Source organism: Clytia hemisphaerica, unplaced genomic scaffold (genome assembly GCF_902728285.1).
Source record: "Clytia hemisphaerica strain Z4C2 unplaced genomic scaffold, Clytia hemisphaerica genome assembly, whole genome shotgun sequence".
Lineage (NCBI taxonomy): Eukaryota > Metazoa > Cnidaria > Hydrozoa > Leptothecata > Clytiidae > Clytia > Clytia hemisphaerica.
Genome location: NW_027103442.1, coordinates 46,295 through 117,840, shown reverse-complemented (window position 1 = coordinate 117,840; position 71,546 = coordinate 46,295). Strand labels below are relative to the sequence as shown.

Sequence of the window (71,546 nt, the reverse complement as noted above, 5' to 3'; positions counted from 1 at the left end):
TAAACAAGGAGTGGCTTGTTTCTAGGGGTTGGAAATTATACTCCTATAAACTAAACTAATAAGCATTAACTAACTCAGATTTATCGATTATAAGGACACTCTTTTCGGCCGTTAGAATTTTTAGTTTAAAAACAATTTATCTAGGTTATTCATGATTCACCCGGCTTCTTTGGGTTTTTTTTTGTGTCTCTTACGTCATAGTTATTAAAAGTTGCGGCAAGTCGAGTCTGATTCCTTTAGAATGTGCTGTTATAACCTGTTGGTACTCCACTCAAACTCGCTCAAAAGTCACTGCAGATTGATGCTGACGTCATATTTGACCTACCAGTAATCTAGCACAATTAGTAAAAGGTAAAAGTCACGGCAGTTATCACCTTGCCGGCACTCTAGTCAAATTTACTCGAAAGTCACGACAGATTCAATGTGGCTTGTTAGAACCCTGCCGGCACTCTAGTCAAATTCACTCAAAAGTCACGGCAGATTCAATGTGGCTTGTTATAACCTGCCGGCACTCTAGTCAAATTCACTTAGAAGTCACGGCAGATTGATACTGACGTCACACTAGACCTGCCGGTACGCTAGCCACAATTAGTAAAAGTCACGGCAGATCGAATATGGCTTGTTATAACCTGCCGGCACTCTAATCAAATTCACTCAAAAGTCACGGCAGATTCAATGTGGCTTGTTAGAACCTGCCGGCACTCTAATCAAATTCACTCAAAAGTCACGGCAGATCGAATATGGCTTGTTATAACCTGCCGGCACTCTAATCAAATTCACTCAAAAGTCACGGCAGATTCAATGTGGCTTGTTAGAACCTGCCGGCACTCTAATCAAATTCACTCAAAAGTCACGGCAGATTCAATGTGGCTTGTTATAACCTGCCGGCACTCTAGTCAAATTCACTCAAAAGTCACGGCAGATTCAATGTGGCTTGTTATAGCCTGCCGGCACTCTAATCAAATTCACTCGAAAGTCACGGCAGATTCAATGTGGCTTGTTAGAACCCTGCCGGCACTCTAATCAAATTCACTCAAAAGTCACGGCAGATTCAATGTGGCTTGTTAGAACCTGCCGGCACTCTAGCCAAATTCACTCAAAAGTCACGGCAGATTCAATGTGGCTTGTTATAACCTGCCGGCACTCTAGTCAAATTCACTTAAAGTCACGGCAGATTCAATGTGGCTTGTTATAACCTGCCGGCACTCTAGTCAAATTCACTCAAAAGTCACGGCAGATTCAATGTGGCTTGTTAGAACCTGCCGGCACTCTAGCCAAATTCACTCAAAAGTCACGGCAGATTCAATGTGGCTTGTTATAACCCTACCGGCACTCTAGTCAAATTCACTTAGAAGTCACGGCAGATTGATACTGACGCACACTAGACCTGCCGGTACGCTAGCCACAATTAGTAAAAGTCACGGCAGATCGAATATGGCTTGTTATAACCTGCCGACACTCTAGTCAAAATTCACTCAAAAGTCACGGCAGATTCAGTGTGGCTTGTTATAACCTGCCGGCACTCTAATCAAATTCACTCAAAAGTCACGGTAGATTCAATGTGGCTTGTTAGAACCTGCCGGCACTCTAGCCAAATTCACTCAAAAGTCACGGCAGATTCAATGTGGCTTGTTATAACCCTACCGGCACTCTAGTCAAATTCACTTAGAAGTCACGGCAGATTGATACTGACGTCACACTAGACCTGCCGGTACGCTAGCCACAATTAGTAAAAGTCACGGCAGATCGAATATGGCTTGTTATAATCCTGCCGGTACGCTAGCCACAATTAGTAGAAGTCACGGCAGATCGAATGTGGCTTGTTATAACCTGCCTGCACTTCAGTCAAATTCATTTAAAGTCACGGCAGATCGATGCTGACGTCACATTTGACCTGCCGGTACTCTGGCCAAGATTAGTAAAAGTCACGGCAGATTATTACTGACGTCTTTTTGGCCTGCCGGTATTCTAGTTATAATGTAAATTCTCAGCTAAAGTTACGGCAGATCATGATTGAAGTCAGGTTTTACTCTAGGGTTTTTCTTCAACCTGCCGGTACTTTAGCTTGGTCTTAGTGGTTTCGTTAGTGAACCGGCAGGTTAAAAATAATCTGCCGGTACTGTAGACACAGCGAAAAAACATGATAGTCAGGGAGCAGAGCGCCAAAAAAATCAAATAACACTCGGGACTTTTTGAAACTTTCAGGGATGGTTAAGTAGGCCTAAAGGGTCACAAAACCGTTTACTTGCCTTTCTGAATTTACTTGTGGGGCCTTGCACGGACAAAAGTTTACTGTATGACTAATCCCAGGGGGGACATATTTGACCCCCCTGATATCTCGGGATCGCCAAATGCTATTGATTCCAAATTTTGACCACTAAAAGACCTTCATAAAACAAAATGATTGTATTGTATTTTGGTCTAGTCACGTGACCTTAGAGGGTAATTTACAGACCAATACTTTTGCACTCTTTTCACTTTAGAATTCTTTGACCGTAACGGTTTTACCAATGAAATTGTAACAAACATATTAAATCTAATATTTTATGTGTCTTGGTCAAGGGAGTTGATAAATATCGCTGGAGAAAAGTTTATTTTTTACCCTGTCGATCGGTCTGTAAAATTACTTAACTCTTAAAGGGAATGTTCTATGTGTTATAAAGTATACGGATGAACTGCAATATATAGAAAGGTAAAGGAAAACATCCCCGTATTTAGCGATATATTTTGTCCTGAAAACTCTAGTTCGAATTCATAAGTGCTCTTTCAAAACTACCATGATAAGATTTAAAATATTGACCTGTAAGAGGTGCTGAGGAAATGCTGAAACACATTCAAAATGAGCCGCTATCACTCCAATGTCACCTCTGTACGTAATTTTCCATCGTGTATCATAAGCCAGTGAAGTGTATTCTTGAACAAGACAGCTAATTCTGCTTTGATTTAACTAAGCAGGGACCACGGCAGTATGGAAGGGGCAGCCTGGCTTTGCCCGACCACATTTTTTCAAAGCAAAAGGAAAATTTACTAATCAATCCAAATTCTGCTTTAATAAACAGGCCCGGAGGAACGACCGTAAATATGTAGGGGCTGAAAACCTATTAAATGAGTTAAATTTCACCAGACCAGGATATGGAGAAAATAGTGCATTTTGCTGAAAAGAAGCGAGGCTAAAGTAAAGCCTCCTCTGCCTGCTTCCACCGGGCCTGAATAGTCTTGAAAAAGATCTATTTTAGTTAATCAAGATTGATTGCAGGGTTTAGATTATAATTTTTTTCCATCTGTACCTCCTTAGTCACTATACTCTATCACTTTCAAAGTTGAGCCGCAGACTAATAATCTAAGTTCTTGAAAATAAAATCTTGTTGGCAGGAATTTAATTTGACCCTTTACTGAGTCAGTAAATTCGAGCAAATTCGTAAATCGCCAGACGCCACTTTCTGGATATGAATATTATGTTCCAGCCAAGGGTGCCTTTTTGAGACAAAAGAGGGTTGAAAAAATCCAAAAATTATATTTGAGTCCCATGGACTGGAAATTTCTACTTTTTGCTGCTTGAAAGATCAAAATTTGGTCAAATTATCCCCTATAAGCCTCATAAAATTCACAAAATGTCCTTTTTTTTCTCTTTTTTCAGTCCCGCTAAGAAAGTACTAAGTAAGGTCTATCCTACGACAAAATCTTTTTAAATATGTCCCGTTGGTCTATCCCTTTGCTTTATCTAGTCAAATAAAAAGGCCAGGGCCCAGGCCTAATATGCATTTTGTTACATGCTTTCTTTTTATAAGAACCAGCTTTTTTCGTGATTTTTAAACTGGGAATGTACGTAAGATCCGTAAGATATTTGTCAATAATATGAAAAAGCTCTCCATTATCTCCCCAACAAGTAACAACATACTCTTCGCCGATTTTGAGATTAAAGGTCTGGCTGGAACCTTATTGTTCTTCATTTTTCTCAGGTTTCGGCCGCCGGGGGTACTAGGGTTGGCGGATCGATGAGAGGGGTATGTGTGCGGACCGGACCTCCGAAGAAAACCAACTGACCCTTAGAGAGACCAAATTTTAGTGAAAAAGTGACCCTTAGTTAGAGAGACTTTTTTGGAAAATTTTCTCCGATTTTCGAAAAACTTCCTTCCCTTTTAGAGAGACTTTTTTACAAGTTTTCCGGCTAGTTCGAAACACGGGTCACGGGTCACGGGTTACAGGGCACGGGGTACGGGTCACGGGTCACGGGGCACGGGGCATACAATTTACAGACCGGAAAAAATATAACGATATCATGACGTATAATTCATAACACGTACTACATAACACATATAATAGTACTAATACTACTAGTATAGTATGTCTGAAACAATTATATACGAATAGTATTATCATGAAAATTTTTCAATAATATGTCACCCACAAATTTTGACAAAATGATATTGAATGACAAAAATATTGTCAAAATCATGAAATATAAGGCCTCTGAACCAATTTACAGCAAAATGTTTTTTCGTAGTCAATAGGATGCTAATCATGTGACTGGATATAGATTGACATGTTTTAAAATGATTAAATGCTGCAAGATAGTGGTTTTAAAGATATGAGTATAATTACGTCATTTTTATTAAAAATTCATAATGGTAGATGGAAAATATTGACACATTTAAAAAATACCATCATTTCTACGTTATTATCCATTAAAATTATATTCATACTCAAGGTGATGGAGGGGATATAATGAGATATGATTTAACAATAGCCGTACTATCATTTTCGTGAGAAAGCTCGCTTTTCAGACGATGGGAATTGTAATGTAATATGTATATTACTTACGTATAACATATAACATGCATATAACACTAAAAGTGTATTATTGATTATAAGCTTATTATATGTATGTAATATGTTGCGGTGTTTTCTGGTCTGCATTATACACGACGCAAACTTCGAAAGCACGTGGAAAGCACGTGGTTAGGTTTTAGCGTTTTAAATAGTCATACGTGGATAAAATACCTTAAAATTGATTTTTTCGATAATTTTTAGTGTTTTTAAAACATTTTCTGTTTGAATTACTTTGATCTGAGCTGCCCCGTCACCCCGTGACCCGTGACCCGTGCCCCGTAACCCGTGCCCCGTGCCCCGGACCCGTGACCCATGACCCGTGTTTCGAACTAGCCGCAAGTTTTCCTGTTAAAGTTAATTTTTTTTTCTAAAACTCATGCGAATGTTCCGACCCTTAGGCCTTAGAGAGACTACTTTGAAATTTTCTGATTTATATCTCGATTTATATAACCTTTAGAGAGACTTTGGAAGGTGAAAAAACCGACCCAAGGTCCTCCCATACCCAGCATCTATTTTTGCTTAAGTACCCCCGGGTTTCGGCCTAAGTGATAGAGCCTTGTGTTCTAATAAAAAAACAAGTGTAAGCATATGTGAGCCTGCTGGTGCAATACACATTGCACATGGTAGAAAGGTTTCCCGCGCTTTTCTCGCGTACTTTTAATAATCTTTGTTATTTACGAAATGCAATGGAATGTATTCATTTATAAAAGTTATAGACGGGGGTTTGTATACAAATTATTCTTTCACTGAAAGATCAAAGAATCTTTTTTATCTCAATTTTGTTAAAGTAAACAGAAATGTAAATAAATGTTATAAAACAGGTGAATATACAAAAGATACAAAAAGAAAATGATTCTCTCATTTCTTTTATTCGTTTCATTTTGTATGAACCCCCTGAAAAGATTCAAATATTTTGAACGCTGTGTTATGAGAAAGAAAGATGGCGACAAAAAACTGAACTTTTTTGTAACTGAAAAATGAAATGTGTTTTGATTGATTTCAAAGCCCACAAGTAAATTCAAGATGGCAAGTAAAGTGTTTTGAGCTCTATGGAGCATAAGCTTTCATTTCATGTAAGTTTTAAAAAGTCCCACCAAAATACCAAAAGCAAGCCAGCACAACATTCGTAGCACCACATTCAACACCACTTTCGCAGCACCACATTCGCACTTTCGTTTTCGCTCCAGCACCACATTCGCTCTTTCGTTTTCGCTCCAGCACCACATTCGGCACTTTCGTTTTCGCTCCAGCACCACATTCGGCAATTCCAGCACCACATTCAACTTTCTGCCCAATTTTCATACTGAAGGAGAGTATTCCTATCCTGGAAATTATGATTCCTATCAAGCCTTATCTATAAGCTTCCATTTAAAGCCAAAATGAAGTCTCTATCACCATTTCTCTTCATAGCCTCGCGTTATAAAGACACCTCGGTAGAGTACCGAAAATCTTAATTTTGGTGTTTTGGACTAGAAATTGTACTGAAGGAGAGTATTCCTATCCTGGAAACTATGATTCCTATCAAGCGTTATCTATTACCTTCCATTTAAAGCCAAAATGAAGTCTCTATCACCATTTCCTTTCACAGCCTCACGTTTTAAAGACACCTTGGTAGAGTACCAACGATCCTAATTTTGGTGTTTTGGACTAAAAATTGTACTGAAGGAGAGTATTCCTATTCTGAAAATTATGATTCCTGTCAAGCTTTATTTATTAACTTTAATTTCAAGCCAAAATGAAGTCTCTATCACCATTTCCCTTCCCAGCCTCACGTTTTTAAGACACCTCGGTAGAGTGCCGAATATCTTAATTTTGGTATTTTGGACTAAAAATCATACGGAAGGAGAGTATTCCTATCCTGGATTTTATGATTCCTATCAAGCCTTATTTATTACCTTTCATTTAAGACAAAAACGAAGCCTCTATCACCATTTCCCTTCCCAGAGACACGTTTTAAAGACACCTCGGTAGAGTGCCGAATATCTTAATTTTGGTATTTTGGACTAAAAATCATACGAAAGGAGAGTATTCTTATACTGGAAATTATGATTCCTATCAAGAATTATCTATTACCTTCCATTTAAAGCAGAAATTAAGTCTCTATCACCATTTTCCTTCTCAGCCTCACGTTATAAAGACACCTTGGTAGGGTACCAAAAATCTTAGTTAGGGAGTTTCGGACTAAAAGTTGTACTGAAGGAGAGTATTCCTATTCTGGAAATTATGATTCCTATCAAGCCTTATATACCTTCTATTTAAAGCAAAAATGAAGTCTCTACTATCATTTCCCTTTCCAGCGTCACGTTTTAAAGGCACCTCGGCATCCCGCTTTGTTCAATGTATTGTTGGTCCCATCGTTCCCACCTCCCACCGGGTCTGTGAGATAGGGATGTACGATATGGACATGGCCAGAGCTCTTTTTAAAAAAGTAAAGCGAAAAAAATAAGTTCAAATTTAGTACTCACATGCTTAAAACGTTCAAAAAGATATACAAACAAGCCTGATACAAATTATGGACGACTCAGTTTGCAGTTTACTCTAAAGAAAATACCTTTGCTCTCGCAGCAGTGGAGGGGGAGGGTTAAGAAAATGGGGGTACGAAATGCCGGTAATTTTTTCTTGAAATTCCTTAATCTCGGTCAAAAAATTCTCAAAAACAGGTTCTGGCAAAAAGTCAATTAAATCTGACAATACTGGCAATATCGAAACGAATCGCTGGAAACTTTTTTGTGCAGGTTGTAGAGTATGACTAGTGAGATTTTGCTAAGTACCTGACTAGAAATAACCGATGTTGTTTGATGGCTCCAATTGATGCCCCTGTTTTGCTCCCAAAAATGGAATGACAAAAAACATAAGTGACTGTGGACCATGGTTGGCGCCGAAGAGAAAACTTTTTAATTTTGACCCTCTTTTATTTGCTTCAATACGACCATAATTTGGAATGATTTTCCCAATAACAGAGGTTCTTGAAAGTCCGTTAGGGATTAAAAATTTCCTTTTGTTTTTATAAACGTGGGGAGACCAGGGTCCTCCACCTGCAATGACTCTGGGCCCTGAATCACGCACTATGTATAACCAGGCTTTTATCATAAGGAACCATTTTCGTGGCAAATGAGAGCCATACACGCTTCGAGAGAGAGGGTTAAACTAGTGTGATTCAAAGATGTTTACCTCCTATTACTATTAGAAACATAACTGATTGCTTCGTGCACCTGCACTTCGCTCCCCCTTTAAATATGGGATTGGTGTGTACCTCAGGTTGTAGAACTGAACTGAATAGGTGCCTATCTCAACAGCCCCAGAGGAACCTTTTCTAATAACAGTGGGGATAAAAATTCCTATCGAAACCAGCGGGTAGGGGGCCAGTAGGGGGTCCCAGCGGGTCTGTGACACAGGGGTGTCACACAGGGTAATCGCCTCTGTTGAACAAGGGATTATCTACACGTGCACTTGACTCTTAGCAATTGCTGCATCCGAGAATTCGAGCAATATGCCGTGTGCTGCGTGTTTGTACAGTCCTAATAATGTTAGGAGTTCAAAACTGTTTTTCTTAGAGACTCCTTATAAATGGGAAAAAATCGGGAAGATTGGACGGCGGTTAATAATTTCGGTTCAAAAGATAAAGAGGTTAGTTTGTACAATATGTCTCATGAAAATAAAAAAAATTGAAATTGTGAAAACATTTTCTTTATGAAGTCATTGATGAAGGCATCAATTATAATGTATGTCATCTTTATGAGTTATCAGTGGCTGTTTTTAAGCCCCTCTTTTCGCCTTTTCTGGAACAACGATACCGAATTACTGTACCGGTCTGTCTGAAAAGATACCGGTAGATTACTGTGTAAAGATCAATACCGGAAGACGTCTCAAATAGCAGAATAACGGTAATTTTTCTTTCGATTCGAATACCAGAGATGAAAAAGGTCATATAACAGAATACTGGCTTCTTGGAAGCCCACCTTTGTGCACTGTCGCGCGGGAGAGGTTGCGCAGTCCTCTCCTGGCGCGATAAGCGAATATTTATTTTTATGCCCGAGGCGTTTGTGATCTGACCCGCCGTTAGAAGACGGGGAGGACAAGAATGTACAGTGGAATTCAGAGTGACAGTAGATCAAAGTAGACATTAGTTTTTCTTCAATACATGTTTCACATAAATAGTTCCATTAAGATAAATAACATTCAGCTTACGATAAATTAATACTTCTCTATATACATAAGTCTGCATCCAGACGTTGTCGATATCTCGAGATAGCGACTTGGCTCCTAGTAATTACCTTCCGACCTACGGTTCGGGCATCTTCTAAAAAGGGCTCTGGGCTTCCGTGGTCCATTTCACAGGCATCCTCTACGGGGGCATCTGCTAAACAGGCATAGGACCATAGTTCGCGCATCACCAAACGGTGGGAAATTGCGATCGATCGCGGAAGTAGGCTTTGACAGACCTAGTCCTTAAGACGGGATCCGCAGAAGTCTATGTTCGCGCGACTCTTGATTCTCCAAGTGACTCTGGGTGATATTCGTCCCAGGTCTTGCTCGGCCGAGCGCTAGTTGAGAATCCCTCGAGTTTTCCATTTCGTTGAGATATATTGATCTCATCCATAATTCATTTTTATTCACATTCAACTACGTATTTTTTCTACACATAAATCCCTCATGACAGCACCAACCATCCAACCATGCTTATTGCTCTTATAATTGCTTTTTTAATTATTTCTTTAAAATAAACGTCAACATACTTTTTGATTTGATGATTTGCTAGCGAGGCTACTTATTTAGTCATATAAAAGGTCACGTGACCTAGTGAAATTAGTTTCGAATTAATTCATAAACCATAAAATATATCATAACTAGCGTCCCAAACGTTGTCACACAGACGACTCACAATCCAAAATATGCGAATAACCATAAAGTAAGGTGGCTTTGAAATTTTAACACTACCACGTAACATTAAAATGAAGTGTTTAGACAAAAAATACGGCAAATTCTCAAACCATTTCTTATGAATATTATGAATATCATTCGACTATGTGTTTCATAATCTTGAAAGCAAAACATTTCCGGTACTCTACCGAGGTGTCTTTAAAGCGTGAGGCTGAGAAGGGAAATGGTGATAGAGACTTCATTTTGGCTTTAAATGGAAGCTTATAGATAAGGCTTGATAGAAATCATAAAATCCAGGATAGGAATGCTCTCCTTCAGCAAAATTTTTAGTCCAAAAAACCAAAATTGAGATTTTCGGTACTCTACCGAGGTGTCGTTAAAACGTGAGGCTGAGTAGGGAAATGGTGATAGAGACTTCATTTTTGGTTTAAATGGAAGAAAATATATAAAGCTTGATAGGAATCATAATTTTCAGGATAGGAAAACTCTCCTTTAGTACACTTTTTAGTCTAAAACACCAAAGTTGAGATTTTTGGTACTCTACCGAGGTGTCTTTAAAACGTGAGGCTGTGAAGGGAAATGGTGATAGAGACTTCATTCTGGCTTTAAATGGAAGGTAATATATTAAGCTTGATAGAAATCATAATTTCCAGGATAGGAATACTCTTCTTCTGTACAATTTAAAGGCCAGAATACCAAAATTGAGATTTTCGGTACTCTACCGAGGTGTCGTTAAAACGTGAGGCTGAGTAGGGAAATGGTGATAGAGACTTTATTTTGGCTTTAAATGGAAGGTAATGTATAAAGCTTGATAGGAATTATAATTTCCAGGATAGGAATACTCTCCTTCAGTACAATTTTTAGTTCAGAACACCAAAATTAAGATATTTGGTACTCTACCGAGGTGTCTTTAAAACGTGAGGCTGAGTAGGAAAATGGTGATAGAGACTTCATTTTTGCTTTAAATGGAAGACAATATATAAAGCTTGATAGGAATCATAATTTTCAGGATATGAATATGCTTTTTCTGTACAATTTAAAGGCCAGAATACCAAAATTGAGATTTCGGTACTCTACCTAGGTGTCTTTACAACTTGAGACTGAGTAGGGAAATGGTGATAGAGACTTTATTTTGGCTTTAAATGGAAGGTAATGTATAAAGCTTGATAGGAATCATACTTTCCAGAATAGGAATACTCTCCTTCAGTACAACTTTTAGTCCAAAACACCAAAATTAGGATTGTTGGTACTCTACCGAGGTGTCTTTAAAACGCGAGGCTATGAAGAGAAATGGTGATAGAGACTTCATTTTTGCTTGGAATTGAAGCTAATAGATAAGGCTTGATAGGAATCATAATTTCCAGAATAGGAATACTCTCCTTCAGTATGAAAATTGAATCGAAAGTTGAATGTGGTGCTGGAATTGCCGAATGTGGTGCTGGAGCGAAAACGAAAGTGCCGAATGTGGTGCTGTGAATGTGGTGTTGAATGTGGTGCGACGAATGTGGTGCTGGCTTGCTTTTGGTTATCCGTCACCAAAATACAACTTTTGACATTTTTTTTGGCGCTCTGCTCCCTGACTATGAAGTTTTTAGAAAACACGAATTAAAAAGGTTTAAAAAAGAGTCCAAGAAAGCAACCGTAGCTTTCCAAAAGACAAGGTATCATTCTTCTTTATTTTAAAGGCTCTAGTCCTAGATATAGGCCGTGGCCAGTGGATTGTTATTGTTTCAAAAATAAAAAATAAAAAAAAATGTCTGTGAACAACTTTTTGACATGTTTCTTAATCTTACTCAATTTGAGGGTGCTGATTCCAAATCTGAATGTTACCAAGCTTGAAAACCCGCAGTTTTTGCGTAATTTGCGTTTTTTTGCGTTTTTTTGCGTTTTTAGGCAAAATTGTAAGCCCTGAAAATTTGTGATTTTTGGGGGGTCTTCAAAATCAAAAAAGACCTATACCACGTGATAGAGCTCTTCAAACTGAGCCAAAAAATGTATTATATCAAAGTCTCAACTTTTTTAGATCAAAAGTTATAGACGATTTTATGGTCAAAAATTGATTGAAAGCAGGGTATTTCCCCACAATCTGCATAATTTATGCAAAATTATAGCACTTTTTTACCACAAAAACGCCTATAACTTTTGATCTAGAAAAGTTGAGACTTTGATATAATACATTTTTTTGCTCAGTTTGAAGAGCTCTATCACGTGGTATACTACTGTATAAGTCTTTTTTGATTTTGAAGACCCCCCAGCCAAAATCATGAATTTTCAGGGCTTACAATTTTGCCTAAAAACGCAAAAAATCGCAAATTACGTAAAAACTGCGGGTTTTCAAGCTTGGTAACATTCAAATTCTGAATCAGCACCCTCAAATTGACCAAGAAAGATATCAAAAGTTTATTCACCGACATTTTGAAAAAAAGTGAAACGTTTTGAGGTACCTGGCCATGGTCTAATAGGAGAGCAGACACCTTTGACCTGAATTTTTGAGGTTACTGCTTCGATCCGCGTTTTGAAAACTATGCAAACCTTGTGATTTCAACCGGTATTCCAACGAAGCCATATTTTGGTTTGTACAGAAATTTTGCCCGCTCAAATCGAAACAACAAAATGGTCAATCTCACTAAAGCAAAACATTGCGGCCACGGCATTTCCCTGGATAAAAATTCTGGTCACGTGACCATCCGTGATTTTAGACCAATGGAAACGCTTCATTTCCCCGGATTAAAGTTGTGTCTACACTAACACGAGGGAAATGGCTAGAAAAAGAGAGAAAAAAACGGGGGTCAAATTAAATTTTTCTCCCTTCTTGCAGCAAACATAAAAGACTTTAAGAGGCCATTTATTTAAGAAAGGGGTGTTATATCATAAATTAATTATGTAAGTAAGTGATATTTTAAGTAACAAGTTCATTAACAATTTTATTTTGAAGTTTGTTTTTAAAAACAAAACCCCGTGCTAGATGATAATCTCATTTTCTTAACTTATGGACCCATTTGGAAGTCTTTGTAATACAGATCATTTGGCAGTGTAGTTGCAGCATATACAATAATTGGAATCTAAAGTCTGAAGTCGTAACTCCTTGCCAGTGACCCCGCAGAGAAATTTTTAGTTGGCAGACACTGACTTTAGGTTGGTTTGGAAATCGTTTTATTTTGAAATGTAATCTTCACTTTAGATGAATCTGGATGAATACTTTTATTTATTTGGATTCATGAAAGGTTCAAGGTTTGTTTACTTTTTTATTTCAAATTATTTCATTGATTTATTGAGCTGCCAATAGCTGATTGAAAAACAAAGATTTTTGATAGTTATCAGCGTGGGCTTGGCCGCCATTTTGAATTTCGATTTTTTTTCTCCTGTACTCAGTAATTTAGAGGTTGTTCGTAATACGCGATTTGGCTCACGTGTAACACTTGTGGCAGATGTCTCTGGTTACATTCTGATAAATAACGAGATTGCTCACTGGAATTTTCTAACCCGCGCAAGCAAACCAGCACATGTCAATCATTTTTTAGACTTGTTAATCATTTTGGAATCATTTTGATTCACTTGTGGTTTCTGAAAAAAGTGTTTGTAAGATAATAAAAAAAGACGAAAGTTTATTTTTATGCATTTTTTTTAGTTGAAAGTTTTTGAATATTGGATTTTCAAGAGAAGGGAAAGACATGACTCTTGACTTGACTTGACTTGTGGTTTCTGAAAAAAGTGTTTGTAAGATAATAAAAAAAGACGAAAGTCTATTTTTATGCATTTTTTTTAGTTGAAAGTTTTTGAATATTGGATTTTCAAGAGAAGGGAAAGACATGACTCTTGACTCTTGACTCTTGACACTCCACCCGCTAACCAACCTGATCCATTTTAAAATACTGTACTTGAGTCAAACTGCACTGAGGTGACACTACTTGGAAAATTTTAGTTTCTTAAAATTATAACGGGAATTTTCAAAAACATCACTAAGAGCTCATAAAACCAGAAAAAGTTTGGTCAATGCTGACAAAATAACACAAACTTCAACGCACCGTATAGGATTCGAACTCTCAAAAATGGCTTTCAATTTTGTAATCTCACCGCCATATCCTCTCAGCCACTCAGGATGTGATAGATTGGAGGACAATGATTAACACTATGTACGTCATACTTTTATTTGGCATGACCTGTGTAATTTTATTTACCCTGTCAAGGTATTAACTTCTTCAAATGATTTTAGATCATTTCCAACATGGCGGGAGCCCATTACTCATCGAGATTTTCAGGGGATTTTCAGGACTCTTTAGTGGAACTGCAGCAAACGGGGTTAGTAAACTCTGCTAGTGCCTGTAAAATTAGAATTTCCATCTGGGGGGTTAGGACACTCTCCAATCTCCTTAAGACTGAGGAGAGGAGATTTTTCTTGCATACAGTACCCATATACAGCAGACAGAATTCACAGAGCGTACACGCGCGGGCGATTAAACACGATCGCGCGGAATGCGGGTCAAAAAATCCCCGTGAGTAATCTCGTTATTTATCAAAAAGTCTCTGGTTGGTGAAAAATACAGGTTTTTTGGTTTTTAGTATCCAAACTAGGATGTTGATTGCTATTTTAGATACTCTTTTGTATCCAATTTAAGATACTCTCCTAAGTAGGAGAGATTGCCGAAGGTATCCTAACTTGCACTTGTTCTTGACTGTACAACTAAGGGTATATTTGCTCTAAATATGTATTCGACTTTAACGCTGAAAAAGTCTAATTTTGATCTTCCTTAAGGTAAAGAGGTTGCCAGATTTGGGTCAGCGAGGCAAAAATTGCTAAGAAGCTGGTAAAATTATAATCCTGGAATATCCTGGAAGTTCCACCTACACTGAAGGGGGGAGGGTGCAAACTCTGCTGTTACATTTGTTTTGAAATTTTGCTGCTTTGATTGGTCATTCATTTGATGGCTATGCAAGTTTCCCTCCACTGATGAAAATTACCCGAATTTTACCAAGCTGTCAGTGTTTACTTGGAACACCAGACTCTTTTCTTTTTGCAAGAAAAATCATACAAAGGGCCTATTTGTTTCATCACTATTTTTGCTATGTTTACTACAAGTGCACTCGATTCAATTTTTTCTGTCCAGATCTGTAGCACTTTTTGTAAATAAACTTGCAAACTCCCTTTTAGCAAAAATAGTAAAAACATCAACCTTCTGCAAGCAAAGCAAAGTTTGCAATTTCTTCACAGTAAAAATTGCATCTAAAATTAGACTGGATGATACTTTCTTAGCCTGATTGCCGATTTTAAACCAATAAAATTAGAGAAGTGAAGAGCTGAAACTGTAGCTTGCTCCACGCACGGGTCTATATCTGAAATCAAAATAGCAGTTGTTTTCATAATGGCGGGATGGTGGTCACACAACCGTAAATAAACAGTGGATTGAAAATTACTTTTCAAAATTCAAAGTACAACCAGGGATCATAAAGATGGCAGACAACAAAACTTGCAATATTTACTAGGAAAGTGATATTGACTATCCGTAGATCTAACACGATTTTTTTTTTTCCTATCCGTAATTCCGTTTTCAGGGGGTAGTGGGTCATTAACAGTTAGGTAGGGTCAGGGTTGCTAGTAACGGCTTGTCACTGTGCCGGGTGCATACTCGGCGCCTTGGGCCCCGCAGGGTTGCTAGTAACGGCTCGAATTTCAGTCAGGTTAAAAAAGGGGTACTTTTACCCATATTATAATAACATTACCCCCGTCTTTTTTGTCATTCTATAAGTATTTCCAAATTTCGTCTTCTGCTGTGCGAGTGTGGCTCAACGGATAGCGTGTTGGCTTCCGAATCCGAAGGTCTTTCTTTAGTGGTGGTTCGAATCCGACCCGGTGCGATGATTTGATTGGTCGAAAAATGATTGACAGGTATCATAACTTAGTCAGAAATGAGAAACTAAGTCTCAAACAGTCAGTAGAAGCAAAGATACAGAAGAAAGATAGGAAAGGAAAAAGAGTAGAAGGAGTGTTAGATATACGGATAGTAGTTATCACCTACCTATTTACTATTATTTTCAAAGTTTTCATGGAATTTCATAGCACTTTTAGCAAATAGCATCTACAGCATTTATAGTAAGTGAAACAAATAGGCCCAAAATAAACAGTTAACTTTGTCACACTAGGAAATCAAGCTTTCAATAAAAACAACATCAGCCATAGCTACAAGATGTATAATTGCAACAACAAGGTTACCACAATCAAGTTCCCAAGACAATTAAAAAACGGGCAGCAGCCAACTACTTTACAAACTTTCGCAAGCAGAAACTTTTGCAAATTTTAGCCCTTTTCACGAAAGCAAATTTTTTTTAATTCTTGAAAGGGCCATTATGCTCTTTCTTTAAGATCTCTTATATAGAGCTTACTAACCGAGCTGGTCAAGTTTCTAAAACTCAAAAACAAAAGACCTAAGGGTAGCTCTCAAAATTTATCAGAGGGAAAATAAATAATACAGAAAATAAATGCGCAAACTATTTATCATCAGTGTCAACTTGTTAGATGACATTGAACATCAGTGTCAACTTGTTAGATGACATTGAACATCAGTGTCAACTTGTTAGATGACATTGATTGTACAATTAAGAAAATATGATGATGTTTTGGATTTTAACAGGTTTTGTCTTCGAAAAATCTTCTTATCAGTGACTTAAAAATCTTAGTTTTGGAAATTTCAATGTTATACAGAAATTGTATTGTATGTACCTTTAAATCTAGATTTATGCTGTGTGATTAAAAATAGTACTTCTCATAGAATTTAGTCGTATTTATCACCAGTCTGTGCTTCAAGCTCTTTTAACTGATTCACTTATGTTTTTAATGTTTCAGGCAAAATATTTAAAAGAATTAACAGTAACAACAAGCAAAATGATTGCACATGCTAGTTTGGAACCTTCCAAGCCACCTGTTCCAAGTTTACCTACTGTGAAGGTTGATTATCGAGTTGATAATAGCTTGGATATAACACCTGTCAAAGTCAAACCAGCCAAGAAGGTTTCACTCCCGAAAAAAACAGAGAGTGGAAACAGTAGAAGAACAACTTCAAAGAAGAAAGTGGAATTTATTGTGAATAATTATCCATCAGAGTCGATACAGGAAAACAGGTAAAGCAAATTTCAGTTGCATATTCTATGTGTATTATTTCTCACATATCTTAGCTTAGCCCAAATCTTTGCCCATCATTACTGTGAGGGATGCTTTAGTTACTCGAATGAGGGATGCTTAGTTACTCGAGTCTAGTGTCAGATGCAATGTTAGGATCAATCGACTATCTAATCAAAAAAGAGCCTACGAGGTTAGTGTCACACCATGTTTTGGATACCATAACAGCAGTTTCTTGTTTGGATCGGTAGCAATCTCTAGAAGAACGAATGCGTTGTTCTATTAATATCGCCGTTGACGAAATTCAAATAAGTTGATAAAATGTTTCTAGTTGGGTGCTTTCACAAGGAGGAGGATATAGAATTGTACGTCCGATTTTTTCGGACCTTACCAATCACTTTTTAATTTTTTAAATGCATTTGAATGGCTTTTTATTAAAATGGAAGATTTAAATGTTACAGGTTCTGAAAAAATCGAGTTTTAAGACTTTCAAAAACTCTGGTTAGGTTGGGCTTGGAAAAATATTTGTTTGCCAATAGAGGTTTTGATTTGAATAAAACAAATTATTCTTTAACATGACAATGAAATTTCTACCGTGATATTACCGTGAATCAAAGATGTTATAAAAAAGTATAGAAGATTACCAAACTTTTTACTATGTTTAATATCTGACGATGGAGTTGAGCTGTTACTCTTTAAAGATGTGAAGAACGAACCAAAATGACTACTCAAACTTAAGAATCGAAATATTGAGTATTCTTGAGTCGGCCAGGAAGGTTTGACTTTATCTTAAATGTCAGTCTATTGAGCGAGCTCCGTGCTTTGACGATGCTTTTTATACATTTTTATCCAGCTATGTTTCATAAATGAATATTGCCGCACTCAACAATAATTCGACGTTCTACTATTCTATACACTCCATTATTCGATAATATTGAGAATCACCTCCAACAAGAAACTCTCATAAACGAGGTCCTACCATTTGATACACTCCCCTAGTCGATGAAATCCGATTCCCCTTAGAAATCGAATTAGAGAACGTCAACTGTATTACCTTACCTTCTTTACTTTACCTTTTCGTGTCAAAATGCCAGCTTGTACTTTTTATTTTCTTTCGGATGTTTGTATTTGTTTACGTGTGGTTTTGCTCTCGACAACAAAACGCCTGTTTTTTGTAACATTCTTTTGTGGTGACACATATTCTCCGAAGTATACTAACCCAGCTGACACACAACGCTGTTTCAACGTTAATCTAATGTTCACAACGTCCATTATAACGTTAGATGAACGTTGAACCAATGTTGTGAGTTAGCTGGGAAGTAGACGATACTCTCGCACGTTAGAGGGATAGTAAACGCGGGGATATATATATGTTTGGAGCTTAAAGCCGCCAGGGTGGTTTGGGGGGAAATTAGCGGCCGTGTGACTTGTGTAGACGACAGGGTCGGCCAGGTACAAAGATGCTATGCCTTGTAATTTATACAGGGGATTCTTCATAACTTGAACACGCACGAGGAACGCAAATTTGTTCGATTTAAGTAAATTTCGAATTATGGAGTAAGGTTTATAAGACATTGTTAGCTGAAGGGGCCTATTTCTCAAATGGGACAATTTGGGGCTGTTAAAAATGTATGTGGGTTGGCCTTCATTAACCTAACATTGTATAAATAAGGCTAAAAAAGTGTCAAATAAGGGTTCTTGTGTATCGTCGTTCACTTGACTAATAGTTCGATCTAATAATTAATGCCTTACAAAATCAATATTTATACTGTGACTTTAATTTTTAGAAATTAGGCACTTTTCAAACAGAGGAGTAATAAATGATTTCATTCGAAAAAAAGGCCAATTTCATACCACATAATAATAGAAATGCAAGATTTTTAATTTTCTAAGACACTTATTTTAGTCATGTGCAAGACGATATGGTCAGTTAAAATTTTTCTCGTCAGTATTTTACCAAGTCATATTTATCATATAGCAATTTTACGATGTTCTTTTTATTTTAAACAGTCTGGCAAACCCAACCTTACACACGACCAATCTATTGAAAAAGCAACTCGACGCATGCGTGAATCAAGAATTCGATTACGAAAAGACATTAAAGGAAATCGAACTGTCAGATAGTTTCAATACGCGTATAAACGAAGAAATGACATGTCTATTAAACTATAAACTGCACGATCAAAAATATACGAATTTAACATCGATTAAAGACGATTCGCCCGATTTAAAATCGATAGCTGTTCAGCGGAAAACTCTATATAAACCTCGGAAAAAGAAAATTGATACCAAACCAGACCTAAAAGACTTTTACGAAGAAGAGAATTTCATTACGGAAAAACCGTGTACGGATTTTGGACTTGATTTCGATGAAGATTTTTATGGGAATGATACTGACAATGAAAATGAATTAGATAATGATTATTTGTTTTATATGTATCGAAAGTATGACTTAGGCTCTTCGTACACTTGATGGTAAAATGGTATGTAAACTAAATGCGGATTTAAGATGTTAACCTGAATCGAACAACGTTTCAAACCAAATCAATACAAAGAATATGACTGCCTTAATTCTTTTCAGGTAATTTGGAGAAATTTAAGTTTTATGAAGATGGAACTAAGCTTCGTCCATATAGTCTTCAAATAGATACAAAAATGTAAACGTCAAGAAATGGATAAAATTAAATTTCCAGTTTTCACATTTTTTATCAAAAATGTAAATGCTCGAAAATGCGAATCGTGCCTAATAGGCCATTCAATTTTATATCTATACTGGGGATGGAAGAACATTCCCAAAGGTTAATCAAGCAGAGATTACAGGGGGTCTAAAAGTGTCTTTTTTCATTTTTCCAGAGGTAACAAATTATATTAAATTTTCCAGGGGAAACACTGGCTTTAGTTCGTCCACCGTCACTTCAAGGTATGAAAATAAATTTTCCAAGTTTTTTTCTTCAAATTTTGCCAATTTAAAGGCAATTTAAATTTCCAAGAAATGTTTGTAGACTTGAAAAGGTTCGTCCACCCCCTGTATGGAATTTTAATGGAATGACCCAATAAGGCCCTCTCAGTGGACCCTAAAGTCACGCGAATTTTTTTCAGAAATCACGCCTGTACTTTATTTTCACGCCAACTGCTAGGGGCCTGTTTTGGTATCTATGCATCTCAAGAAATTTGAAGATTTCTCTTCAGTATAAAGTTCACATGAGTTTTTTTTAAATAAGTTGTATAAGTAAATAATAAAATAAACGTATAAGTCGTGTCATAACCTCGGCAATCCTATGTTTCCTTATTGATCCATTTTTGAATTTGCCGAATGATGTTACCGATTAAACCAATGAAATAGAAGCACGAAGGGGTAAAAGTGAATTCCTCCTTGGTAGGATTTGAAGTCATTAAATCCTACCTGCTAAGTTGCGCTGCCTAGCGCGGTCCGCGTGAATTTCACACAAATGCCGGATTGAAAGTAAAACTTACTGCCAGATTTTCAAAGATGTGCCACTCGAAAACAAAGAAATCGCTAGATTCAACCCGTCCTTAAAGATACGTTGCACATTTTAAAGGCTTCACCACTTTTTCTTATGCCTGAGAAAGGTTAAAGATTCGCTTCGAGCTTCCATATTTCATACAGTGTATTCCGAGATATTTTTTTATCTGACAAATGAAGCCGTTGCTTTGTAAACTTTGTATTTATGACGAATTGTATATATTATATGTACATTATTTCTGTCAGTATGTTTAGTTTTATTCAATGATTCAATGTAAATATAGACAAGTGTGACCTTTTCAACCTTACTCGTGTTTTCTTTGGCGGTATGCTTTCCTTAAGATATTGTAGTTCTAGTAAAAATCGGACTATGACAGGAAATACATGTTTTTTTTATAAGCATTGCACTTGTAAGCATATATAGGCTCAGATATGGGGAAAATTAAGCATATGGCAAGCATTACTTGAGCCTACGAAATATGTTTTTTTCCTGATTTAGGCTTTTTTGGCTGGAATTTTACGGATTTTCAGTATTTCCCTGAATTTTTGCTTTGGATATAAGCATCCCTCAAGCATTTTTTCAGCCTTATTAAGCTTTCGACCTAAGCATCTCTGAGCCTGTTTTCGGATTTTTGTATGCTTATAAAAAAAACATGTAGTTGAAAATATGGACCTAAGCAGACGAAATTTGGACCCTTTATATTTTATGCAAAATTACAATTTTTCTAAAACCCACACTTGGTATAAAGTCAAAGTGGTGAGAACTCAGGCATTTTAAGGTGAGTCCAAATTTTTTGTAATTTTTAAACACCAATAGCACTCGCCAAGAGGTGTTCATTCATACCTTTTTGGAAGCGTATTAGGGTTTAGAATATGAAAAGTACTTTTCAATAATTGTTTTGCTTGCCTAAATAAAGATATATGAAAAAATAATGCAAAAAATGTAAAAATGCTGACGTCAGCAAAACTTATTTTTTGAATAATTTTTGATTGGCTTAACTTTAGATGTTGAAATTTTAACAGTCAAGTACTATTGCAAACTAGGAGAAATGCGTGTATTTCGCTTAAATAGGATGATTTTATCCTAAATAAGATAAAATCGATAGCTTAGTTAGGAGAAATAGCAGAAAAAGTTGATTTTCTGAACAAATTCAGAGATCCGCGTCAAGCTTTGCATAAATTTAAGAAATTTGGAGCCAGTATAGTATGCTTGTGAAGTCTGATCCATCAGGCAGCGTGCGTTCAGAAGTTATTCAACTTTTGACAAACTTCAGATTTTATGCATCAAACTCTCTTAGTAAAAACTTTGCTCGTAACGATGTTTTGAAGAAATAGAAACTTAGAAATAAATAAACTTATTCTATTGTAGTAGACACATTTGCGCAATTTACGTTTGTGTGGTTTGTGTCAAGGAGAATGAACACTTTCCAGACTTTCTCGTCCTTCGACACTTTTCATTCACGCTCATATTTTTCATGCGGCAAAGCGTGTAACAAAAGCATTATTTCTCCTAATTTGTATATTTTATCCAAAATAGGATAAATGTTTTATATTTTTTCACTCCGCGCTGATAAGAAGCTAACATTTGGCCTAACATGATCTTCTTTATGAGTATAATTGATTCAGAGAGTTAAAAAGACGCGGATCTCTGAAGTTGTTCAGAAAATCAACTTTTTCTGCTATTTCTCCTAACTAAGCTATCGATTTTATCTTATTTAGGATAAATCATCCTATTTAAGCGAAATACACGCATTCCTCCTAGTTTGCAATAGTACTTGACTGTTTAACCAAAGTAGGACATTATGAATAGGCACATTATAAATCAAAAAATATTTTGAAATTTTGCTGACGTCATCAAATTTCGAAAAAAAAATTTATCCAAAATGTGCTTTTCAATATTCTCTTGCATTGTGCAAAATTTCAGCATCTAAAATTAAGCCAATCAAAAGTTATTTAAAAAATAAGTTTTGCTCACGTCAGCATTTTGACATTTTTTGCAATATTTTTTCATATATCTTTTTTTAGGCAAACAAAACAATTATCGAACATCACTTTTCATATTCTACACCCTGATACGCTTCCAAAAAGGTATGAATGAACACCTCTTGGCGAGTGCTATTGGTGTTTAAAAATTACGGAAAATTTGGACAGGCCTTAAAATGCCTGAGAAATGACAAAGTCGACCCTGCTGCCCCCATTCAGATAAAACTTTCAAAATTTACTGTATTCGCCACCCTGTCAGATATTTTCAGAGCTTGAAAAAGTGATCCTGACCAGCGACACGGTTACCGTGCCTTCATTTGCCTACACTCGGGTACCTCTATAGCCGGGGGGGGGGCTGGAAATAATCTACAAAACTTAATAAGTGGAGGAGGGTTGGAATGAATGAATGTCCTGGGTGGAAAATTTTCGAAAAATTAATTAGCAGGGGGGGCGGCTATAAGGTACCCGAGAGTAAGTGAATCCCCTCTGTCGTCTCTGCCTGTTTGTTCTTTTTTTCCATATCAAAGGCTAGGGCGGGAATTGTGCATTTTCACCGCCTATTGCGTCCCGGGCGGTATTCTGGGCGTCAACAAGAAAGGTTTATTATTTTTTCGGTCGCGTAAACTTTTTTCGTGACACTTTCTTTTGGAATTTGTAGACAGTGTTTTTGAGCACTTCTCATCTCATAATTTGATTTTTTCTTTTTGATGGTTGCTATCAAGAGATTGACCCCTCATGTTGTGTTGTTATGTTGGAAAGAAGCTTGCACATGATCCAAGTAATCCTCATTTTGAATCGTCGGACAGTCAGCAGGGTTTATTCTTCCGCAGTCTTTATTTTGTTTTAGTTGTTCAGCCCCCTTTCTTCTTTTGTTGCTTTAAAATGTCTATATTGCTCTGCTAGATTACTTTTTGCTTCTGGCTTTTTTCACCATTACTTATGTCCAGACGATCTCAATCGAATGGAATCGACGATCGAACCAGTGGAACAACAATCGAACCAATCGAATATTACCCAGAATTTTAACATTCGATTGAGATTCGATTGCGTTCGACAATCGAATTTCAATCGGTCGATTGCGTTCGATTCGGTTCGATTGGTTCGATCGTCGATTCCGTTCGATTGAGATCGTCTGGTTATGTTATTACTGCAAGAAATACGGTCATTTTGTATAACTATAAGATTCTCATTTCCGCATTTATACTGTAAAGTTGGTCTATAAATATCAACATCCCTTGTCTAATATTCCGACACGCTTCTTTATTTAGTTTAGAGAAAGGAATAATATGAAAGCTTGAATCACTGATTGGAAAAGGATTAATTCCTCTCTGACCACTAAGCAAAGAAAAACAGTTTCAACGTTTCTATAAATTTCAGCTGATAAAAAGGGTGTCGGAATTAAAGGAGGGGTGTTGACATTAGACCAAGTTATGGTAAGATTCTTGTCACTTTTCTTGAGAATCTTTCCGCTATTTTTAAAATCACTCTGCCGGATTACTTGCAAGGAGTTCTAACTTCAAACTTTGGATTTCAATTCTAGTATAGGCTGTGATATTACAGTGAGGCTGGAACTTCGATTTTTGAGGATTACCATTTTACCAGCTTTTTAGCAATTTTTGCCTCGCTAACCCAAATCTTGCAACCTCTCTACCTTAAAGGAAGATCGAAATTAGAGTTTTTCAGTGTTCCGAAAAAAATGCAAAGCAAAAATTTTTTCATCTTCACAGGATCGATTCTCAACAACAAAATACATCTTTTGGTCTTTGGGTTTGTTTCTGACGTTTTTCCTTCAAAGAATATCGATCACTTTCCTTTTCCCCTTGAGCGCGGGAGAAAAAATTAGCTCGCATTCTCGCGCGCTGCGAATAAAGATGAGACGGCAATCTTGCACTGAGGGTGCTACTTAGTTTCCGCCCTATTTTGCGCCCACAATAGAATGGTCCAAATACAGGGGTATTCCAAATGATAAACAATGTCGTTCTGTAAGTGATTATTTTCTAAGAGATACAAATAGTATATTGAATATTATTAACTTACCGTGAGTGGTCCTAAATCCGACAGCCCTGCCTAAATCCGACGTGGTCTTTCAAAGATACAAACTAAAATAAAAAAACCTTTTGCTGTGACACAAAGAAAATACCAAAGTGTCAACTAAACTGGAAAATTTGATACAGTAAACCAGTTGAACCAAATAATTAATAATAATTGCTTCTTATACGAAACATAATTTTTTTTGCAATATGTCAAACATCATAAATGACAATAAAAGGTATATAATTACATTCAGAATTTTTACAACTCACAATTTTTAATTACTTGTTGACATTTTGACATTATAGCCATCTTGTTAGATGTTTTGAATTTGTTTTGAGAATTCTTGCAATAGTTTCTTGTTCAACTTGGAGAAGGAGTGTTTGTAAACATATAATTTTTTTTCATAACCTTTATTTGGGGGGTCGGAATTAGGCAGGGCTGTCGGATTTAGGACCACTCACGGTATTTATTTAAGTATTTATGAGCCCCAATTTAAATATCTGGTTAAATAAAAAACAAATGATATCAGTTCTGTTTTTACTCAAACCCCCGGGAAAAGTTTTTTGGCCGACTTAGCTATTTTACAAATTTCGGAAAAGAACTCCCATAGGAATTCCGATACATAACCCGATTGGTTCATTTCAGAACGGCTTCAAGAAAGTCATAATGGCAGATGATTTTAAAAGTTTCTGAGGAAATATAGTGTGGAATTTATCGATGTTGATGGCTTGTTGATTCTTTAAAGAAAAAAGATAACAGGTACAGTATAGCTTTTTCTAATCCTGGAATATCGAGGCTCCAGCTACACTGTATTACACTGCCAAATAAGCTGTATCAAAAATATTTCAAAGTAGGACCATAAATAACTTTAGAAAATGAATGAAATTACCATCTACCCTCAACTGCTCTAACTTGGGACTATCTGACGCAACATGGGACAGCAATTCGGCCACCATTTCACCGAACCTCCAAAGTCATTTGATTTGACTTAATGAACGGCGTATTAAAAAATACACAAAAACAAATTTGTTGTCAAAGAGATTTAACAGTAAGTGAAAATGCAGACCAGATATCAACCAACCAGTCCCATGTTTCGACCAATCGTACCAAGTTAGAGCAGTTACGGGAAGAATTATTATCAAGGGATTTTTTATAATCTTTCATATTATTCTCATCTCTAAAAAAGGGTAGTCCAAATTAGATTTATCTGATATTCCGATGGCGTATTGGCGGCCGCCATCAAGCTAAAGCTCTAAAGGGGTGAACCAATATACCATCGGACAGTATAGACCTAACTCTTCATACAAAAATTACGGGAAATTAGATTTATCTGATATTCCGATGGTGTATTGGCGGCCGCCCACGCTAAAGCTCTAAAGGGGTGAACCAATATACCATCGGACAGTATAGACCTAACTCTTCATACAAAAATTACGGGAAACGCGTGTTTGGACTTTGTTCCCTATGCTGCACTCAAGCACTTTAAGCCAAAGTCCCGCAAAGGCGGGACAAAAATCAGTTTTTTGAAGTTTACAAAAAAACGTCACATAGAAGATCTTTCAAATTCTGTATGTCAATAGACAGAGAGGACTGGTGAGGATGGAACTTCGATTTTTGAGGATTACGATTTTACCAGCTTTTTAGCGATTTTTGCCTCGCTAACTCAAATCTCGCAACCTCTTTACCTTAAAGGAAGATTGAAATTACAGAGTTTTTCAGCATTCCAAAAAAAACGCAAAGCAGAAATTTTTTCATCTTCACAGGATCGATTCTCAACAACAAAATACATCTTTTGGTCTTTGGGTTTGTTTCTGACGTTTTTCCTTTAAAGAATATCGATCACTTTCCTTTTCCCCTTGAGCGCGCGAGAAAAAAATGATTAGCTCGCATTCTCGCGCGGGCGAATAAAGATGAGGCGGCAATCTTGCACTGAAGGTGCTACTTAGTTTCAGCCCTATTTTGCGCCCACAATAGAATGGTCCAAATACGGGGGTATTCCAAATGATAAACGATGTCGTTCTTCTGTAAGTGTTTATTTTCTGAGGGATACAAATAGTATATTGAATATTATTAACTTATTTATTTAAGTATTTTTGAGCCCAAATTTAAATATTTGGTTAAATAAAAAGCAAATGATTGCAGTTCTGTTTTTCCTCAAACCCCCGGGAAAATTTTTTTTGCTGACTTAGCTATTTTACAAATTTCGGAAAAGAACTCCCATAGGAATTTCGATACATAACCCGATTGGTTCATTTCGGAACGGCTTCAAGAAAGTCATAATGGCAGATATTTTTAAAAGTTACTGAGTAAATGTGTGTAATTTATCGATGTTGATGGCTAGTTGATTCTTTAAAGAAAAAAGATAACAGGTATAGCTTTTTCTAATCCTGGAATATCGAGGTTCCAGCTACACTGATAGAGCAGTAAAAAATACAAATTTTGTATTTTTCCTTTTTTTTGCAAAAGTTCTAGGAATGAAAATAAAGGGATAATGATAATTGAATACTATCCATTGATGATCTGCGGCACTATCGTAAAGCTAGAATCGCTTTGCGTACTCTTCGCTTGAGAAAATGATTGACAGATTGAAGTTTTTCACCCGCGCTGGAGCTCGAGGAGTGTTATCGGCTCAATCATCGGACCGCGCTAAAAATGGTAGACTGAGCTATGATAGATCATTTCGATGGAAGTTGTTGGAATGTTTACACAAGGCTCATGACAGAAAATCGTTTGTTTTATTGTCAATGATGACAGTGCGGTTATTAATTTTGTTAGATCTGACAAATTGCTGTTTGTAAGTGCACTTTATAGTTTTGATTCCCATTGAAGAATCATATTCTGGTTTTCATGTTATTAGATGCTGTTTTAGAGCTTTAGAGCTAGCCTGTCCGAGAGGTTTAGTAGTGGCCCTTTGATGTGCTGACAACAGTCGGGTTCAATGGCTATATCTTCGCTTGCTCAAAGAATTTTGTTGGTCCCAACTGAACAAAAATTTAGCACAACAATCTCTGCTGTGCCGACCGTCAGGCTGACCCTAAAAATTTTTGTTTCTGGTTTGTCGTCACCCGGCCGGATTTTTTTTCTTCATAAGAACCAAATAGATAACAGATGAAACTTTCTTTATAAAAACCTTTACTTACATCGTTCCTATATAACACTCTTCAAAAAGTTTGTTTATTTAGCATGCTTTCTGGACGTTAAAGATCAAATAAATAGTGTTATGCATATTAAATTAATTTATTAGAATGAAAAGTTAGTTGATTCTTAGAAAAAAAAATCACAAAGTACAGCTTTTTGTAATTAATAGCAACACATTTCTTTCAGTGAAAGAAAGAAAAAATATAAAGACAGAATGTGGGGCAACACTAACAGCCAGACAGATGATTTTTTTCTTCCTAATTTTTTTATTAGAAATCATGGAAAGGACCAAAAAATTTTCCCGACCGCCTGCATGAATTTTTTTTTCATCACCCGGTGGACCGGAAACAAATAATTTTTTGGGGTCGGCCTCAAAAACTACTAATTTTATAGTTTCAGCGCTTCAATGACAAAGCAAATTTTGGATTCAAGAAGGGCAAGTAGTGAAGAACTTTTGTTAGATTTTGGCTGTTTTTTGGTTTGTTTTGGTGGATTTTTAACAATATAAATGTCTTTATACTTTCTTAGTATTACTTAGTATTTAGTGTAATTTCTGTAAATGTACCAACTTTTTCAAGAGTGTTTTAGGCGCTGCGGTATAGTGGTCATTGACCTTGGTTGCTGCACAGGTGACTGAGGTTTGATTCCCACTCGCAGCGGTTCACTTGGCAAGTAAATGAACCTTCACCCGGGTCAACCCATGCCATGTGAGGGGAATTGGGTAGTCAGTTCAAGGTGCTGACAGGGCGCTAATTGAAAGTGTTTATAGCGACTCAACCAAATAGAAATAGAAATAGAAACAGAAATTTTATACACAGAAATGTTGATTCTTTTTTGTTTGTGTAGGTGACTGATGTTTACTGAATATTTTCTCAAAGCCGAACTCAAAGATCATAAAGAAACAGTAACAGATATGTTCCTTATGCTTTTTCAGTAACTTTTATGTTGGTATAATCTTGTGCGGTCCTATTAAAACAACTGTTGACCGCCAGACAACTGAAGGCAACCGACTGACCTACAACAGTCAAAGTCAGTCAAAGTCTCTAGTAGCAGTACAAACATGTGTACAAAACAGAGTAATTTTGTCTTTAGAAAAATCTACAGACTTGTTTACAGACTTCTGTATAGGTAGTTTGTATCTGACAGACATGGTTTCAGCCCCCCCCCCCCCAGAAATCTGAAGGACACCTAGGCCAGGTTAGTAGTAGGGGGCTAATGTTTTGCAATTCTTTGGGGTTACCTATTCATTAAGGGTACCTAGCTGTCTTGATGGAGGCTCTGGGGGCTGGTTATATTTTCCAAATCGAATATTTCAAAATATTTCAAATTATTGAATTTTTTTACCCCCAGCACCTAGTTTCCCATCCAATTTTTCTTTCGTTTCCCATCACGCCATCTTTTGCTATATTTTTCTAATGTGATTGTTTTGATTTACAGCCGCCATCCTTATAGCATAACAGCAAAGATCATTAAGATTTTAGGAATGACAAAAGAACAAAAAGTGTCAATTCAAAAAAATCGGCTGAATAGGGGTACTCAAAGCAATTTCTCAAGGGGACCTAACTCGTTGGGGGCACCATGCTTCAATGGGGGCACCTGAAAAGTGGGCTGAAACCATGTATCTTATTAACGATTAACTTCACTTTTTGTGTGCCAACAGAACAGCGCAATTTTGTAATTTTACAGAGAACATTGAAAATTCACTTTTTGCAAAATTTTTAAACGCGGTCAAGTCAAATCTTCCAGATGTTAAAATATGGCCGACATTCAGAGCAAAGCGTGTCGTAGCATATTTCCACATCTGGTACCAGATAAAAATTAGATGAGCGATTTTGATATTACAGTAATCTCTGTGATAAACAAAGAGGAATGAATTTATAATTATAGGGGTGGACAAACTATAAGTGGGTTGGGGTTGTGGACGGCTAAACTAGTCGTTCTTTATGAGATTTGTCGTTTTTTGTCTATTTTTAGTAAATGTGGGATCTTTAGATAACCCCCTTCTATCTTCCAGAATTTTGCTGCTTTTCCTTGGAATAACTGGAGGTGAGATTCGCCCCACACCAGTTCGGCGCATCATTGTGTGATTGTTTCTACTCTTAGAAAGAAATGAGATTGGGACGAAAGAATTTTTTTCTAAAGGTACAACAGAAAATCTTGTGTTTTCTTGGGAAACTGTCCAACTCATTTTTTAACTACCAGGAGTCCTGGTCTTTTTCTGCTATGATAGTAATGACAGTAATGGAACCTACCAATGGTAGCTCTTTCAATTTGTAAGTATGCCAGTTTGCAGAATTATGGCACCAAGACAGAAATTGCTCACTTTTTGAAGGGCAAAGGCAGATTTTGATCAATCTTTTTAAAAGTCTCCTTTCTTAACTGAAACAAGTTTACAAGCTTAGTGTACACTAGTGTTTTTGGGCAACTTTTGATATTTTTAAAAGGCAAAATTTTCCAAAAGTTACTGAAATTAGCATATCAGAAACAGACCGAAGGGAGTTGTTCCTTTTCACATCATAAATGAAGTTTGACAGTCTAGTCACAGTCCTCAGTCTTTCAAAGTCTAAAGGAAAAACAGAACTTACAGCTCACAAGTTTGGCTACAAACAAATTCACATTTCTAAAAAAAAATTAAAAGTTGATACATGCTTTTTTATAAGAACCAGTAAATTTTGGCTCTGGCAGCTGGGCTTTTTTGAAATTTCCAGGCTGAAATATACTAAAAATGTTCTTAAATTGTAATATGACTTTAAGAACATTTCATTGATTTTGAGCCTTTATAAATAAAAATTTGGTGCGAAAAATATAATGACTATAAATAAACCCCTTTGTGTAACCTCTTTAATTCTTGGCTCAGTCCTTGGTCTTACTTAGTTTGTTCTTAATTTATCATTTAATTTATAAGTTTTTGCCTATTTATTAGTATAGTAATGATAATACATGTACGTTCTCTTTGTTTAAGCATTTTAAAGATGGTAATTATTAATTGTCAAAATAGCCCTTTTCATTGAAAAAGTGGTTCAAAATGACATTAGGAAAAAATTCGTCAATGAAATACTGAGAAACATGGAGAAATCTGATGAATCTCATGCAAAGCTTAATTCTATCTGTCTGGCTAGCTCAAAAATCTGATTTTTTTTCTATTTTTTGAATGTTATAGATATCCCTCTAACCATGTACACGATGTCAGAAACAATTTGAATGAGAAAATTAAGGTGACTTCACTCTCCCATTTACTAGCAATTGACTAGCAATGTCCTTAAGTGCTATATCATTTTGTTCTTACTGTTTGTGATTTTAATATATTTTCTTTTTTATTTTAAGATTAATTGAGTATTGTTTAAATTAATAATTTTAGATTAATTTAATTGTTTAAAATTTTGAGTCTTAGTATATTAAATTCTTTTGATTTCTGCTTTTTGAAATGTTCTTTCTGATCTAGTATTGTTGAAATATTTGATGATTGCTTTTTTTATTTACTTTGTATCAAAACTTCTCTTCCCAGTAAATCAAATGAACAGGTGTCCCATATGAGAATTTTATGTTGAAAGTTCATGTTTGAATTATTCATGTAACTTTATTTCACTTTTTGATTTTTGTAATTGTTTTTGAAACGCTACTCATAAGAATCACATTCATAATTAAGTAAAATTTCATGAAGATTTCTTATTTTGATTCATGTCTTTTTCAGTTTAAATCAAAAAAATAATATCAAATCTCCTCTATACTCACATTTACAAGAAGATATTCAATCAAAGAATATTTTAAAGGAATGTTCATATCTTGCAAAAAGGGGAAGAAAAGTGGAACAAAATGAACAATTACATCAAGCTTTTAATATTTATTTCTTTTGTCCTCACAAAAGGACAGGATACAGACAGTAAGTATTTACCATTTTAAGGTGTTTTTTTTTATTCTCTTACTTGACTTATTACATGACCAGACTGATTACTGACCAAACAGAATAATTCCAATACTTTACTGTGCGTCCCTGTGGACTGGATGAATTTCACACTCACATAACTATCTTACTTATACCTGCTTCTTTTATTACATCATTGTTTCACTTTGACAATGTAATGACATACAGTACATGACTGGTTTACAACAGTATTGCAAGCCCTGAACGGAATATTTTTCTTACAGTATTCATTTTCAACTTTAAATTTGATAATAATAAATTAATAGTAATAATGATGTTTTACATTATGTACAGAAACAATAAATCAATCTATCGAGAAACTTTTCTTGCAACACTGTTATAACCTTTGCTAGACACGAACAATGACATATAATTTCCACAAACTTTCAGAACGTGTACCATTTATACGATACCACCCGCAAAGTGTTGAAGTATCTAAAGGTGAAAAAATACAACTTCGGTGTTACGTGTACGGCAATCCAATACCTAAAGTGACTTGGTATAAAGACAATGTACCAGTGACTGAAAATAAGGCTGAAGGTAGACTTGTTTTGGAAGATGAGAGTCTAGTTATGCAAAAAGCTAGACGTAGCTCCAAACATGACGATACTGGTGTTTACTACTGTGTTGCCAAGAATGAAGTTGGAAGTGACCGCAGCAATAACGCAACTGTAAAAGTACGATGTAAGTAGTGCAATAACAAAAATGACTTGACTATAACTATGTATATACTGTATAATACTCAACGACCAATAAGACTCCATACTTTACTTTGACTTTTTCCACTTGTTACTGAAAATATTTATAAATTGAAAATATTTATTTGCATCATAACTCTTTACAACTTTCGATTTTGCTCACCTTGTATTGCAAAGTATTTTACACTTGTACCTTTTTTTTACTTTATAAACGTTTTATGTCCTATTGATTTTCACCAGACATCAGCAACCGTTTTCGTTATTCACCACAAAATGCTACAGTAGAAATGCACAAAATTCATATAATGAAATGTCGACCGCCAAACTCATATCCAAATGCAACAATCGAATGGTACCATAATGATGTCTTAGTACAACCTAAACAATACCAAATAGACATTTTTGACCTAAACGGTGATTCTCACATACAATTTGGGCGCATAACTTGGGAAGAACGGGGGAAGTATACATGTCATGCCTCAAATAGTGAAGGCACAAAGAAGTCAGAGCCTGCATATTTAACAGTAAAAGGTTTGTAGAAATAATTTAGTTCCCTACATTTGAATTTTGAAAGTTATGAAAATTGTAAAATCATGCGTGTCAGCTCTTCAAGTCAATAAATTATTTATTTATTTTAGTCAGAATAAGTACTCTTGATCAATTCTATCTTTGTATATGAAAGTCCTACTCTTGCTAATCTTGGTGTCTCAATTGTCTGTTTTTAAGTTAAAACTTTGAACATTTTCAATAACACTTTTATTTCAGTTATAAAACCTGATTTGTATTCCCATTGGACAACAGTCGAAGCTTATGTAGGGAAGACATTACAATTACAATGTTTCAACAAATTCAAACCCGAGCCAGATCGAACATGGATGAAACGCGAAGGCGACATGCCAGAAAGCAGTCGTATTGGCTATCAATATGATAAGTCAGTCATGATCATCAATGGTGCAAAAATTTCAGATTCTGGGGAGTATGTTTGTACTGGAGAAAATGAAGCTGGCAAACAGTCTATCATTGTCAAAGTTATAGTCTACGGTAAAGATATTTCTTGTTTAGTTTTTCGTTTGTTTGAACTGAATTTTATAATATGTTCTTTCCCTCAGACATCAAACTCTGTGATTCAATGTTCTAGCTTGTCCATTTACAATCCAGTACTATGTACATTTTTATTTATTATTATATTGCATTATTTAAAAAAATTTTTTTCAAGAGATAACATCCCAAATATTCTATCCAGGACAAAGACTGGGGTCGTTTTGATTTTATTTGTTGTCTCTTCAACGTCCGTATGAGTATCAGTTTAGATAAAAAACGTCAACTTTAATTTCTACAGAGAAACCAACGTTTCTGATACAGCCGACAGACATGACGATAGGGCGTGGTCAAACAGCCACATTCCAATGCCAAGTCAAAGGCGGTAAAAGCCCTACCATAGAATGGTTTTACAACACCAAAGCCTACAGCCAGAAATTTCAATCCGGAAATGTTATTGTGACCAAGGATAACGATTTAGTGATATCAAATGTTGATACTTTTGGACAACAATCAGTGGTGTGTACATACAGAGATAGTATCAGTCGAAATCAAGATAAGAAATTCTCACCCAAAGTATTCTTGAAAGTGACAAGTAAGTAGCTTTTCTATGTGATAAGCTTTACAATCAGCTATCATAGTTTGCAGAGGGGTACGAACTCCCCTAGGGTTATTTTATCCCCCTTTATACCCATCCTCCTTCTGTAATGAAATCTTCATCCCCCCCCCCTAATCCGTCTCTTTATTTACCAAAAATCTCATTCAAAGGAAACTTGCTCAATGCACCCCAAAAAAAGATTACAAAGTATATAGGCACAAGTTAATAGCTTCACAATATAACCACACACACCATTTGTATTATTGGAAAGTTGGTGCTATTCAAAGAGAGGATCAGAGAGGGTATTGCTGCACTACTTAGACCTTCAATTTCGTCATACTAAAACTTTATGAAAACCTCTTTAGGTTCAGTTAACCCTCCTCCATCAGTACAAGTTTTAACAGAAGTCAAAAAGACGGAGAAGAGTGATTTAACTCTACCCTGTGTAGTCCGTACCTCGGCTGGAGAACAGGCTTCCATCAAATGGTTGACAGCCAGCGATAACAGAGAAGTTGACACAGGTGCCAATACTGTATGGATAACAGCTGGTATCAACTCTGCCAATCTCACCATTCAAGGACTTCTAACGTCGGACAGTGGAGGCTACAGGTATGAGTTTGACGAATTGTTATTTCTATCATTTATCTTTATAGCCCTGAGGGACTTTAAAGTTGATGCAAAGTCTGGGAATCTATTTTGCTAATACATTTCTTTCACAGGGATAGAGTTCATATTTTACTGGGATGACACAGTAATTTAGACAGTCTTTTGAATATTTTTGCTGGGTCCACGTCTAGCTATCTATGAGCAGAATAAGACATTGGAAGAAGTATTCACTTGGTTATTGCTCTGACATCTCTTTCTTGAAAGAATCTTCTTTTTTATAAGAAATTTTAGCAACTATCCAAAAAGGGTACTTATAACCGATACAAGTAAGCAATTGCCGTTTGTTAACATTTTACATTTTTTCCACAGATGTGTCGCAGAAACTCCTTCTGGAACAATCTCCAATATCACCATGCTTCAAGTCAATGGTAAGCTCATTGTATTGAAAGAGACATGAATATAAACATCTTTCACTTAAACGCTGTCTAATCTGTTTGATAAGGTACCCTGTCTTATTGTTTTACTCTTGGGTACTAATTAACCGCTAGTTAACTTTTTTGAAAATTTTTTTTTCAAGAAATTCTAATCCATATTAAATTGTGCTCGACACCTTGAGTTTCTGATCCCCCATTTATTACATTCCCCAGAGTATATAAACATGTATCGATTTATAAATCATCGGCTCGACTTCTTTTTCAGCTTTATTATCAGAGAAGCCACCCAAAATCACAAACCTGAACAGCGTCGGTACCAGTGCCACCTCCATCACACTATCCTGGGATCGACCTAAAACAGCTATCCTCCTACCAATCACCTCATATTTCCTTAAAGTCAAGAACACTGGAACACTAGAAACAGTTGAACGATTTGCTGCCGGCTCAGCCACCAAATATGTGGTACAAAGTTTAGAACCGGACAGTACTTATCTGATCACCATTAATGCCATCAATAAAGTTGGCAATGGAGTAGCGGCTAATTTTCCGTTCACCGATACATTGGATGCTAATGTTACTCCTGGTAAGATTTGAAGTAATCTCGGTAGCTCGAATGAGCTACCTTATCGGCCAAAACTTAGTCGGCCTTAATTTTAGTCGGCCCAAATTTTTAGTCGGCCCAAATTTTAGTCGGCCCAAATTTTTAGTCGGCCCTAATTTTAGTCACCAAGCCAAAATTGAGTCACTTAGGGCCGACTAAGTTTTGGCCGATACGGTATAATTCTTCTTTTTGGCTGATGAAGTAGTAGTCTACTGTATTCATATGTTCGTTGTTATGTATAAGAGAGTTATCATCGTAAACATTGTACCTAGAAAACTTAGAGTCTTTATTTTGTGAAAAAGAGAGATATTCATTTGCATTCATTCTGCTGGCAAAATGTATTGACTCATAAGGGGGTTTTACAGCAGGGCTCTATAATGTAACTCTTGAGTTAGACTTCTGATTTCCTGATAGTAGTCCCACTTAAGAAATATATTTTTTGTTTTTCATCTTTCAGATCCATCAGGGGCAGAGGATAAGTTGGAGGATGTGAATCTTGGTATCTCCTTGGGAACTGTCACAACCTCAACAATCGAAGTCAGATGGAATAAAGTATCAGCAAATCGCATCACTGGTTACATTGTTATGCATCGTGAGGTTTCCAAATCTGCTTTTATTGAAAGTGAAGAGATCACTCCTACTAAAACCTCTCTCGTGTTGTATGGTTTAAAAGCCAACACGGAGTATGCAATCAAGGTTAAAGCAGTCAGCTCTAAACATCAAAAGGAGAGCAGCTTGAAAACTGGCAAAACGCTGAACCGTGAGTAAATCAATTTTTTTAACCAAATATAACTAAAAATACAACGAAATGCCATTCTTTGGATTTGATAAGCCGATGTTTAATCCTTACACCGTATTACTTCGAATGAACGCCCCCTCGAATAAACGCCCCTTCCTAAAGGCAAAAAGGTGTGGCTCAAAATTTGAGGTCAATGCTTTTTCCAGCTTTGTTCAGTTTGAAAACATTTTTCTCCTCTCTTGCTGTACTTAGGATCGTGAGTTTTTGTATGTAAGTCATATTTGGTGATGTTTTTTTTCCTTAGGTCTTCCACCAGTTGCGAAGAAGGTTTACATAGAGAAATATTCAGCTAGTGACATGATTGTCTTCTGGAAGATTTCATCTGAAGATCTTGACCTTGTCGACACTGTTGAGGTATGTTGTAGCCACGGCAAGAATACTATAGTATGTTTTAGCGCACCCGCTGTTTACAAATACGGTCTAAGGCTGCTCTTAGCTAGCTTCATGTATCAGTAATTTGTATTTAAATGGATGCTGTGAGAAGTTAATTTGAAAAAAAAAATTGAATTCTTTTTTCGGCCTCGTTTGTAGAAGGTTGTGACTCACAGCATGATGAAATTTGAACTCGCAAAAGCGGCTTATTAAGCTTATTAAGCCATGCGTGAATCTTCAAAATGGATAACCGACTTGTTATGTGTGACGTCATAGCCATGTCATTAATCGGATTAATTACTATGAAAGATGACACAACAAACTAATGCCTCAGAGTTTTCATCGCGTGCATTATATTTTAATAGGACTCGAATCAAATGACCCTGCAGGATTACAAATTTTCTTCGTATTATATGATAGTTTTAACCCGTCAAATACTATCATAAACTATCACTTACGCTACATCATCAATTTTAAAATTTCCATCATTTCATGAAAGTGAGAGAGAGAGAGAGTGATCCGTCCTAAAGCAAAAGGAATCGGTCTAGATCTAAGATATATTAAAAATAAAATAGTCCTAGGAAATCATAGCGCTAGCCAAAGGAAGAAAAGTACTAGTAGCATAATAAATATTATATTACTAAAAACAACCAAGATAATATCATATGAAAGTGACATGATGCAAAGTGTTACCGTCATAATGGGGTTGCTTTCATAAGAGAGGGGTAACTTTCAAAGCCTCTAAACAACAAACTTTTCTAGCCTGTAATTCATTTCAGTAACTGGTTGGAATTTGATGTAAAAAAGTCATGTTGTGACACCATGTTTCTGACTTCTGAATAAAGGACTATAAAACTTTTCGGTCTGGAGGCTATGACGTTACTTCTTGTAATTAGAAATTCCGAAACAAGATAGAAAGCTTCCATTTAATTTCTTATAAAAGATCAGTGTTTCATTTTCTAGTGAATCGTGACATCGACCATTATAGAACAAACGATAAAATCGTTATCTAGCTCATCAAAAACTCTTATTCTGCTTCGGGGGAAATAATTTCGCAGCCGATAATGGCGGCTCATATAGTCTAAAGCGACTTTTACAAAGCTTTAACAAAGGCTCTAAACAATCTAGTTCGCTCTAAACAATCTGATAAATTGTGGGCATTCTGTCTATCCGACAATCAAAATTTTTGACCTACACCTGTTGTTTTTTTTGGCTTTTTGAGCCATTTTAATATTTCAACTACAAATACCGTAGAAAGAATAAAAGAATATAAACCAGCTGCGCTGGAAGCTCCGGCTTAAGAGATTAAAAGATGTGAAAGATGAGCTTGTTGAGTTAGTTGTGTTCGAACGTTGCCCACAACAAACTACTAACCAGAACAGATCAGAAAGCAAAGCAATAAATCTATTGCAGAGCGAGTATGAGAAATAATCTGTAACGAATAAATAAACCAGCTGGAAGTTTAGCTCTTCTAAGTGATTACACATGCACTTTCTTGCTTAAATAACCAAGCCCATACCCCGCCCACTCATCCTCAACTAAAAAGTTCAAAATTGGAGCTAAAGGAGATAAACATTTAGAAGTCAATATTTCCAAGTTCTTATAAATTTATTTATTTCTAAACTTGCCAATAGCGAAGCAATGATGCGCCGTTGATTTGATTGTCCGGATAAAATTTCGTTAATGGGATAAACTTTCGCGAGGATTTAATTTCACGATTGGGCCTACCCGCGAAATTTAAAAATTTTGCAGGGACTTAATTTCGCGGGTGGCAATATTTTCACGATTTTGTGACTTAACTGTCAAATCGTGCATTTTGGTTGTTGAAATACACATTATTAGCACTTCTTTGATGCCAGTAAACATTCAAAAAGTATTTGTTTGACAAATTTTGAGTTTTGTTTAGAAATATTTCGCGGATGAGGCCTTTCCAAATTTCCATTGAGACTTAATTTCGCGGATGACACCCAAATCCGCGAAATCAGCAAAATTCAATCCCCGCAAAAGTTTATCCCATTAAGCCACGGGTTTTTAGCTAAGCATTATTTTTTCTGCTGGGATAATACTTGGAAAAGAGTAGGATAAACCAAATAAAATGGTTCAATAGTGTGTATGTAATAAATACTGTTATATTTGGAAAAAACCTGTTTCGCGTTTGAAAAATGTTCAAAAGGAACGGTCGCCCCAGCCAATGAAATTACGACAAAGTCCAAAAAATATCATTTTCAGTTATAACACTGTGAAAATTTCTCCGATCTTGTTCAAATTTACGCAGGAATTGTGTTTTAGTATCCTTTACTGAATTCTCATAGTGATATGTTTGTAAAAAATCTGTGTCGGGTTTGAAAAATCAAAAGGAACGGTCGCCAGCCGCGACGAAATTACGACAAAGTCCAAAAACGATCATTTTCAGCCATAATACTGTGAAAATTTCTTAGGCCCAATCTTGTTCAAATTTACACAGGAATTGTGTTTTAGTATCCTTTACTGAATTCTCATAGTGATATGTTTGTAAAAAATCTGTGTCGGGTTTGAAAAATCAAAAGGAATGGTCGCCAGCCGCGACGAAATTACGACAAAGTCCAAAACGATCATTTTCAGCCATAATACTGCGAAAATTTCTCCGATCTTATTCAAATTTACACAGGAATTATGTTTTAGTATCCTTTACTGAATTCTCATAGTGATATGTTTTTAAAAAATCTGTGTCGGGTTTGAAAAATCAAAAGGAACGGTCGCCAGCCGCGATGAAATTACAACAAAGTCCAAAAATGATAATTTTCAGCCATAACACTGTCTGACTGTGAAAATTTCTCCAATCTTGTTAAAATTTACACAGGAACTGTGTTTCAGTATCCTTTATTGAATTCTCATAGTGATATGTTTGTAAAAAATCTGTGTCGGGTTTGAAAAATCAAAAGGAACGGTCGCCAGCCGATGATGAATACGACAATAACAAAGTCCAAAACAGGATCATTTTCAGCCATACATAGTACCACAAAAAATACTGTGTATCAATGGCTGTGTGTTTGAAAGTTTCATCGTCAAGTTTGAAAATCCAAACGGGACAACCACCAGAATTGAGAATTATATCATCATGAAAAATGACCAAAAGTCCAAAATAGATCATTTTTACAGCATAAAATCATGAGAAACACACGTATTTGAATTCAGTATACAGTAGCAGTACAACGTACAACGCACCATCAAACTTCTCATAAATCATGTCCAAAACATCATGAATAAGGATGAAAATGATCAATTTTTCACTGAGATTTGCCAGTATTCACAGCTAGCTCACCAGTCCACGACCTTTCGATAGCCATCTTTTTCTAAATACTTTTCGGCCAATCAAATCACAGTATTATCGGAATCAGTGATCCGTTTTTGTTAAATCGGAATAGATCATCGGATTAGATAAACAGACAAAAAATGTCTTGACGATTGTCGGAAGAGAGAATTAAAGGCTAGGCCGGAGCAAAAAGAATGATACTTTCCTAAAACCGATTATAAAAATGAGACCTAAAATAATCAGAGATTGCAACGCCCACCCTACAAATAATATTGCTCAGGAAGGCAAGTAGAAATTAAGATTTTTCAAACACAGCAGGTTCAACAAAGTAGTTTTTATTTTGATATTTTTTATTACACGTTTTTTTTTTAAGAAACTATAGTTTTACCAAGCAGCCTCAATGTTTCTTAAGAAATCGGCCTTTTGAGCCTGAAATGTTACTTACATGTTTCTAAACTTTTTGACATAATCAGCCTCACATTCGTTTTGATTGGAGGTTCTTAAAAAAAACGAGTTAAAAAATGTTATTTTCTCATTCTCAGCCTCAGCATGTTTCTTAGACGTTTCTTAGTTTTAAGGCATTTTGAGCCTCATGTTTTTTTAAAAGTGTGTTTCTTAAAAAAAAACGTGTATGTATCTCACAATTTTGATGTTTTTTAGATCACGATACAACAATCAGACACTTCAAGCAGTGGCAATAAAGTACCTTTCGCTAAAGTCACCCTTCCTAAGACGTCAAAGAAAAAGTTATTTGAGAACATTGATAATACCAAGATCTACTACGTTGTTGTCCTTCTTAAAACAGTGGATGGAAAAACTGGAAAGAGTACGGAAATTCCGGCCCCATGGGGTAAGTATTTGGCAGTTTTGGGTTATTGAAATGTTTTATTGAGTTATTTTAGCACTTCGTATAGACTTGAGTCGTTTATAATTCGTGTAATACAGTGTAACGGTGTTCATGATATAATTGTTACCGGATAATATTAGTGAACGAATTAGTCGTCTAGCATGTAGACTGGAGTCGTTTATAATGCGTGTAATACTAATAATAACAATACTAATAACAATAATACGGGATTTAGTTTGTATAAACGACTGGAAGAATCCGGTGTTCCAGCCTTATTGATACCCCGGCTAGCTACGCAGAAACTTGCGTAGCGAGGAAACAATTTATCAAGCAACAACAAACTCTCAAAACGAAATCAACTCAAATGAAAAACTTTCAATACACAAATCCACACATTTTTTTTTCTCAAGAATTATTTTGAGCAGGAAAAATTATAATTGCAATATTGACACTTTTCTTTTGTTTGGAGTTAGTGCACAAAGGTTTCTAGACGACTAAAATTGTTCTATTCATTACTTTTTGCTTTATTTCTACTATGTATAAATTAGTCGTCTAGCTTGCTAGACTATCTAGCATACAAACTAAAATTTGTTCCATTGAATTTGGAATCTGAAAGTCAATTAACTTCTCCGGGATAATGCAGTCTCACATCCCTTTGTTTAAGACGTTTCTTAAAAAGGCAAATTGTTTTTGATGCTTTAACCATTACGAAAGCGCAGAAAATTTTCAGTTGGTGCACCGAAAAAAACAGCTATTCTGTTTCCGCAGGGAAATAATTTTTTCACGTATTTTCCATCCCTTTAGCGAGACTTGCTGTCGGCGAGAAAACACCAGACTTCGATGCTGTCATACCAGGAGGAGAAAAAGAGGAGGAAAATAGTCTAGGAGATATTGTAAAAGAGCCATGGTTCATAGCTACCATTGGTGTGTTCGTCTGGTTGATCTTGCTGGTCATCGTCATCTTTATTTGTTGCCGGAAACGCAAGAAGAATCACCAGTTCCGTGGAAGCAGCTCCACTTATGAATCTAGAGGTATATAGTAGAGTCTCTACAACTCGAACCTCTATGACTCAAATGTCTCCTTAAGGGCTCTGACCATAGTGAATTTTTCATAATTGCCGTGCTTAAAATGTGTTTTCTGACTGATGTAACCAACAAAACTATGGCATGTTTAACATTTTCTGTTAGACAAACTATTCCTGAATCTGAAAATTCAAAAATTGCATTGAAAAAAATTGATGAAGAAGAAAATAAAGACTTTTGCGAGGAAGAGTATTTCAACTTTGAAGAGCTTAGTTTCGGCGAAGAAAAAACATTTTGAAAAATTTTTTGCAGTAGATGGTGTATCTTTTACCGAACAATAAAAATTTTTGCGGAAAATTTTTGTAAATGCTTCTTTGTCTCGAAATCTTCAAAATAGTGGTTTTTCATAAATTTTTCATCTGGATTTTGCTTTAAAAAACAGTCATAACTTTTGACACATCTTTTTAGAAAAAATTTCCGCAAAATTTAAAATAGTTCAATTCTTTGCGGATAGTTTGAAAAAAGTTCGAAACAAAAAGGTTAATTACCCATTAAAACTTAGCACTTTTTATAAAAGAAGGTGATGCAACATATTATTAACGTCTTTTTAAAGTTCATAACGTCATTTTTGCAATTAAGTTCTTAATTACTCTTAAGGGATTTGATTAAGAAGCAATTTATAAAGGCAATTCTTTGTTAAATGTGTTAAAGAATCTAAAACATAACTTTTATGTTCAGATACTAAAATCAATTTTCTGACTATGGTCAGAGCCCTTAACTCAAACAAGTTTTCTCGCCCCTTAAGTCAACAATGCCTTAGGAATCTCCATAACTCGAAATTTGCATAATTCGAACAAATTTGTGTTCCCTTTGCGTTCTCTAGTTCTGGGGTCTCCACTGTCGCGCTAAAGGATCGGCCGTGTGACGGAATGGTAGGATAAGGCTGTGATGTAGACTATTTATGATAACCCAATTGGAATAAAGGTATAAGCGCCACAAATAAGTGGTGCCAGGTTAAAATAATTCAATATTGTGTCCCTAGAAACATTCAATTGATAGAATGCATCGTCTAGTTCAAAGACTCTCGGGACTGGGCTCTCGGCGTAGAAATATATAAACTTTATGTACCTACCCTCTCGCTTCTTTAATCTCCAGCGTTGCACGGGGAGAAAAACCTAGAGCCCGATACAAGAACCAAAATATACTGCTACCAGAGATAAATCCATCATTTTGCTTGGATACTTTTGAAAGTTTCACAGAAGATGATGTTCTCAATCGTGTGTTTTTCTTTCTCAGGTTTATTACCAACACATGGCACCCTTGATTATCCGAACACAAGTCTCACACGCACCAGGTATAAAAGAAATATTCATATCTCTTCCTTGAATTCGTTAATTTTCTTTCTTTCTGAATCACCGACTCTTTCTCGTTTGAATTGGACACGTGAGTTTATTCGACTTTTTATAGGATAATCAAATTCATCTTCCTACTTCCTATTTCTCGTTTTCTTTTTTTTGTCGCACTACTTTTTCACTTAACAGTTTCGTTTTGAGCCATTCTATTGGTTAGAACCGACATAACTCTCGAAATAATCCAATAGAAATGCTTCGTTTGGTAGCAATCTCAATCTTCTCCATTTCTACTCTTTCTTACCATAGAATGTCAGAACAGCATTCAGAACATTACTACAATATGCACAAAAAGAAGAAATCCAAATTTTGCTCATGTTGTTGTGATGGCACGGACAGCATCAATAGCTTAGACGACAACTTTCCAAATCGAGTACACATTAAACCAATACACCATCGTAAGTTTATTCTCTAATCAAGTGTGTATCCGAAAGAACGCTGATAGATTTACTTAATACAAAGCTTCTTAAGAACTCTAAAACAAATACTAGAATGGACAACTGTATGTTTTTTGTTGAGACACAGTATGGCTGCAACTGTAAAGTGACTTCCGTTTTAGAATTCGGTGTATTATTTAAAATCGTCAGTCATAGTCAAGCATATAATCTTACCATTACTACTGTTTTAGATGGTTTTCTAGAAGAGTGCGTCTAGTTGACTTCCGATCCGATCTTACCCATAGTAGGCTTGTAACCATTGAGTTTAAAGCCCGAAGGGCTAGAGTAGAATCTCTAACCTTTCCCAGGCAAGAAAAAGTGAAATCACTTATTTCGCATCCAGAACGCGGCGAAATCATGACTACGGATTGTATCTAGCGGTTTCTCTGTTTTTGAGGACTGCATTTTCTGAAATGTAGCGATAGATTTTACTTTCAATCCGGCGTTTGTATAAAAAGCACGTGCGGGCGTTTCGGATGGGAAATAAGTGGCTTCATTTCCCATCTAGGAGTCTTGAGTCTAGCTTGGAAGTCAATAATGCTTGTAACACTATTTTCCATTCTTCCCTCATTAGCAACGATGCGACAAGAGAGTTTCGAGATGTCTCATAAACCAGATGGTTTGGGTATGAATATCCATAAAGAAAATAACGTTGGAATTGCTATGAAGAATGGTAAGCGGTCCTTTACTCAAATACTTCTTGTAGTTTGTTTACATCCCCCTTCCAGAGGCACGAGCTACCTACTGAGGTTCCATACGGTAACCAGAATGCAAAAGATCCTATTCCGAAAACCCATTCTTACGGAGTGTTCTACTGCTACCGCCAAGGTGTCTAGGTATAGGGTCTTGAGAACCTTGATAGTAAATCATCAATGATCTTAAGAAACCCTTCCTCTTTGAAACTGAGGTACACCTTTTATAATTTGCATAGCATGACGTTTGTCATGAGTTTGATAGTTAATAGAATCGAGGACTATTTCCTCTGATGTGTTTCGCTAAGAATGATCCTTTAGACCTGTTTAGACACCATATTACCTTGAAAAAAACTCCAAGAAAAACGTGTAAAGATTTGGTTATCGAACGTGCAAGTGTTTCAATAAGGGTCAACTGCAAGGAGCTAAGGACCTTTACATAACTACCAGGAAGCAAACAACTTTTTCATTTTTCGTAGTACTCCGAGTTTTATGTTTTTAGATTATCATCAGCTACTGAATGTGGAAAAAACTTGGTTCATAAAAAACTACTTTTTTTATAAGGATGAGTAATCTCGTAAGAGATGCATTCTTATACTACTTTAGGTTACGCTCTAGAACTCAACAAAAACTTATACTGTGCTCTTTTCTTGATTCCATAGGTTACATGGTTGGTGCACCATTGAATAATGAACGGAACTATCGTCAAAATTCCATCGATAACCGACAATACAATGATCGTCCGAACCCGATTGCATACCGCGGTGGAAGTATCGATAATCCATCTATTCAAGGGTCTGGTAGTATGCCGCGCCGTAATCCCGATCCTAAGTATCAATCGGATTCAGTCGAGCGACGTCTCGGTGAAATCGTCCGTACCAATAAAGCACTAGAAACATCGGACGTCAACGTGTTAGCGAATAATCAACAAGCGTCATGGAAACGCGATAAACCTCACAAAGATTCACCGACATTGAGTCCCAAACCTCCAGGTGAAAACACACTTCGAAGGCAAGGCAAATTTAAACCTTTGCCACAACTAGAGGTGTTGACCTGGGCGGATGGTTTACCAGCCACTCCTCAAAATGACGATGCTAGTCCACCCGGCTCACCAAAAACCGATAACACCCGTGCTGACTCGCGCATGTCTCATGGAGGCTCGTCAAACTCGCTAAACAAATATTCGTCACACCGTCGCCGACGTAATTCAAACGCGTCATCGATGATGTCGTCGGAACTTTATCAATCGGAAATGGATCCTTCTGGTTATTCAGACATCGTATCCGATAAAAAGAAAAAGAAAGAAAAGGCAATCCCACCTCCAATCCATTTTGACGGACTAACCAGTGATATTCTTCTACAGTGGGCAGAATCAGTCACCAATTCAAGCCCTAGTAGTAGTGGCTCCTCCTCGCCAAGCCGCCTGAGTGGTATCAGTAGCGAAGGCTCTCTTTATACTGACGAAGATTTTGCACAAGCGGTGGCAGCCGTGGCCGAATGCGGTGGCTTTAACATGGATTATGATTACAACCTACCCGGAATGAACCCCAACCTTACACCACAACAGGTTCCTCTATCGGCCACCAGAAATAGTAAGATGAACAAAATCGATCAGGTTTTGGAGCAACGTCGAAAGAATCTCAACACGCCAGCTTCATCTCAAAAACAAGGCGCCGCCCCGACACCACCCAGTTTCGTACCTCAAATATCGATGAGCAATTATTTAACCGGCTCATCAAAAGGTCATCAAAGTGCAAATGGTAAACCACACCGACCAAAAGATCGAGGTCCGGCACCTGCGAGATATGGCACCGGTCTCGATGACGTCGACTCAGTCTCGTCAAGCTCTTCGAAACCGCTCACAATGTCAAATCTTATGAAACATGACTCGAGTCTGGATCGTGGTAAAAAGGAATCTAATAAACCTTTAACCATGTCTAATCTCCGCCAGCACGATTCGAGTCTTGATCGCGAACGCCGAGTCAAGCCACAACAAACACCGTCCGCCCCACCTGCCTCATACGGGAAACCTCCACCCTACGAATCCAATCATAACACACGGGTGGATCCGCTCCTCCCTGAAGCGCCTTCGTTGGTCACGTCCGCCCTAGAACGTAACGAATCTATGAATTCAAATTCTAAAGACTCTGTGAACAGTTCTATAAAGCATGACAGTGAAGTAGAAAACAATCTAGGTACTAGTGAGCGAAAACAAGCTCGCAAGGGTAAGAAATATTACGCGAATCATCGGGATCCTAAATCGAGCACGAGTACTGTCAATACCGTCCGAAGCTCTCCCGATTACGATGATGACGATTATGAAGCCGATTGCTAAGATCGGACTATCGGTATATAAATCGGATAATCGGAAGAGATGAAATGAAACTTTTTTTTATCTTTTATTTATTTACTACAAATACATAGGAAATCGAAGTTTTTTTATATCTTACTATACTAAATGAGTTTATGAAAAATGTCTGTAACGCTAGCCCAGTAACATATGTTAAGGTTTCTAAAATTTGAACGCCGCGGCTGGAAAACCTATCCACCTTCGATACAAAAAGTCTCGCGCTAAGTTTGACAAGCGTAGAAAACTCGGATTAGAGAAGACTCTACACTGCTATTTGTAAACGAAAAAAGTTCTGACGTCAATTTCATGAAAAAGTACTGCGACGTCACAAAGTTTCAAATAAAAAGGTGTGGCATTTTTGTTGCACGATTTCGAATTATTTTATATCAACACACGCAACAAAATCCAACATTGTTGTTTGATGATTAAACTTCGTATAACATTATTTAAAAAGGTTTCAATGTTGGTTGCATTGCATATGCGCCGGTCTTAAGCTGTCCGCTTGCGAAGCCAACAAACGGGAAAACCTTCAGTGCTCAATCGCAAAGCGCGAGCCTCTCCTTCACAACTAAGGCTTTTTCTTTCCTAGAAGCAACCCTCTCACCACCTCAGACACCTTTGACCTTTGGGCGTCTGCAACGACGGGTACCCTCGATAATTTTGACAGGGTCACTATGGCATTTCATTGAACACAAACTTCCGTTATCTTAAAAAGACATATCATCGAGGCTTACAGAAACAAAATTTTGACTAATGTAGAAAGTTTAGAAGTATATTTTTTATTATGTATTTGGCATTTTAAGCCAAAACGATGTCAGGAATTAACCCACGTTATAGTATTTTAAAGGCTTTTGATGCGCAAGCAAAACCGTTAACCGGCGTTTACGACGACGGGAACCGTCTAGTTTTATTCTATTTTAGAAATTGCTGTCTCACTTTCTGTATTGTGATAAGAGTGTCCAATTTCCAATTCTATTCATCTTGCGAAATTTTGATTTTGGATTAAGGTTTTTTCTTGAGAGTTTTGGAAAAAGTAAATGTTTAGAATTCGTTCAGAATTTAGACCTTACTTTTAACTACCATGATATTTATAACGCAATGTTTCATACGGAAGCACTCAAAATAGCCGGGGAATCTTTTACAAGTTTAAATGCTTAAGGTCAAAATAAGCGGTAAAAACCCGGTCTTTTTGGAGTGCTTCTGAATAAAACATCACAAATATCACGAATTTTCCCTATCGCTGAACAAAATTGAGCCTTTCTGGTTAAAATTGACCCAACCCCTTAAACTAGCTTTATTTTAGTTTCGGAAGGTGTTGGACATTTTTCTCCTTTTTGTACATATAGAACTTTTGTAATTCTTGCTGGTCTAAAGTTTGGTTTTACCCAAGATAAAGTTTACTTGGTGACATTGACTTGTGACATTGACGGTAAGATTTGAATCATATTTTAATTTATATTAAAAGCTTTCAATTTTGTTTTTGCTTTTCAATTTTTTCATTTATATATTTTATTAAAAATCTTATGTTTTTAGAAAGATTTTTTTAACCCTTTTAATCTTTTTCTTTTTTAAAAAGACGTTTATATTATTTGTTTTATTTGAATAATTTTTCCTTCCAAGTAATCATGGTATTTTCAATATAGTAGGGGGAATTTTGTTCGATTTTTTGGAATCGCTTGACTGTTTTGTTAGAAGCACTTATTATACATTTTTGGAAAGCTAAGGGGTAGGGGAATCGAAATTACTATGTTTCCAATTTTTTTTCGGACACTTTGGTGTGATTTTCGAACAAATATGACGGTCTCAGGCAAAAATCATAGGGTTTAAAATTAATGAAAATTTTAGCTCGAGAAAACAGAGACCTGTTGTATATTTTTGGAAAGCTCTCAAAAAATTAAGATTAGAGATATATTGCAAGAATAGGTGATTTCTGTACCTAACTCGAGATATTAACCCTTGAAAACCGTGTTTTTCAGCCAGAAACAGCTATTTTGCCCAGTTTTTGCGCTTTTTGAAGCTCAATATCTCGAGTTAGGTACTGAAATCACCTATACTTGCAATATATCTCTAATCCTAATTTTTTGAGAGCTTTCCAAAAATATACAACAGGTCTCCGTTTTCTCGAGCTAAAATTTTCATTAATTTTTAACCATGATTTTTGTCTGAGACCGTCTTATTTGTCCGAAAATCAGACCAAAGTGTCTGAAAAAAAATTGGAAACATAGTAATTTCGATTCCCCTACCCCTTAGCTTTCCAAAAATGTATAACAAGTGCTTCTAACAAAACAGTCGAGCGATTTTACAAAATTCCCTCTACTAATACGCCTTTCCCGATATCGATTGTGCAATCACAAATTCACGGGAATTTAACATGAAAGCGAGGCTGGGTAGGGTGAATTTTGTAAACAAACCACGTAAAGTACTGTATTTTGCTACAAAAATTACTCCCATCCAAAGAAAAGCACTTTATTTATCTTTATAACCATGAATAAAAAGAAGAGACTTGTTTATTTGCTCTTTCCTAAAGTTTTACTTTAGTTTGGCCTCCTACAATGATACACGTTTTTTATAAGAACATCCAAAATTTTTGAAGCCTTTGGATGTTCCTAACTTTTTGAATTTTAAGCCTAAAAATGTTCTTAACATGTTCTTTTTTAACCATTTTGTGAATATTTTTTACTATATTTTCCGAAGTAATAGGGTGTTTTTGAGTCCACAAAGCCTTAAAATATTCTTAACTTGTTCTTAATAACATTTTGGCCAGCGAAGCCTTATGTTTTTATATGGTTTGCTCATATAAAAAAACGTGTTTCAGTGTAGGATGCCAAACTAAGGTAAAACTTTTCTAGGACTCAATCACATGAATTTTAAATCACTTTGCGAAGAGGTTCTGTTCCTATGGCCCTGGGAAGAAATTTTATGAGTCAAAGACCCACGCTACATTTCAAAAATCGTCGTTTTTCACCCTTGTTTTTCCTTTACAACCTAGCCTTTTAACGTCAGTTTTGGCCTACAAAGATTTAAAGTCCTTAGCAGCAGACCCCCTTTTTAAAAAAATCGCTCCAAATACACCGTTCCCGAGTTTATTTCGACTTTTTGAAAAACACTATTCCAAAACACTGTTCTACTTCCATTTAATTTGGAAAGATTCTACTACGAAATACAAAATCAACAAAAAAAGAGTTGTGTTGAAAGCTCTGCCGGTTCTTGAGATATTTCAATTTTAAAGTTTTTTCTTAAACAAATGTATCCCATGGAAACGGAATAGAAACGATGCTCGGTAGGATAAAATATATTTTAAGAGAGGTTTGACCGTAAAAACAAAGGAATTAAAACACCCATAAAAAAGGAACGGAAAAAGCTTTTTGATCTCAAATTTTCAGAATGACTTTATCACCAAACGCTTCAAAAGCATTTCTCGTTTCAAACTAGAGAGATCGAAAAAAAAATCAACTTTCGAAAGAACTTTATGTTAGGGGCCATCCATATAGTACGTACGGGGGGGAGAGGGAGGGGTTTAGCAAAAACGTACATCTATTGTTTAAATGACATAATTTCTATTGTTCTCTGCGTACAAGGGGGGAGGGGGTATCAAATTTTTGGAAAATCTTTGCGTACGTACTATATGGATGGCCCCTTAAGAGATAAAAAGAATCTTTAAAAATAAGAGAATGTTAAAACCTTTTACAAGCTTTTTTATTTTATAAGAATGGTGTAAATCCATTTCATCATGGGTATTCTTAACTTTTTTGGGAAAATCATCCTAAAATATTTTTACAGCATTCTTAGGTTAGGATCCGAATCCAGACTAGATTTAACATTTAGTACATACGTCTCAAGCATAAAATGGCATTTTTATGAAAGGGGGTAATTGGCGATTTATAATTGAAAATGCTCTAAAAATAACATTCTTAGCTGAGTAGCAAAATTCCATGATGGTGATATTATTCTTAGCATATTCTTAAATTTTTGGCCATTTTCATCATGGACATTCTTAAAAGTGTATTCTTATAAAAAAAGTGTGTATTTAATGAAGTTCAAAGTTCCAAACTTCTAAAAAAAGATTTTTGAACGAAACATTTTTGATCTTCTAAAACATCTTAATTGTTTTTTTTCGTCGACTTCATCCTTTTAAATCACTCCACTCAGACTAGTTTTCCAACGAGGTAAAACTTTCAATTATGTCTTTTAAGACTGATATAAAAATAATTGGTAAATTTTCTTTTAGAACAGATTTTAAATAAAGGAATATATTCTCATTAATTGGTTTCCATGGAAGTTGCAATACCTCTAACTAGTATATTATGTAATTAAAAAGTAAGATCGTTCATCAAGAAATTACTTTTTTTATCATCAGAATACATTATAGAGAGATGAGATTGTTGGTGCAAAACAGATTTATGGGTTCAGTTTCTCCTGCACATTATAATGGTATTTGAAAGTAAAATGCCGCATCGACGAAGTCAACTTTTGGAAAACTTATGGGGAAAATTACTTTTTCTAAGCTTTGTGAGTAGTACTGACTTTTTAATTCATTCCATTTTGATTTTGTATGCTTTCTACTATGCAATATAATGAAGATTATATAGAAGGCCTGAAGATTGCCACAAAAGTGGCAAAAGTGGCATGAAACTACCAAAATATTAAAATCCAGGCTATAATTACTCCATATATTAATATACAGGCTATATACAGAAGCAGCCAGTTTCCCTTTTCCATATATAATTACTTCAGATCTTCATCATTTATAAAAACTTTGTTTTCAGCATTTGACAACGTTTTGTCTCATCCTCATTCTTTCATGGAATGTTGATAATTGGATTGAGATAACTCCCAAAAGATGGGTTGACGTAGATCAAAGCTCAAAGCATATCTTCGCTGTAGCGTGTGGGCTTCCAACTTTATTTTTACTAGTGATCATTGATATGGAGCTGTTTGGTGTCATGCCCTGGCGTTGGAAAAAGAAGGTTCTCTTTTTTTTTATATTTGCTTTATTTTATAACCCTGCCTTTTCGTCTCGCTGGGGGCGGGGTGTACATGGGCAAAATGGGTGATGGGTATGTGCGAGCCATAAGGATCCCTTTTTCACACCCTTGAAAGTCGCTGCAAGGGTTCCAAAATTACCAAAATCAAAAATAGACATCCTCAAAGGGTAATAAATTTTTAAAATCTGGACTAAAATTTGAAAATTTTGGCTGAAATGTCGAAGAAATAGTCTCTCTAAGGGTGGTAAAAACTACAAAAAATGGACAAATTTTTCGAAATTCAGTGTCTCTAAAGGGTCGATTTTCGAACTTTGGCTCGGACATACCCACCTCACAAACCTAGTACCACTCGTGTCTCATTGACATTGTAAGTTTTCTTACCCTAATGACTGGAGAAATGAGCTTGAAAAATCGGCCACTGAATAGGTGGCGAAGTTTCAATACATAGCGTTACTTCGAGAGTGATGTAGAGGTTTTTTAATCCATCAATCACTACCATTCTGTTTTGTTTTAGTAGCCTATAGCTGAGACGGGGGTAAACTCACTTGGATAATGCGATAAATAACCTCATTTCTTTTTCCTCTTGTTTTTTAGATTTTCACTCTGACCTTCATCTTTGCTGTTTTGCTGTTCATTTGTTCAGTCCTTGTGGTGAAAAATGTCAACACCTTGAGTTATGCACCAATCTATTGTCATGCGAAGGTACAGTGTGGGCATCTCAAAGCAGCATCTGTAAGTTATTTTACACTCGTTTTTTTTTACTGAATGTACCGGGTACATCAAAATAAAATTCTAGTTATGGTGTATAGTTTAAGGCATTGTTAATGGAAGGGACAATAACACTCCGTTCTCACAGACCTACTGGAACCCCTTCCCACTGGAAAAATTGACGAAAATATTTTCCCCCAGTGGAAAATTATATTCTAATTCTTGTCTCCACTGAAAATAATCAGATAAGCAAACTCAAAAAATATTGTGGTATTTCTTCCATCTCCACTGAATTTTATTGCTCAAAAACAATGGAATTCAAATCCGTAGCCATGAAAAACATAGGAACATTAATCCCCATCGATTTTTGGTCCGTTATTTTTACCCCCATTGGCTGAAGAAATCCCACCGGGTCTGTGAGAAGGGGGTGTACAAGAAAACTTGACATTCGAGTTATAGAGGTTCGAATTAAAGAGCTCCCTCTGTAAATCCTTGATTTATATTGATCTTGTCTTTGTTTTAGGCCTTCGGATTTTTGACATCGTTTTGTTTACTGGGGTGTTCAATTGCATTGGGAGCGTTTATTATCGGTGAAAACTAAATGGAAAATGGTCACTTAAACTAAAGATGATCACAAACAAACATTTTCTATTCACATACACAACTGTGCATAAGGAGTATTGCTTTTTTGGAGGTGGTGGTAGCAGTCAATGGTGATTTGGAAGATTTGGAGACTTTTCCCAAGAGTTTACGACTTATGCTGCCTTCCTGTTTCAGTGGATTTCGTCTTTTTTTCAGTGAGGTTTTCTAGGTTCTTCTTCCTAGGTTCTTCACACAATGTATGGATTTTAATAGATTTTTTTCTAAAGAAAAATAACAGACAAAATTAAAATAAAATTTGGATTTTATATTCTTCTTTGAATGGAAAAATTATAAAGTGCAAGTCCGAAGGAAGTTAAACTTATCTAACTTTAAATATTTCTAGGTCTCTCTTATTGGGTACTGAATAATTACAAACAACTAGTAACTAAACAATTGAAAATATGATCTAAGATTATTCTATAAATTAAACATATTTATGTGTTCCCTTCCTCTTATTCAATAATTGCAAAATAATAATTGAACATACAGTATGTCCTATATAAATAATTCTATATACAAATTTAATTTATACTTATATCCTTTTCAGGCACTTTATTGTCATAAGAATAAGTCACCACATCAGCACTCTTCATGGCACTCTCAAAATCATTGCTTGGGACCACTTCTTGTGATGTTTCCTCGGTCTTTTGAGTTATATCAAAAAACTTTGGTACAAATTTTTTGAGAGGGTAAAAAATCATAATTTCTATCAAGAAGAAACCACCTGCAACTATGGTCAGCCAGAATGGCCAGCCAAATTCTAAGCTTCGCAGAGGGAAATCCAACAAATGTTGACTGAATAGCCGGCAAGCTCCACTAATGAGGGTGCCTACGTAAAAAAATAAAAAATTGAATTGATTTTAACCAATTTTCAAAATTAAGAATGGTTTTTCATTGATCTTACTTTGTAGGGAAATAACGATCTAGCTAGACGAAAACCGATACCTGTATTTTCGTAAATTTAAATGCAAAAAGATTTGGGAACTGTGCCGTACTGTTAACCTGGCTACTGCGGTGAACACAACGTCTGAATGACGTTTATCTACTACCTCTAAATACGTAAAACTCTATATGTACGTCAAAAAAACGTTGCAGGTCAGTTGAGAAAGACATCCCTGTCTCATTTACCGTGTGAGATTTTCGTTACCGGAGATAAAATGAAGAAGCTGAATGCTAATGGGGATGGAAAATCTTTTTAGTGTGGGAATATTAAATAATATCAAAGTATATTTCTCAAATAAGTAAACTCCATGTTGTTTCGACTGTGTTAAGATATGACCGAAATTACTCACTGAGAGGGTCTATCAGAAATCTGTAAAATTTCAAATATTTTCTTATAAGGCTTGTAATAATGAGAACATCCTATATGTCGAAAGACATGACGCTATATGTCGAAAGAAATGACGACATACAGTATTTAACTTGTAACACGAGCATCTTAAGGGAAATATTTCAGTATACATGTTTGTTACTTGTTACTTGATTTCATGTATGTATTCATGTTTGTTACTTGCTCTAAAATATTGTGACTCTATAGTTTGTGACTAACAACTTCTTTTCACACATAATTGAATATAGAAATCAGAGAAAATGGCATTAGCAGAAAGACTTGTTTATCATATAAGGCACTTACCCTTGAACTCTCATAGGTACGCAATCTGATATTCAAATCTCTATGTAACCTTTATTAGTTTATTAGATTTTGGAACTTTTTTTCTACCTCTTCATTCCTTTACCTATTCTTTATTAGGGACCTAAGAGCATTGATTTCAAGCCCCAAAGGAGCTAGATCTGAAACTCCTGGATGGGAAAATGAAGCCACGTATACGTCTTCACATAAAACTTTTAAGTGCGGGGTAAAAATTAAGTCTTCACTTTTTCTTGCTTGAGAGAAGTTGAAGATTCCTATCTAGCCGCTTTGGGGCTTCAAACTCAATGCCTAACATAGTTCACAGCACTGGCGGATTTAAGACAATAGAGCAAGTACGTCGGAAACACGCGATGGAGTGCAACGCAGACAATGAGATTACTTTTACAAATCTCTTCCCCTGATAAATTCGACGTGGTCTAAAACCGCCTATGCCCAGCATTAGCTTCTCAACTCTGATGGAGGTGTGAACAAACGTCAAAAACCTTGGATACACGCAAAAGAGTTGGTCGACGTGTAAAAAACATTTGAAGCTTGGGATACGTCGTAAACAAACGGTTTGAGGATGATTTCAATAAAAAAAAACCTTACCTGCTATAAAAGATGTCCCATGGGCTATTTTACAAGCATTGACTTGTTCATCTCCGTTTTCTCCCAAATATCCAATGAATATAACCGGGGTCATCAAGAATAAAAGTAAAAGAGGTATGATAAGTAGCGCTTTAACACCATCAAGCCAAGAGGTTGAATCATACGAAGCACAAACTATTTCCGAACCAGTTATCCTATCGAGTGCACAATTTTTAAACAAACCAAATGAATAAGTAGGTGTTTTTTGTCTGTATGAGGTACTGCCAAGGACCCATTGGTTACTTGCCAGTACGGTAATGATGAGAAAAATATGAATGAGTAGTGCTGTTACAGCGTAAATATTAACACGATGGTTTACGATGAATTTTAAAACTTCTTCTTTGTTGCGTAGTGTGATTGATTTCGCCATTTTGTTTGGATGTTTTAATTTCTTGCTTCTGACAATTTCAAATCTGAGAAAAATATGACAATGATATATAGCACCAAATAAACGATGGGAGTTAAACCCAGGGAGGCATTCGATTCAAAAACGACCGTTACGTGAGACCCAAGGCCCACTGTTCCCGTTTAACAATTCACGGTTGATCGTGGGGAGTAGAATCGACCCTCTCCGCGTCCGAATGTACGCAGACAGTTCACAGAAATTCAGACGAAACCGGTTATTATAATCCCAACTTTGTTCGTAATTTCGATAGCTGATTTTTAATCTTGGCTAATACGATAGATATGATTGAAATTAGGGAAAAAATGAAGTACTGTGTGTATATCCCAGATTTGTCTTGGTTGTACACAAAACCCCTTCTTGAGGAGACCCCCTTTTGCTTGGTGGACTAATAACCCCCTTTTTAGCCAGCCATAGTATCCTTATAGAGGCTCCCCAAGCGGTAACTCAGATCACGATATCACGCAAAATAATTGGGTAATCACACATCTCTTTGAAAAAAGTCCAAATCACGCATCACGGCTCACAAATCTTTTAAATTCCGATCATGTTTTGGCCTCTGATCACGCAATCACGAAGAAAAAGTCATCAAATCATCACGTAATCACGCTAGAAATAAGACCCTATCACGACATCACGCAAACGGCTTGGGGGGCCTTATACTATGAGCCAACAATATTTTCTTGAAATATTTTCAACAGAAACTCTCAATGAATGAAACTACTTCTTGGGGGCCTCCCCTGCTCTACGGACTAATGGACTTCCTTAGCCTATAATAGTTTCAAAGTCTTTGAAACAAAATCTCCTTTAACTCTCGATCTTGATTTTGTACATCTTCTATTCAAATCATATATGCTGCTATCCATACCACCAGTTTGCATTATGGATCCTCGACAAGAATGAAATTGCTTCAGGATGCTGTCCGTTTTTAAAGCACATGCCAATATGTGACATGTCATGATAAAAGAGTAATTCTATGAATTGATTTTGTAATATAAAGTATACATATTTGTCAACATCTTTCAAAATATCTGCTGACATGATCACTGATAAAAATGTAATAGTGAAATATTTGAGACTTGTTATGACACGTTTATTGCCACTACTGTAGGAAACAGAGAAAAGTAAAAACAGTACCAAGAATTATATTCCGGCTTTCCGTGTAAACCATGTTATGTCGTCACAATATAGTTAGACTTCTTCGAAATATGACGTTTTGGCCGCAAAATTCACTTTTTTATTTGTGCTGACTATGGCAGTTACAAAGGCGACGTAATTCATCCCGAAATTAATGAGTGAACGATTCCTTTACAATACTAGATTTGTGAAATACTGACATTTATATTTCAAATTTCAAAATAATGACAAGAGAATCAAATAAAAAGAACTCCATGTGTACCTTGTGATGGATTTTTCTAAAACTTCAAAGGGGGTTTTCGAATCTAGTCAGCGGTCAGCCTGTTCACTCCTTTCTCACAGCATTGGTGGTGGGAATTTTTCCCACAGGGGGAAGGGGATAAAAGTTTTTATGGGGATAGAAATTCTATTGTTTCCGGCTTAAAATATCCAGTGAAATGGTTTTGAAGTGCTAATTTTTTATGTTGAGTTTCGAATGAGAATGAAATCAAAGTCAATTCCCATTTGGGCTGAAATTGTAGGGTATTTTGTCCACCAGGGACAAAACTTTGGCCATGAACTTCTAACGACCATAAATTTTAGCAAAAATTGGACCCAGTCAGACAAATGTTCGACGATGAGATGTGGACCCTAAAACAAAAACATTTTTGGAACCTGTCAGAAGAAATTTGAGCCCCGTTAACCGCAGAAATTCAATTTTTTCTATCTCTAAAACCCACCCTGATAAGTAAGTGCAGTGGAAATAAGCTTTAGTTTAGACGGCCGACTTTCTGCCCTGCCTATTCTAATTGTTAGAGTAGGCAGAAAGTGGGCACAAAGTTGGCAGTTAAAATCTTCGCTTGGAAAAGGTTGAAAGAAGACATTGCATTGACGTCAAAAGAGGGCTATGCATTGACTTTAGACAGCCCACTTTATGCCAACTTTAATTCACAATTAGAATAGGCAGGGCAAAAAGTGGGCCGTCTAAACTAGAGCTAAGCTATTTAATCTAATCTGGATGGGTGCATCTTTCGCTGTGATGAAATTATTGGTCGGTAAAATTTCCTTGTTTCTTTTCCGCCGCTTTTTTCGAGGTAATCTCCGAGCAGATTCTGATTACTCTAGGCTGACACGTATGCACTCTAAAGGCCAATAATCCGTAAGAGATTCCCATTCGCCATATCCGATCCCTTTAGAGCAGAGTGTGGTATGCGCAGAATGGAAGATCTGTCATGATGAGATTAGTGCTGAGACGAGAGGCTATAGTCTATTTCATATGATTTGCATTCCCGGGGGGGGGGGTACTACCCTTGTCGACCGACGGGGCTGCTCCGCTGAGGTTCAAAAAATGGACCCTACGTGGGACTCGAAGCTTGCGAAAAAAGTGACCCTGAATGGGACTGAAATTCCAAAATTTTCTCAAATTTTCTACTTTTCCCCAAATTTTTCCAAAAATAGGGACCCTACGAGCCCTACGAGGGACTGATTTTTCTATTTTGGTGTTTTTGCGATCCTACCTGAGACTCGTGGAGGTTAAATTAAAGTTAAAGAAGGTACCCTGACCAGCGGAGCATCCCCGTAACCCATCTTATGCCCTAACCCTGGTACTAGACCCCCCCCCCCCGGGTTCGCATCTGTTGCATGCTATTTTCCGGAGGCAGCCATTCGATTTTCTTTTCAATTTACAGGGGGAAATGTACCAATACATGCAGTTTTCCCTTGGTTTTCCCTTCATTCAAGAGCCGAGGAGTAGTCTACAGAATCTGCTGTAGGACTTGAAGTAGCTAGGATCTACTCGGAGATGCACGCTTGGGGGCTTGGGGTACTCCGTGACTCCGGAACCCGGATATTCTACTTACCGGGCAAAAATAACTCGATAGTCCTTGGTTACCATTTTTACTAAATTTTGTTTACATGAATAAAGATGGAGATATCCAGTTTTGCTGGAAAAGGTTTCTGATTTCTTTTGGGAAGTATCTCTATTATTTACTATTTTAGCATTCTTATTTAGCTGCCAACAATTTCCTTAATTTTAGAAGATTACAAACATCTGCTTGAAGGGCAGCCAAGGGGAGGGGGTAGATAGGGCAAAATATACAACAACTTACGGTCAAGCAAGCTCACAAGTCCAGACGATCTCAAACGACCCTGCCGGTGCACCTGACAGTCGGGTGCTGTCGGGTGTTTTGTCGTGTGCTGAAATTTCTAAATTTGCAAAAGCACCCGACAATAGCGCATCCGACAGTCAGGTGCTAAAGCTCCTAACTTTGTTACATTGTTACATGTCGGGTGCTGTTTTAAAAGCACCCAAGATGTAGCACGCGACAAAGTGCACCCGACTGTCAGTTGTTTAAATTTCTAACTTCGAACACCCGACAACAGCACCCGACTGTCGGGTGCACCAGCAGGGTCGTGAAATTCGATTGTCGAATGTAATGGAATCTCAATCGAATATTACCGCAATTTTCAGATTAGATTCAATGATATTTCATTGCATTTGATTGATGTTCGATTGCGTTCGATTGATGTTCGATTGTGTTTGATTGCGTTCGATCGTCGATTCATTAACCCCCGGATTGTTCGTCGCATAATTTCTACGGTAAATCGAAAGTAATTTCATTCGGCTTGTGATGTTTGAGAGCTTGGATGTTGGGAAGCTGCAAGAATAAAGCCAGACGATCTCAATCGAACGGAATCGACGTTCGAAATCTATTTCTATTTGGTTGAGTTGCAGGAGGCTTTAGAGGCATTCTCGCAACTATAGACGCTTAGTAATGAGCGTACCGTCAGCACCTTGAACTGACTACCCAATTCCCCTCACATGGCATGGGTTGACCCGGGCGAAGGAATGTTCACTTGCCAAGTGAACTGTCGTGAGTGGGAATCGTACCCTGGCCTCCTGCACAGAAGCCAAGGTCGACTACCACTATACCACGGCACCTAATATTACCCAGAATTTTGACGTTTGATTGAGATTCGATTGCGTTCGACAATTGAATTTCAATCGGTCGATTGCGTTTGATTTGGTTCGATTGGTTCGATCGTCGATTCCGTTCGATTAAGATCGTCTGGTCAAGTTCCTTTTTTTAGCTTTGTCTGTGAACGAATCTGGCAGTCTGGACAGGGTTGCAAATCACTATATTTTGAAGTTGATTTGATTTTGGTATGAAATAATTTGAATTAATAATTATCATCGTAAGGTTGTTCTGTTCACGTGCAGCGGGTGTTTTAAATACATACGGCCGATATCTGCTGGGACAGGCAGATAAATTTCTGGGTTCTTTAAGAATTGTCAGTTGCCATTTTCTTTTCATCATTTCGTACGTTGTTGTGTTCATGCAAAAAGTGTATTGCAGTTTCAAATTAATTCATCAGTGTTACAGAACTGTATTTGTTTTGTTTATGTTTTTTTGTTCTGCTGCGGAGAAAAAGCTACAAACAGACGATGTCAATCAAGCAAGTTTGAACGAAAATTGCGGTCGAACCAATCAAATGTAATTGAAGGTAATAGAATATTTGCGATACTGTTGATGAAAGCAATTGATGAAAGCAATCAAATCTCAATCGAACGGCCAATTCCTGGGTAATATTCAATTGCGTTTGCAATTGTCGACAAACGACATTCCTTTTTTTCGTCACGTGACCAGTCATTTTTCTCGTCGAAGCATTAATTGGTGACCGGGAATAAGGTGAATGTCGTGTGGTTGCTTTGGTTTTAGCCTTTCTTCACATATTTCTACTTTTTGGACTGATGAAATTTGTAAATGAGACTCTCCTTTTTTTAACTTTTTTAACGGCATTGCAGTGACCCCCTCCCATCCCTTACGGCCAGAAGCCGTTAAAAAAAAGGAAAATCGTTTGTCGACGGCCCCTTAGTTTAATTACAATAATGTTCGATAAGTTTGAGTGTCATTGAATTAGCCCACTCTTCTAGAGCTTTAGAGTATGTAGCTTGGGTGGCCGCCAATATACCATTGGAGAATTGGAGTGAGCGCTTTAGTGCTGCACGAGACAAGATGCAATTGAATTAGTGTCTGATATATGTTTTTTTATCAAGGTTTAGATTCAACTGGTTTGTTTTGGTCATAATCCGGACTTGATTTAGCCTCACATGCCCCTTTTAAGGCCTCAGGTTTTCCACATGGGCATTTTTCAGTTCTTCAGTTGTTTTTCAGTGCAGATTGCTGTTTTTTGCTTTGCCTCCCTTCCCAGCATCTTGGTGGAAGCTCTCCTACTGTAAGTCCAATTTTATTTAATGCTTAGGTCACATATTATTCTGATATTTTTTCTTACTGTAGATTTTCTTTACATGAACCATTTCATTTACGTTCTATGCTTTGTATTTGCCATTAGCTGGCTTGTTGATTTTGTATATTGTTTGTATTGTGTCACTATTTACTGTTCTGTCAGTTAGTGGAAGTACTTCAATTTGTGAAGCGTCTTTACATGACATAGAACAAAAGAAAATAGCAAAAGAACAAAGGAATTACCCATAGTCACTATTTCGCAACCATGGGGAATCGCGATTTCACAGAAATAAGAATCCTCATATCGAATACCTTATTACATGAATATTAGGAGACGTGTAATTTTCAACAGGAATTAAGAAATTTTGTGTTACTGTAATTTAAAAAAGCCCTTTAATTAAAACTAGCCGTGGTGTCCTTGAAAAAAGCAATACAATTTGTGTCAATTTTTTGCGTGTTAATTCAAGGTCGTTAAATACTTCCATACTTATGCTTATGTAATAAGGTAAAGCATCTTTTGAAAATTTCATTTTTCCCCATAAATGCGAAAATCAAAAACGAAGAAGCTTTCGTTTTCCAATAGTCTTTTTAATCTGCCATGAAGTGTTATAAAATTCCTTATAGAAAGACACATTCTCCTACGAAGAGGCTTCAAAAAAATGACGTAGAAAAAAGTTGTTAAAAAGTATGTCATTTTATCTTAACAATTTTGTAAACTACGTCACAACCACGGAGGTCTGACGTTTAGTTAATATGACTTGTTCTCACTCGTTTGGTTTCCATAATAAAAAGAAAGTCGTTATTATGAACTTTGAATTATTTGAATTTGAATTATGAATTTAATTATGAATTATTTGAACTTTGATTTGATTTTATGCATTTTACTTTCACTAACTGTCTGCGCTCCTGTAATCATTTTGTTTTTTCCTAGTTTATATTCATGTACATATTTTGTCTGTGCCGTTTTTCACAGTGTTTATTCCGTCAAGAACTGATAATACCATGTAGACATATCTGTGTGCTTTTTGCCTATTTTTTGCTTAGCCTTTTGTGTTTAAATCAAATTATGTAATCAAACACAATCGAATACAATCAAACATAATTGGAGCAATCAAACGATAAATCCTGGGTAATATTCGATTACGATTCAATAGCGTTCAACAATTGAATGGCAATTATTGATTTCGTTTGATTGCTTTCAATTGATTCGGAGTTTAATTCATTCAATTGAAACAGTGTGGAAATAATTTGTATTTGCTGTTTCTCTTAACCATCAATAAATTTATCAATAAATTTTGATGGTATACCTCATGGGAATACTTCGCTAACAACGTCAAAACTTCGACAAAAGTCTCTGTTGTTCTACTCTTCTCAAGTCTTTTATCTATATCATGACAAAGATAACAGAGGAAAAATCATTGTCAACTTGTTGAAATTCCGACTAATTTTTTTAAATTTGGACTCCAAAGTATGGAATAGTTTTAGAGAGTATGGGATTCGAATTATGATGTTCTTATGATATGAGCCCTCAACTTTGGCATTAGTGAGGTCTGTTAGCACATAAGAAAGTAAGAATATTTCAGATGGTGATAAAAGCATGAAATTTGGCACAGATGATCCTTAGAGAGACTAAAACTTAATTTTAAACAGTAACACTAAATTTTCCTCCCTGGCCACCTGCCAGATGACGTCATCAGGTGGCTGGGCAAAAATTTATTTTTTTGAAAATTTTCAAAATCTGATGGTTTCAGCGGTAAGAGCATCAAAAGCTGATGAAAATTGAGGTATAAAACATGCCTTGAAAATCTTCCTATCAAAAGTTATGAAGGTTGAAAGTTTGTGATGACGTCATCACAAGCTTTTCCAGGCAAAACTTAAAAACCTCGTAATTTTCGAACAAATTGACCAAATTTGGTGTTTCATGCATGAATTCATATCGAAATTCATTGCTCGTTCTGATTCTGATGTTCAAATTTAATTAAAAACTCTATAAATTTTACGGAATACTAAAACTTGGATTTTGAGGTTTACAGGTGGCCAGGTAGGAAAATTTGGTGTTACTGTTTGAAGTTTTAGACCCTCTAAGGATCATCTGTGCCAAATTTCATGCTTTTATCACCATCTGAAGTATTTTTGTGCTCACTGCATATCTTTTTTTCCTGCCATAAAAAAAATTATTTGAGTGACAAAAGTGATTCAAAAGTAAACACGCATTCGAAATTCTGCGTTTCTGCGTTAAAAAATGTTGATAAGATATGTTGTGAACTTATGAAAAAATTTAGAATAATTCTTTTGTGAATTACAATTAATGTTCAAGCTCTATCAATCATTTTACTTAAGTAATTCCAAGAAATGAAATTGATGGAATATTGTCGGATTTTTTATACCAATTTTGAAATACAGGCGGCAACGAAGGTCGTTTCAAAGACACAATGGAAGATAGACGTCCAGTCGTTTATATGCTCATGGTGTAATTTACTTTCCTAATGGAAAATGAAAAAAAAAAAGACGTAAAACCCATTGTGTGATTAGCTCACAATTAGTTTATGATAGTTATTAGCATAAGTAATTACTTCCATTCTAATAATTTCCAAAAGTTATTGCCCCGTAGGGGCTTTTGTTGCTTCACGTAGTGGGCTTGTTCACCGTAGAAAAATATTCATGTTTATGTTCATGATGTTGTTTCTTTCGATTCTGAGCGGGCCGCCGCGGTTAAAAAATGCTCGCGCGCACCTATCGTTTTATCTATTTTGTTCCGACTTGTATTGATTTTTACGTTTTAGTTCTTACAAAGTAAACAGCAAGGGACGGCGCATAATATGAGCATATTTATTTTTCTTATAATATAAGCATCTAATTTATAAGAATCCCCTAAGAATCAGATCAATACTCTTGATCAACAGATATATCTTTCGGTAATTAGCTCTCACAAAGTAAACAAGTGACAGTGCATAATATGAGCATGCTTATTGTTCTTATAAGCATCTAGTTTATAAGAATCAGATCAATAACTCTTGGTAGACAGCCGTATACATTTCGGTAATTAGTTCCTACAAAGTAAACAAGGGATATCAAGATATTTCACTGTGTGCGCTAAGCTGTACACCTCGTTTCCTTTTTGTCAGCCAATCAGAGTGAAGAAAAACATTTAATTTTGGTGTTTTTTCTCTTGTGTAAAAATATTTTCGATATTGTGCTGCTCACAATAGTTTCAAAGGAATAGAATAGAAATTTCTAGCTGTGCGCTTATTGGATGGCGCTCCAATAAAACAATCTGGTGGAATGCGGCCTTCAAACGTTCATTCTCGATTATTAATGCGCTTGCGGGGCATTCTCAGCGACAGCTACTTGCTAGTTTAAGAACACTATCTAATTTCACACTTTTATCTGCAGATAGTCAGTTTTAGGGTATATGAGCTTCTCAAAGGACTCAGCCAAAAACTCTAGGCATGACCTTGAACCCCCCTGCACCTAGTATGTTACTATGTTTTTTCATATTTTAAAATCAATAGAGTCAATAAAATAAACGAGAATGGCTGTTCAATACGCACCACAAAAATTGACAGTACCCGATGGTTTCAATAATCTTCTTGAAGGTTTGGCACGAGAAGTTCTAAGAGAACAACCAGAAAACATCATCAAATTTGCAGCTGATTATTTCAAACAACAGGTTGCTACTAGAGTCGGTAAGTTTTTTTTAATGTTTTTATAAGATTTCTAAATTTTAGAAATTTTATATAAAGAATCAGTGTAACTCCAATGGGTCCTTTTGTTAATTTTCGAATCATTTTAGTCACTTTTTTGTCCTCAAAGGGGCAGATACATAAATTTGCTACTATCAAGCTAAGGAGAGCCAGAAACCGTTTCAATTCGAAGGATTTAGGCTAATATCACCTTTGATATCCAGGCTTTAAGCTCTCTTTTGTATTTTAGTGTTTCCAGGCTAGAGTTATAGAGGTTCGAGTTATGAAAAGTCGACGAGAAGTTGACTTTATCAACCATAACTTCATTGTCCGAAAATACACATCTTCGAATAAGATGATTTCACGTTTTTTTATAAGAACATACAAAATTTTTGAAGCCTTCGGATGTTCTTAACTTTATGAGTTTTAACAGGTTTTAAGCCTAAAAATGTTCTGGACATATTCTTATTTTCGCCATTTTTTGAGTTTTTTTTGCCTATTTTCTTAAGAAATCGGGTGTTTTAGAGTCCGCGAAGCCTTGAAATGTTCTTAGCATGTTCTTAACATTTTTGCCATCGAAGCCTTATGTTCTGATATAGTTTGTTCTTATAAAAGAAATGTGTACACATCTTCGAATAAGATGATTATTAAAAAATGTAAAAGATCTGGCTTGTTAAAAAACCTGTTAATTTTTGATTAATTAGAATGTAATAAGTAAGGTTTGAATACGAGACTGTTCTTGTCTGCATCCTTTCATTATTACTTAGCAAATTATTTTGTTTCAAAAGATGATTGTGACATTATTTTATAAATTCGCACCTACACAAAACCAAGCCGAAATCCTCATCTCACAAATATTTCATAGGAATATCCAAAGAAACTTTACCTTTCCAAAGAACTGTCTCTCGTAATCTACGGAAAAGCTTTTTTCTGAGACCTACATTAAAGTTTTTGAAATTTCTAGATAGGTCTAGTTAACTTTACATTCATCAATATGGTTGGTCTTACAGCTAACGGTGGTGAACCACTTCCACCACGACCACAAGTAAAATCTCAACCTATGAGCGATCAAAAGGAAGAGGCAGCGCCATCTCCACCGCCCTCAGCTAAAGAACCCACCCCACCACCGCCACAAGATATCGCCACAGAAGAAGTTCAATCAACGGATGTTGACGAGGACAAAGAACAAGACTCTCCTAGGTACTTAAGATCTACTCATATTCACGGTGTTCCGTTTTCTTCCAAAACTATATATAGACTTTTTTCTTATTGATTGCATCAAGTAACTAATTAAATAAATCGATAGCTATATCTATCCGGAGGTAGGGGAGGGCGCCACTCTTTCTCCCTAGATTGCTCCACTTACCCTTGGCCCTTCTCTTAATTGCTGAGCATCAAGCAGAGAGGCATCAAGTACCATTTTGGTAATCTTTGGTATGACCCGATTGGGGGGCGAACCCACAACCTTGCGCACCGTAGCCGGATGCTCTACCACTACACTACAGACGCTAAAATCAGGAACTAGCATATTTACTTTTGGCTTTTTCAAGAAGAAAATGTCGAACAAAAATAATAATTGATTTAAGTCAATTTGCTCAATTTTTATTTTATTTCGAGTCCATTTTTCAATTCACATTAAATGCTTCGAGCTTGGATTGGATTAAAACGACATGGTGCTTTAAATTTAGAAGTCCATTGTTAATTAAACACTAAGAATATCCCCAAACATCCCCTAGTAGGAAAATCTAAGATACAATGAATTTGGCTTAAAAGATACTTTAAGTGGATTAATTTTAGAAAGACAATTTTTTTCTAAAAAAATAATTTAATTTTTGCGGGACTTGTTTTCGCGAGCAACAATTTCGAGAGAGAAATTTTTCGTGAGCATCACATTTCGTAAATCAACCTCATTTTAACCTAATTTCTTTCATTTTCCAAGGGATTTAGGCAAAAATCATCATTTTAAATTACGCAAGGATTAAAGTTCGCGAAACCAGAAAAATTTTTTTACGAGCATTAGATTTCGCGAATTTTTGGAAAAACTCCCGAAATATAATCCTCGCTTGAATTAATCCACTTACTAAGGTACCCAGCCTCTCATAACCCCGGTGTGGTTGAAAGGTTTCTTTTCTAAATCCATTTCATGTTCTTAATCAAGGTTGACTGAAGAACAAGCGGCAACAAAAATCCAAGCTATGGTTCGTGGAAAGAAAGCACGTGGTGACGTTGAAGCTTTAAAAGCATCAAAATCACAGACCGACGAGGAAACACCACAAGCTTCAGCTACCGAAAACGAAAGTGAAAAAGAACGAAGTAATACCGATACCGAGGCGGAGGACCAAGTACAGAGCGACGCGACAGCGCCAGAAAGTGAACCTGCTGCAAATGAATCACAAACAGAAGAATCAGAAGTAAAAGACGGCGCTGAAGTCGAAGAAGCTACGGAAGAGGAATTAACAGGAGCCGCTCTAAAGATTCAAGCTACGTTCCGTGGTTCTAAAGCGAGGAAAGCAGTTGCTGCTCAGAAGGAATCTTTGAACAATGTGAAAACAACTGAAGAAGGCGATGAAGATAAAAATGAAGAGGTTGTTAATGAGGATAAAAAAGAAGAGGTGGTTGATGAGGAAGCGAAACCAGCCCCTCCTGAAGAAGAGGGTGGTAATTAACGACCAACTTAACTTCTTCATGAACCTGAACTCGTGTAATACATTCATAGTCTCAGTTGAATTCAAAGTACCTGGCACTCTTGGTAATCAAACAATTTCATGTTTTCAAACTTATGATTAATTTATTGTCTTATACAATATTTCTCTCTCGCTTTGGTTCTTTAAAGATTGTTTTTTGCTTTACTAAAAATCTAACTTTTATCTCTTGAAATTAATGTCATTATTTGCAATATCTTTTTTGCGGGTTTGATATTTTATGGATTTAAATCCAAATGCAAACTCCGGCTGAGCCTTTTCACCTTGGAGAGAGGAACATTAAAACTTTTTGTTTTTATTTTGTAAATATGTGATTTTTGAAAAATATATAACGGTATAAATGAGTGTTTCTTGCGCTCGGCAATCTCTCAAGTCATATTGTCTGTTGAAATTTGTTGTATGCTATTTGTATTCTGTTCCTACAAATGTAAATTTTGACAAATAAAAGTTTTTACCAAATACAAGTTGTCTGTCTACAAAAGGAAAATGAATTTGATACTTTTTGAAATGGTTTGGTACAGTAGATAAGACTGTGAATCTGAATGGGCTGTTCCATAAAATTTCCATACAGGGGGTGGACGAACCTTTTCAAGTCAAAACAAATTTCTTGGAAATGTGTGGACAACCCCTGGAAAGCGGCAAAATTTGAAAATAGACCCTTGAAAAAAATTCTTTCCATGCTTTAAAGAAAGGGTGGACGAACTAAAATCAGTCGTTTGCCCCCTGGAAATCTAAGAATAACTTTTTACCTCCTGGAAAAAAGAAATAGACCCCCTGGAAATTCTTCTCGTATTACCCCCTGGAAATATTCGACCACCACCATATGGAATGGCCCAATTGAGCTGAAAAAGGCTGTGAAATGCAATTCGATGTCAAAAAGAAAGTGTAAAGAGTTTTTTTTCGTTTTAAAATTTCGCTTGGATTTATTTTCGCGTATAGTAGTTCAGAAATAGCCAATATACCAATTTTCAAACTTAGTCTATAATTCTTGACTACTTGATTTCAAAAAATTTGACGATGCAAATTCCAAAAAATTATAAACTTGACGATAGAAAGATTTCATCAAATAAATATTTGACGCTCATAATTTCAACAAATAAAAATTTGACACTCAAAATTTCATCAAATTAACGCTTAACGCTCTAAATTTCATCAAATAAAAATTTGGCGCTCAAAATTTCATCTAATAAACAACGCTTGACGCACATCAAATTAAAATTTGACGCTCATAATTTCATCAAATTAAAATTTGACGCGCTCACAATTTCATCAAATTAAAATTTGACGCTCATAATTTCATCAAATTAAAATTTAACGCTCGAAATTTCATCAATTAAAAATTTGACAAAAATTTGACGCTCAAAATTTCACATGAAATAAAAATTTGACGCTCAAATTTGACGCTTAAAATTTCATCAAATAAAAATTTGACACACAAAATTTCGTCAAAAAAACGCTTGACGCTCAAAATTTCATCAAATTAAAATTTCTCGCACAAAATTTCATCAGAAAGTTTGACGCTCAAAATTTCATCAAATAAACGCTTATGACCGCTCAAAATTTCATCAAATAAACGCTTATGACGCTCAAAATTTCATCAAATAAAAATTTGACGCTCTAAACTTCATGAAATAAAAACTAGACGCACAAAATTTCATCAGAAAGTTTGACGCACAAAAATTTTATCAAACAAATAAAATTAAGACGATCAAAATTTCATCAAAAAAATTTGACACTGAAAAATCCATCAAACTAAAATTTTACCCCCAAAATTTTGCTATCAAAACGATTCACCAGCATTTTCGAAACTATTCAAATGCCAAGTTGTAAAATTAGTGTCAAACTTGTACAATCAATATCTTTGTTGAAAAATCAAAATTACCTTAAGGGAACTTTTTTTGGCGGGAACTAATTTTGGCGGGCAGCAAATATCCTAGACATTTTTAATTTTGTGAATAATGAATTTTTTTAATTTTGGCGGGAACTCATTTTGGCAAATGACAGCGTAAATCTGTTCTATTTTGCCTTATTTTGAGCAATTTTGATGAGGTTATTCAGGCAAGGAAACAAAAAGTTTAATTTTGGCGGGAACTAGTTTTGGCGAATTTCGTCTAAATTCGCCAAATCCGCCAAAATTAGTTCCCGCCAAAATAAGTTCCCTTAATGTATTTAAAAGTGAGAAAAACAAAAACCCAAGGAACAATTGTTCCAAACTTTGAAGCTTCAGGACATGCAAACACATCAGATCCTAGCTCAATTTTAGTTAAAAACAAACGACACCAAAAGCTGTATAGTATTACGAAAAAATAACTCGACCTTACTGCAGTTTCTTAAGATGGGTAGCACCTTTCGAAAAAATCAAGAAGGGGATACCAAGAAAGGGGAATCAACTTACATCTTTTTCTTTTCTTATCAGAAAAATATACATGAGACCCCCAAGCTGTTGGCGTGATAGGAGTTTTTTGACGGCGTGATGGCGTTAAATTTCTAAAAATAGGGCGTGATGACGTGAATTTTGGGTCCGCTTGGTGGGGCCTCATACATCCCTGTTTTCTCGTACTTTAATACGAGAAATTGGTCAAATTAACAATCTACCATTTTGCCTTTAACACAAGTCTGTCAAAATAATTTATAGCTGAGACAAAATTGCCCAAAAACATTTTTTTTCGAAAATCAGGCTCCGTCACATTCGAGGGTTTATAGTTATGCATCTTTGTACAAAAAATCATAAAGAATAAAGAGCCAATCTCGAGAAAAGCTAATACCTAAGCAATTGATAATGTGCTTATAAAAAAATGTCGAATTTGGTCAGTTTTTCTATAAAAACACGCCAAGCAACCAAAATTTCATGTCTAAACACACATATTCTTCAAAAGTAAGCCCTCATGGGCAAAAAAACATCTATCTTATAAAAAAATTGAGTGATTTGACTAAGAACATTGATGTATGCTTATTAATAGTGATTCTTATAGATAAACATGCGTTTTTTGAGCAAACAAAATTTTTTTGCAAAAATCTTCTTGAGCCATCTTTTACCTATGATGGTACCCTACTTTCATGAAAAAATTAATGATCCAATTTTTCACAAAGTTCAAAAAACCCGTTTTTAAGCCGTTTTTTGGCAAAAAATTTTTTTTCGAAAATCGGGCTCCGTCACATTTTGGCCACCACCATCATTTTGCACCTTTGTACCAAAAATCAAAAGATTCCTATGATTCAATCCTGAGAAAAGTTGGTAACAGACGAACGAACGAACGAACACAGGTTAATTTATAGGACCTCCACCCCACCGGGGTAGGTCCAAAAAGAAGAGAAAATATATTTCAAGTTAATGATTAAAATGAAAATTTCTTTCCATCGAATAAATAGAAAACGATTATAAAAATTTACAATGTAACAATATAGTATTCGATTATCAACATTGGTCTTGAAAACAGCCATTTATGTTGATGACGTCATCGGAAGATTTTTAAAAACCTTCAAAATATTACGTTTACATCGTTTGGTTGGTATTGTATTAAAATGCCATGTATGAAAATATATTTAAAAAAATCTTTCTCTTGAACTGCTTTGAAAGAAGAGACAAAATGAGTTTTTGAAAATTCAACTAAATGAAAAAACATGAAAAATTCCATTTTCATTAATATTAGTAGAAAAAAATTTAAGACTAATGATAGGTTTGCAAGATGTCAAAATTTTCAAGTTACTAATTTTCGCTAGTGCATACCAGGAAATATTAACAATGAAACTTAAAATTCGAATAATAATTCTTTGTTTTGATAAGCGTTTGGTCAACGAAAGCAATTCTTATCCTACGCTTTCCACATCATAAAATCATGACTGAAATGCTAGTATAAGATCCTAAAAAACATTACAAGAGAAGATATTTCATGCATGGCAAATTAACCTCACCCACCACCAGCTGAAAAATAAAAGAATAGAAATAGAATAGAAATTTAAGTTTACGAATTAAGTGTCGAATATCATACCGCGTTTCCTCTATACACCTTTTCGACCGCAGCCGGTAATTACCGCGCGGGCATTTTATGTCCGTTTTACCATCCTTAAACCGTCCCAGTCTTTTTTCGCATCTATAGACAATAGAAAAAGGTATCAACAAAGGATTGAATCTTAGGGGGATGATTAAATAATTCAGTGGCATGCACTTGACCGCGCGACTACGATCGAAAAGGTGTGTTCAGC

The 71,546-nt window shown here is 36.0% G+C and overlaps 5 protein-coding genes and 1 long non-coding RNA gene across 8 annotated transcripts in view; 4 read left to right on the top strand and 2 right to left on the bottom strand.

The window, feature by feature from the left end:
* The first annotated feature begins 16,514 nt into the window (after window positions 1–16,514).
* LOC136798155 (uncharacterized) lies at window positions 16,515–20,609 on the top strand. Of its 2 annotated transcripts, XR_010845354.1 has the most exons (3): window positions 16,515–16,824; window positions 18,833–19,403; window positions 19,704–20,609. XR_010845354.1 is itself a non-coding variant. In XM_067054737.1 (2 exons), the coding sequence occupies exons 1-2, from the start codon at window positions 16,532–16,534 to the stop codon at window positions 19,293–19,295; spliced, it is 756 nt and encodes a 251-aa protein (XP_066910838.1). In that variant the 5' UTR covers window positions 16,515–16,531; the 3' UTR covers window positions 19,296–20,609. The 2 variants fall into 2 exon arrangements, 1 of the variants encoding a protein (XP_066910838.1); XM_067054737.1 differs by having other exon boundaries at window positions 18,833–20,609.
* A 10,541-nt stretch (window positions 20,610–31,150) lies between these two features.
* LOC136798154 (roundabout homolog 2-like) lies at window positions 31,151–46,594 on the top strand. Of its 2 annotated transcripts, XM_067054735.1 has the most exons (16): window positions 31,151–31,341; window positions 31,774–32,067; window positions 32,322–32,612; window positions 32,847–33,122; window positions 33,421–33,714; window positions 34,083–34,326; window positions 34,693–34,751; window positions 35,023–35,340; window positions 35,816–36,118; window positions 36,402–36,511; window positions 40,482–40,671; window positions 41,473–41,700; window positions 42,988–43,045; window positions 43,350–43,498; window positions 44,112–44,210; window positions 44,892–46,594. In XM_067054735.1, the coding sequence occupies exons 1-16, from the start codon at window positions 31,275–31,277 to the stop codon at window positions 46,562–46,564; spliced, it is 4,653 nt and encodes a 1,550-aa protein (XP_066910836.1). In that variant the 5' UTR covers window positions 31,151–31,274; the 3' UTR covers window positions 46,565–46,594. The 2 variants fall into 2 exon arrangements, with proteins under 2 accessions (XP_066910836.1, XP_066910837.1); XM_067054736.1 differs by lacking the exon at window positions 31,774–32,067.
* Window positions 46,595–50,937: 4,343 nt separating this feature from the next.
* LOC136798152 (uncharacterized) lies at window positions 50,938–52,992 on the top strand. The gene is made up of 4 exons (XM_067054734.1): window positions 50,938–51,088; window positions 51,346–51,546; window positions 52,159–52,296; window positions 52,796–52,992. Exons 1-4 carry the CDS (start codon window positions 51,008–51,010, stop codon window positions 52,871–52,873), a joined length of 498 nt encoding a protein of 165 aa, XP_066910835.1. The 5' UTR covers window positions 50,938–51,007; the 3' UTR covers window positions 52,874–52,992.
* Window positions 52,993–53,164: 172 nt separating this feature from the next.
* On the bottom strand, window positions 53,165–55,609 carry LOC136798153 (uncharacterized). Its single transcript, XR_010845353.1, has 2 exons — window positions 55,154–55,609; window positions 53,165–53,743 (listed from the first exon to the last, which is right to left on the bottom strand). It is a non-coding gene; the product is annotated as an uncharacterized lncRNA (long non-coding RNA).
* Window positions 55,610–64,455: 8,846 nt separating this feature from the next.
* Window positions 64,456–67,399, top strand: LOC136798151 (sperm surface protein Sp17-like). Its single transcript, XM_067054733.1, has 3 exons — window positions 64,456–64,644; window positions 65,652–65,841; window positions 66,800–67,399. Exons 1-3 carry the CDS (start codon window positions 64,491–64,493, stop codon window positions 67,305–67,307), a joined length of 852 nt encoding a protein of 283 aa, XP_066910834.1. The 5' UTR covers window positions 64,456–64,490; the 3' UTR covers window positions 67,308–67,399.
* Window positions 67,400–70,671: 3,272 nt separating this feature from the next.
* Window positions 70,672–71,546, bottom strand: part of LOC136798150 (selenoprotein S-like) — a 3,861-nt gene continuing 2,986 nt past the window's right edge. Inside the window, exon 7 of the mRNA XM_067054732.1 lies at window positions 70,672–71,265. Coding sequence (XP_066910833.1) covers window positions 71,252–71,265 — 14 coding nt within the window. The 3' untranslated portion in view covers window positions 70,672–71,251. The remainder of the gene's footprint in view (window positions 71,266–71,546) is intronic.

Bases quoted from the DNA above. Each gene is read 5' to 3' on its own strand.
- LOC136798155 (XM_067054737.1), top strand. From the start codon at position 16,532: ATGTTTTTAATGTTTCAGGCAAAATATTTAAAAGAATTAACAGTAACA. The intron at 16,825-18,832 runs GTAAAGCAAATT...TATTTTAAACAG, and splicing joins GAGTCGATACAGGAAAACAG to TCTGGCAAACCCAACCTTAC.
- LOC136798154 (XM_067054735.1), top strand. From the start codon at position 31,275: ATGAACAATTACATCAAGCTTTTAATATTTATTTCTTTTGTCCTCACA. The intron at 31,342-31,773 runs GTAAGTATTTAC...ACAAACTTTCAG, and splicing joins AAAAGGACAGGATACAGACA to AACGTGTACCATTTATACGA. The intron at 40,672-41,472 runs GTAAGTATTTGG...CCATCCCTTTAG, and splicing joins GGAAATTCCGGCCCCATGGG to CGAGACTTGCTGTCGGCGAG.
- LOC136798152 (XM_067054734.1), top strand. From the start codon at position 51,008: ATGGTATTTGAAAGTAAAATGCCGCATCGACGAAGTCAACTTTTGGAA. The intron at 51,547-52,158 runs GTTCTCTTTTTT...CTTGTTTTTTAG, and splicing joins CCTGGCGTTGGAAAAAGAAG to ATTTTCACTCTGACCTTCAT. The intron at 52,297-52,795 runs GTAAGTTATTTT...TCTTTGTTTTAG, and splicing joins GGCATCTCAAAGCAGCATCT to GCCTTCGGATTTTTGACATC.
- LOC136798151 (XM_067054733.1), top strand. From the start codon at position 64,491: ATGGCTGTTCAATACGCACCACAAAAATTGACAGTACCCGATGGTTTC. The intron at 64,645-65,651 runs GTAAGTTTTTTT...TTGGTCTTACAG, and splicing joins ACAGGTTGCTACTAGAGTCG to CTAACGGTGGTGAACCACTT. The intron at 65,842-66,799 runs GTACTTAAGATC...TTCTTAATCAAG, and splicing joins AAAGAACAAGACTCTCCTAG to GTTGACTGAAGAACAAGCGG.